The following is a 69,387-nucleotide window of genomic DNA, read 5'->3' on the forward strand; positions in this document are numbered from 1 at the left end:
TCAATGCCTTAACGATCATCATTTTAGCTGAAAATTTGCAGAGACGATCTATACACTAGTACGTAAAAACTGAACGGTCGAGATGTGGATATGCGACCGAAAAGTGACCCAAAACTTGAACTTCACATGTTAATTTTCAAAGCGGAGCTCCGCTCTGGATAGGATCTGTATATATATATATATATATAGATATATATATATAGATCCTATCCAGAGCGAGGCATCGCTTTGAAATTTCAGAGCGAGGATATATATATATATATATATCTTTGTTTAATTATGATACAACTTAATCAACTAATTAAATTGCAGGGATATAAGATATGCTCCCAACTAGGGTGTTGTTTGCTAACTACCATCCAGCCATATGAATCTCATTGGCATATTATAATCAAACTTTCCAAATGATTAGTGCACTCCAAGAATCAAATTTCAATTAGCGATCATTTGTCGGGGACAAAAAAAGTAATTAAATCCCATTTAAGACTGAGACGTTTGGATTAATAAATAAAATGGTTAACGCGCTAGTGGGAGCACCATTTTCTCTCAGTATCGCGCTATTGCTGAGTTGAAGAAGCTATATCCATCAATTAATATCCAACATTTCTTCGATACATCTGATACTTACATTATATATATATATATATATAATGTGCGTGTGTGTGTGTGTATATATATATATATATATATATATAGTAGATACCAAAGATATGTTTAATAACTACAAGTTGTTCCTAAAAAACAGTTATCTGCATCTTTCGCTCAATACCAACTCCACCAGTACCATTTTTATGTGGAGCTTAAAAAACTGCAGTTCGAAAAATAAAGGAAAAGGTAATATATATGAGCTCCTGCTCACCAGCCTCACTACAAACAATTCAACAAAAGTTGCAAAAAAATATCAAATTTTTAGAATGTATGTCATATTATCATGAACGTACTTTGGACATTAATATATTTGACAATTTATACAAATCTAAACGTGAAAACAAACAAAATATCCTAAATGTACACTGGACTTCAAAATTAAGGTTTCAAAATATCATGTTCCTTTCGGTAAAAGCACTAATTAAGACAAACAAATCTCAAGATATCAAACAATCTACGACACCTACTATACAGACACTTCAAATATAACATTTTGACCGGAAATGAAAACTAATCTTCCATGTTATGTGATAGTAGCAGAAACTGAAAACTTGTGAAGCTACAACAATAGTTATCAAATCGTTAGCCCTACATAAAAACATTCCTTTGCGAGTAGATTAATATGAATAACATAAACTCTATTGTAGTCATTTCTATAAATATAAGTGTACTCTACGAATACATAGAGTTGTTTATTGTACAATAAGAAACCGAAAGAGTTCGTTGAAATTGTTCACTCTCATATTTCCCAATTTTTTTTTATCTCGAGTAATAAAAGACAGGAAACATTGGGCTGCACTGCAATCCACTCTTTTCAAAATTGGACTAGACCTTTTCTCTTCCTCCTGGAAGACCTGGACCTATGGGCTTTAAATAGCAAATGGACTGTCACTACCAGAATGCTCGAAGCCCAAAGAGAGAGGGTTTTGCATTTAGCCTATAAAATCTCCCAAATTTCAAAAACTCGCGCAAAAAAATAAAAATAAAAACCGTGACCACTTACTCAATTTCAGCTTCAAAATTGCCCACTTACTTCACTATTTACTCAATTCAGTGTTAAATGATAATTTTAACCTTCAATTAATTTAAAAATTACAACGTCACTCTCTCTCTCTCTCTCTTTACAGACCGATATCTCTCTCTCCCTCTCTCTGTTCGTATTATTCAACGATGGCTCTGAGATCCCCAGTGATGTCGTCTTCTCGGAGGTGGCTCCAAATCTGGAGGCATGGACGGCGACGACGGCTCTGGTGTCAGAAACAACATATTGAGGTTCTACATCGACAACTCTCCAGGCTTGAAGACCCGCCCACCATCGTCCTCATCATGAGCTGTCTGCTTTATCAGCTTTGTCACCGCCCTCCACGTGTTCGGCAAGCTCTAGCTCCATCGATCTATCGGCTCGTAACACGAATCATTCTAGATCCAGAGTTCTGAAGCTCTGGTGACACAGCAGCTCCTAGGAGACAGGAGATTCGAATGGAGAAACCGGAAACGTGGAAGGAGATGGTGAAAGAGTCCGCCGACAATTCGTTGCTCCTGGGCTTGTGGTTTTCGATCGGAATTTGAAATTGCCATTGTGGAAGTCGCGTGACGAAACTAGGGAATTCATAAGGGGGCGTGGAACGAGGCAAACATGATTGACGATCAGAGCAATAAAATACGACTGACCTATGATTTGATAACTCTCTCTTTGGCGGTGTATGTAACTCTCTCTCTCTCTCTCTCTCTCTCTCTCTCTCTCTCTCTCTCTCTCTCTCTCTCTCTCTCTCTCTCTCTCTCTCTCGCTGAAGGAAGAAGAGGGGTAAGCAAATGTTGTATATGGGCTTTGATTGCGGTGGTTTGTTTCTCCAAAAAATTGGCCGATTTCAATATGGGATGTTGCTAGAAGTTATTGTTTTGTTTATTATGATTTGGTTGGGCAATAATAAGATCATTAGTGGATAATAAAATGATTATTGGAAGATAATAATAAGATTATTGGAGGGCAATAAAATATTTATTGGGCAATAATGAGATTATTACGCGGCAATAATAAGATTATTGAGGGCAATAATAATATTATTTATTTGGATAAACCTACTAAAACATTCAAAATTAAAAACATCTTCATTTTTCACTAATTATTGATCCCTAATGAACTTGTTAGGGGGGGGGGGCAATAAATTTATTAGGGATCATTTTTCACTAATTATTGATCCCTAATGAACTTGTTAATGGTCACTGCAATAAATTCAGACGCTGGAATCCAGTCACCAGTCCTGTATCCGGATTCCAGTGACCATTCGCCAGATTTCGGTCGCCGGTCGCCAGAGTCCGGTCAACTGAGTGCTCGGCCGGTCACCGGTCACTGGAGTTCGGCAAGGTCTCTGATGACTTCTCTCTCTAAGTGACAAAGAATGAGAGGACAAAAATGTCTCAAAAATAAATATAAAGAAATAAAAAAAATTAATTGGGAATTTGGAAAATGATCTCTTAGAGTGTGTTTGGATGAGGAAAAATATGATGGAATTTAATTGAAAGTGAGGATTTCATAATTCCTACAACCTAATTCCCTCGTTTGGCATTATCAGACTGGAAATTTTAAATTTCTCTGTGGAAAAAAACGAAGGAATTCATCATTTAAATTCCTCACTTCAATTTCCACCAAAATAGGTGTCATTTAAGAATTCCCTTGCAGTATTCAATTTTCATTTCCAAAACAAGGTTTTTTTTCTATTTTATTTTTTTATTTGTTTTAAACTTTCTTAATTTATTACACATTTCAAATCCTAAATGGATACAACCAAACAACAGAAATTGCAATTAATGGAATTTTAAATTGATGGAGTTAAAGATTCCATCATTTATAAATTCCTATGGATTTCATAATTTTCTCATCCAAACGCACCGTTAGAGTGTTTGGGTAAATAAGCAATATCTTAGAGTGTTTTGATAAGTGGGCAATTTTTATCTTAAAATTGTGTAAATGGTCGTTATCCCAAAAAAAAAAAAGGGGACTAAAATTTTGGAGAATTCCAGAGGCGCAGAGATGCAGAGAGAATCCGGTTCGGCTTTGCCGCTCCGAGCAAGACTCATCGACTTCCTCATCCAATCTGCTCAGGTCACTCTTCTTTTTACCTACATTTTCACTCTGAATTTACCGTGCAATTTCACTCTTCGTTTTAATTTTCCGGTGGCCTAATTATTTGCTATTTCCAATTTTCTCATCGGAATTCTCAATTTAGCGGCTCCAACTTTCTCCGACCGAGAAGTACACCGCCTTGTCACTCTTCGCTCGTAGATTCTACCCGCGTTTTATGTCCCAGTAAGTTGCATGAATTACTTTTGTACTTTTCTTGGGTAATTCTTAGAGAAGAATTCACTGTTGCTGTAAAACTGTAAATGTAAATTAGGTTGGAACAAGGCAATGACATGGGGAACTGGCTCTTGCAACCCTTGAGAGAGAGCAATTTGCAGCTATTTGCGCTTGTTTCGCTATGGATTTCCAACAAAGTAGGTTTCGATGCTCTTTCGTTTACTTTTTGATATAATGTATGTGCATTTATATATGGATGCTAATGCTTTGTAGATACACTCTTCTCCTGCATTGTCCGTGAAGATATTCAAGTCCTTGGGAGACAAATGTATCAGTGAACAACACTTCACCATTCGAGATTATTCTGAAGCGGTAAGCCAATTCCTATTCTCGAATTTGGGGAACCTTTTTACAATAGCTTCTTCAGTAACATATAGTTGTGTAAAGGTCCTTTAGAGGCTAACAGATGCTTTACATTTTTGTTTTTCGAATTTTGTAGGAGCTGGTCTTAATGCAGGTCAACTCGAAAGCTCTGGAGTTCTTTTTCTTCTGTTGTTTTCCTATTACACTGCTGAGAGTCTAAGATCAATTGAGTTTTCTTATTTAAGGTAGTGAATTTTGAGATTTGTGTGGAAAATGTTGCTTTCGTATACTTTGAAGAGCTTTTACTCCAATTCAAGTAAGTTTTTATTATTTCATTGTACTGTTAGTTTCTTCTTTCGTTTATTTGTTTCAAGGAAATCTTGTTTCATTTTGATGCATCCTTCCTGGTTTTTTGTTTTTCGAGTTCAGGGGAGTGTCCAAGGCTGGGGAACTAGTGAACTTTGAAGCAGGCATGGACATCATGGATCTACTTTATGAAAAGGAGGAGACAACGATGCTCTGTGCTAATCCTCGTTTTCTCGCTGCATCAGTCTTGGCACGTTAGATAACATTGAATTTTGATATCGTTAAATGCTGTGCCAAAAAAAAAAAAAAAAAACTTTGTTAGCCGAAAACCAAATGCAGCTAGCTTTAATATCTGTTCTCGAGTGTGATTTTTTATTTGTTGCTTTGCAGGTTGCTTCATATGTCATTACAGTTCCCAAACAGAAGTTGGAATTTCCAGTTCTTCCCTGGGGTAAGATCTCGTATGCCTTTTCTTTTGTTATGTGCTTTAACCTGAATCAAATTGGTGCCTGACTGCTAGAACTGCTTAACATATTTAGAAGTTCTTAAGAATGTATTTTAGTTCCAAACTAAAGAAAATGATCTCTGTGAAATCAGCAAGAAAGATCTAATGTGTTGGAACAGGCTTTGTTGGTTGAATGATAGACAGAACAGTGAGTTGCCTCAGAAAGATCAGTTGTACTGATTCTTGGCTCGTATGATAGAGTAGAAAATCTTGGTAGGGACAACGAGAAATTTCCAGGTGACTGAGAATCTGAGATGCAATCTGATGATCGGAGTCAGCTTACTGGGGCCCCAACTCTAGTGAGAAAAATGCATGTAAAGATGCAAATTAACTTCTAGTCTTTGTGCACTGCCTAAGTGTCCCTCCACATTCTTGCAACCTTCCTTACCACAGCCTTGTTTGATCTTTGACCACCGGCCATATCTGATCATCAATTTGGTGGTCCTTTCCTCATACGCAGCTCTAGCTGACTCTTTGGTCCACTGTACCATTCGTACAGCTACATAGAAATAGAATCCTTGCTGACAATATATTCTTTTAAAGGAAATTCCACATATAGGAGGCAGCACTGCCTATCCTTCTCATAGGTATTCTTTCGATTTCCCTACTAGACAGACTAAGAGGGCAGCAAATCCTTATGGACTCACTCCAACTATTTTTTTTTCTTTTGGTAATAAGTTTGTTTTACTGATGCTCTTTCAACACTATAGATATCAATAAAACAGTTGGAAGATTAGCTTAAAAAGAAGAGAAAAAATATTCCTTTCCTAAGCATGACATGGGTCTGTGATCTGCCGTGTCGTATCTCTTACAAGGAAAAAGTGGTTGAGCGTACGCCTCTACTTGAACAAAACTGATTTGATATGTAGGGACATTTTCTGGCTGTTTCTATTTGTACACCTCTACTTGCAGAATGTGATTTGATGGTGCATATTTCAGTTATGCCGATAACAAGGTAGCCACATTTGTGAATGCCATGAACTGGGAAGTGGACTGTAGAATTTTAACCTCATGATTAAGGTGGAGTGATGGTCTGGAGCCTCTCTGTACTGGCCCTTATCCAAAGACACAATGTCAGTTTGATCTAGATCATCATCCATGGCCAAATGCTTGGGGGTCCATTTCCACCCACCTTTTTCCCAAGTTTTGTTAGCTTGCTTTCAAGGAAGATCGACGCTCTTCGTACACTATCACCTACCTTGCCTGTTTGTTAGGCCATTCATGAGTTCCTACTTGAATTTAATGATGCCTTACCCTTCTTGTTTGGTGGTTCTGTACTTTCCATCCTTTTTGTGTTCTTATGCCGCTACAGCATTTCAGTTTTTGGTACTTCCTTTACTCACACCCTATCAGTGTAAGTGTGCGTATGTGCCTTTCGAGTATGTGCTTGTTTAACTGTAAATACATTGGGCAAACGCTGAGATAGGTGTTTCAGTCAGTAATAAATAAAAGAATTTTGCAAGATCTTCGCAAGCTGATTTTAGATCATCAATCTAAGTGATGAACATGGAATCGGGATTTGTCTTTCCTGGCTTATTCTGTGCTGAACTGATAGAGATTAGTATTCTTACTAATTGAAATACATTATCGTGTGTGCAGTTAAGTTTGTAACCGGATGCGAAGAAGAGGATATTGTAGAGATGGTCAGAGAAATTCTTAAGCACGTATTCCATCTTTCTTGCTGAAGTCTGAAGAGGGCAACTTGTCTGTGTTTGGTACAAGTGATGGATGGGACACAAAGGTTTTGTCTTCTTTCTTAACAATATGCAAAGCTGCTTTGGATGCAATTATTCGCTTACAACTTATAAAGATCGCATTCATATCTCTGGTAAATAAACTAGCTGGAAAAAAAATAAAATTAAAGAGGGTGTTGGGTACCATTGATATTAACACACAAGAAAGTACTTTTAAGCTCTGTGATCTGTGGGTTCTACCAGACACACGGCCATTGATTTCAATCGGGAAGTTGCCTTACTTTTTGTTGCTTTAACTTTGTTTGGGTCCATATGAAAACCAGTGTTAGATGCCAAACTGATCACATTAGTGATCACTGTGGTGTTGTTTGTTGCCTTGTCCCCTTGTGGAATATTTCCTTTTTAACACCTTCCTTATAATCTCTCCCTTCTTAAAATTTACAGAACTGTCGGGTTTAGGGCTTTAGCGTTTACAAATTACAAGGTTGGTGAGTTCCATTGATTGTTGTTGGTTTGAAGAGGGGGCGTAATGGAGATGAATCCGAGGCGCTTTTGCATGGTTGTGGACTTGTGGTAGCGTCAAAAATTTCTTTTAATCAAGGCAGTGCAACAAAGCAGCTCATGACCTAGCTAAGTTCAATTTCATTTTGAACGAAAGTGATACTTTCTATTATGCAGAGTTTGGACGGAATGGCTTATGATCGGACATTGATTGTTGTAACATTTATATCAATTAATGAATTATTATATTTTCAATCAAAAAACAAAGGGTAAGGACCGTAAGGCTTTAAGCTGAGGATAGGTTGTATCTAGTTCTTAGTCGAAGTATATAAATAGTGATACTGAAGTGAGCAAGTGAACCACGTCAAGGCTGAAGTCCAACCAAATTTGCTTTGCCTCATCAATATAGGGGCCCGTACAAGTGCTGTTGTTGGAGGTCAAGTTTGGCGAGCTAGTCTTTTATATTCTCATATACAGTTTGGTCCAGACATGTTGAATACTTGAACATGTTTTTGACTATTGTTGGTATGGTTATGTATAATAAGCACACATACATTTGATTTGTTGGGATGACGCAGCTGTAAAGAAGACTACATGTCATGTCCAGTTTCCAAGCTAAGGAGTTGGACTCAGAGAGTAACTTACGAGGAAAACCCCTTGAATATTTCCACGTTTTCATTTGCTTTGTTTGCTTCTATATTGTACGGGGGGTTTACATTAGAAGGAGATCGGACTCAGTGAGTCTAATCTTAACCCTTTATATAACACGAAGGGCTGCGATTCAAGCTATTTTCAGGTTCCATTACGGTATTACCTGAATTATAGGATTATCTCTCGTGTGCTTAATGATCTGATTAGAGAAGTGTTTGTTAGAAGCTAACTAACAAGGAGGTCCTCAAGAAAGTCCGTGGCATCGCCGTCCCTAATAGGCTGTTTACTGGGCGCATTTGCTTTAATGGTGTCGGCTAATAATTCCAAGCAAAGCAAACCCCACATCCATTTAGTGCAAAACCGGACTTTATAACTAGTCTTATTCCCCACCCAACGACGAATATGATATACAATATGGGCAATGATATAGGGCCTCAATGAGGCCTAAAATTTGTGGCCTCAAATCTTAGGTGTCACGCCATGTCAGTAAATATAAATTTTATTTTTTAATTTCACATAATATATCTTGCCACATCATACTATTGCAACACCAACTCTACCCTTTTATATTTCATTTTAGATGTTAGGAGGTGAATTACTTACAATAATGAATTTAATTAAGTGACGAAAAAAAAAGATAAGCTATTAATTATGTCTACAAATTCTTTGACCAATATTTTTCTTAATTTAATTAAATTCTTTCCTATAATTTTTCTTTCCAAATAGTATTAATATATTGAATTAGGTGTCAAGAAATAGGCATTAACTTTTCTTTCCAAACATTGATTAATTTCATCCAAAAAACTAGCATTAATTTTTTTTTGAAAGTGGATTTCATTAAATCAACTAACGAGTACACTCGTTGAGAATGGCATCCCTTATAAATTCGGGAGCAGTACCAAACCATGTTTGGCTAACATTTGTATTTAGAGCTAGACTAGCAAGTGAATGTGCTATTCTATTTGCCTCACGAGGCACAAAAACTACCTTGAAGTTTGCATGTTTCTGCACGAGGGTCTTCAAGTCTTCAATAACATGGCTGAACATGGAGAGGTCAGTTTCGATTTGATTAACAGCTGTTACTAGAATCGAACAATCAGTTTCAAATATGACTTGATTATAGCCCATTCCTTCTGCCATTATAATGCCCTCAGAAAGAGCTATAAGCTCGGCATGGAAAGGTGAGATAATATTCTGCAATGGCTTTGTTGTCGTAGCTCGATATTGTCCTCCATGTTCCCTAAAGATTATACCTGCGCCACCTCTTCTAGTTTGCGATACAAAGGCCCCATCTGTATTACATTTGATCCACCCCATCGGTGGTTCTTTCCAACCATGTCGCTGCAGCCTTGGTTGGGGAGGAGAGCTATTTGCTTTCTTAAAATCTTCCCACCACCCAAATGCCATTAATACGACATCACACGGATGTTGTTTCACTTCATTCCACACTTGTGTGTTCCTATTTTTCCATATGGCCCAGATGATCATCATAATCTTGCAGAATTGGTCCTTACTGACTCTATCAATTGACTCCAATAGCCAGTCTTTAATTTCCATTGTTCCCATTTGAGGTAGAGAGAGACCTGCTGCTGTCCATATTTCAGTTGCATACCCACATTGATTGAATAGGTGTGTATTTGTCTCTATACTCCCCGCACAGAAGGGGCACATAGAATCCCCTATATAGCCTTTTGTACTCAAGCATTGTCTATTGGGCAGGATATTTTCACAAGACTTCCATACTTGCAGTGCAACTTTGTTTGGCACTTTGGCATTCCAGATAGCAGTCCACAATTTCTTATAGCGGTCTGGTGGTGGAGGGGGAGCTAAAACCAAACCCAAAGCAATATCTCGTGCAACATAATATGCACTATTTGTAGTAAAGAAACCACGTTTATGAAAGTGCCAAACTAACCTGTCCTTGGGAGCTCGTCTGCTTAAAGGTATGTTTAAGATGAGGTCTCGATCGACTGGGGCAAAAAATTGTTCGATCTTTGCTATATCCCAGGTTCTAGTACCCGGGACAATTAACTCTGCCACTTTGCTTGGTGCATTTCTTGGTGGTGGTGAACAAGGATTTCTAGGATATACATCTGGCAACCAGTTATCTTCCCATATATTTGTATCCTCCCCATCGCCAATCTGCCATCTCAGACCTTTTTTGAGCACTTCTCTAGCCTCACAAATACTCCGCCACGGGAAAGACGGGTGATCTCCCAACTCTGCATGTAGAAAATCACAATGGGGAAAATAGATTGCTTTGTATAGCCTTGAAATCAGAGAGTCCGGTTTCCGGACAAGTCTCCATCCCTGTTTTGCCAACATTGCCATATTAAACCAAATTAGGTTCTTAAAACCCATCCCACCTTCTTTTTTGGGATGCACAATCTATCCCAAGATCGCCAATGGATTTTTTGTTTCTCCTCTGAGTCACCCCACCAGAAGCCTGCACAAATCTGGTGCAAATCTTCACACAGTCCAACAGGTAGCTTGTAGCAATTCATTACATAGTTGGGTACCGTTTGAGCCACTGCCTTGATCAAAATTTCTTTGCCTGCTCCACTAAGCAGTTTACTGCGCCAACTAACAACTTTGTTGGTTAGCTTCTCCTTGAGGTAGCTAAATGCAGCTGTTTTTGTTTTTCCCACGTATGTAGGGAGGCCCAGGTATCTCTCATGTTTGTCAACCCGCTGAACTCCCAACAAGGTTGCCAGTTTGACCTGTCTATCCATAGTCACATGAGAGGTAAGAAAAAATTAGCATTAATAAATTAAGAGGTAAGAAAAAATTTCATGTTAGTAGCAGCCATTAATTATCATCTACAATCTAAATATATTGGGGAAAAAAAATAAACTCAAATATAACATTTAAACCCTAGCTACATAAAGAGAAGAAATGAACAAAAGAATATATATATAATTGTATGAATATGTATTTTTCACACTATATATATTTTCAAAATTTACAAGAATCCAACAAAGGTTGAATTCATATACATGTGTTAAGCAAATCTATTGTGATAGAATGTATGTGCAAATCCATTGACTGAATTACATGAAAATTTTCTATTCTTGATTGGAGAAAAAAATTGTTATTGAAATCTAAGCATGAGTATAATGAAAAGAAAAAATGCAAAAAAAAAAAAAAAACTAAAATATTTTTTAGAAAGCCAAAATAACATAGTCATTAGATTTTAGAAGGATAAAATTGTATTTTTCTCAAGAGTTACATAGCATAATTTGACAAATAGTTAATGTGTGTAGGTGACATGGCATGACACCTAAGATTGAAGCCATAAATCTTAGGCCTCATTGAGGCCATAAATCATTTTCCTATACGATATATACATATATATTCTTCCCTCTTCAATGTAGGTTACAATACATATCCACTATAAATATATATGGTCTTCATCAATTTTTGCTTGGATAATGTATGACTTTTATTCATCCCTTGCCGCTTTATGAGTGGTCTAGTTGCTCTGATTTGCGAAGTTCCGGTGAAAATGGCTGAAAAAAAGAAAAACTCCTAGGCTCTTTTCCGGTCTTTCTGGCTTTGAAGCTGATTTCCATCCTACCTTCTTCTCAGGGCAGCTTCAAAGCCATGATACGTAACCACGTGTGCAACTCCATTAGTACAGAGCCTAAACCTTCGAATAGAAGAAGAGAAAGTAATATAGGCCATAAGATTTAGGGATTTCAAAACCGTATTTGAACATTTAGGACTATGACACTACAGTAATTTCCTCAATGTACTTCCTGGCAGAGAACAAATCCTTCATTTCGACCTATAACAGCAGAGGTCGGTTGGAACTTGGAAGTAGAAACATAATGCCTTTTTAGGTAAAGATTACACTCTTACTTTCTTAAAGATATTTATGTAAAGACAAACTTTCTTATGGTGGCAAGTACTCGAGTGTTGACAGGACAAGGGAATTGTTATCGGTATCAATCTCAATAGGTTTGCCAAGTAATTGTTTTCTGTATCTTCATATATATATATATATATATATATACATATATATATTTTAAATGATTTAGAATTCATGAATTAAATTTTGAATTCACACTCTAACAATTTATATTTTAACATCGATAACATGTTAAGTAACAAATCATCAACTATATTACTAAATAATGTCACACTAAGCAAATAAAATATACAACAATCTCTTAAATTTACGGTCGTAGTGTATATAGTATAAAGATAAATATGTATTCAAAGCCTCAAACACACTATCTTATTGGCACACTTACTCGGAGATTAATTTCTTGACTTTTCCTACCAAATGCATGTTAGTGATCGACATGCATTACATATCAAATTATCAAATTGGTAGTGAAATTTTTTTGAAATTAAATTAGGTATTGAACCAAAAACTATAATGTAGTAGTGGTATACAGGTAGATATGATGCATTAGCTACCTCTCTTGTACACACTCTTTATCCTAAAAAAATGTTTCCTTTTGTTAAATCAAAATGAAGACAAAAGTTTGGTTAATTAAGGTGGATTTGGGTAGGTGGTTTTATTCATGATTGAATGGTGGAAAGAATAATAGTAATCAGTTAGTGTTAGAGAAACATATATACTTGATCGATTACTAAACAAGAAAGTAGGGACCAATTATATAGGTTGAGAATGAGAAATTTCCAGCTTTTGGTAAAAGAATTAGATGGATCGAATTGGCATCTTCTTTCTGCGATATGTAGGACTTGTTATTATTGATATTGGAAAACACATATACTGCTGGGTCCGTTCTCATCATCTTTCGCAATTCACATATATATAAACCTCCAGGGCCAGCTAGTTATAGTTCCTTTGTCTTTGTCTTTGCACCATCAACATGCTCGACCTAATCACTATTGTCAGCTTCTTTCGTTACCAGCAACTCTCTTTCTCCCGACTCTCACTGTCAAGACTCAAAAGATAAAAGAAAGCTATTTATCTGTGTTTGTATATAATATGTATATAAATCCATATATATACATCCAATATTTCCAGTCATGGCTACCCTCTTTTCTCCGGGTTTAGTTGTCAGCATATTACTTCAAATAAATCGTTTACAGAAAAACTAATATTGCCTAATTTTCTATTAAAAAATAATATATATATATATATATATGTTTTGAATTATGAATTAAATTGACTAAATGAATTATTGTGACCTAACCCTGTCCGCCAAACTAATCAATAATTCTTAGCAATGCAATATGCGTGTGATAATTTTGTTTATTCATGTATAATTGGTATTTATGCAGGTAGGTCGAACGTCAATTATAGTTTAGTCAGAACTCGGATGAGACTTATCTAAATCATATTGTCATATTAGATGCCTTACGGGGTTTAATTAGAGCCTTACTTCCGCGCTCTTCCTTATTTTCTTAAATTCAGGGCCATTTCATGACGTAGTACCGATATCCTGGGACTTAGTGGTTGTAGGAAAATCTTGAGCAATGCAATTTATGAACCAGCAAAGTCTATTCTCCTAGAAAATGAGTAATCTTATAAGCCACATATTTACTTTCCTTTTTTTTTTTTAGCAATGCCGGCACAAGTTATAATAGGCCGTTATATATCCTGTTACTATCATTTATAGACAGACAAAAAGCTAGTGGTAGTACCCACAAGTGGTACGTACATATAGTCATACTCATTGTACATTTAAATATGTAGAGGTAGCGGATACCCTCTTTTAGTACTATTCTAGAGGTGCTAGAAGTACATAGAGTGTTCTTAATACAAGGAATTTTATTGTAATTAGACAAACTAAAAACATGTGGATGACTGAGAGCAAAACCCTAGCCCATCAAATTTTTGTCCCAAGGAGCTCCAGAAGCAGGCCCACCCAAAGCCCAACAAGCCAAGATTGGCCCAGACCAAACTTCCATCTCCAAACTTGTTCTTAGCCGCCATCGTGCCCTTGCCCGCTTAGGCAGGATTCCCGTCGTCACGATGCAAACACTGCCATGAAACCCTACCATGACCCAGCGCACCATGATCCTACACTGCCGCCGAAGTCGAAACCCCCACGCCCAATTCCCTCAATATCTGCAACGTTGTTGATCTGCGCTGAGACACACCATAACTGCACCCATCCCATAAATTTTTGTTGATTGGGAGCCAAAAACCACATGCAAAAACTTTTGAGCAACATCCACACTCGAACCTCCGGAACTCTAGCATCAAGTCCTGTCCTGCAGCAGATCACGGGTCATTGGTGAGGCCAAAAGGCCCGCCCGAATGCTATAGCTGCCGTTGGACAAGAGCAAGCTCTTAGTTACAGCAGCCGCTGCTGACCCTTAGGGTTTCTTCGATAGAGAGATGATAACTCTCTCTTTGCTTTTCATATTTACTTTCTCTTAACTTTAAAATAATATGTGATATTTTTATTTGTGTATGATACATCAAAATTTTCGGTAATTCTTTTTCGTAACAAACTATTTTCTTTCATTTATGAAAATAATTAAGAGACTTCTTACATATCTTCGTAAATATTGTTTCAACTTATCAATAGAGAATAATACCTCCTTTCATATATAGATTAATGATGTAACATAGACAGCTTGATTCAAAAACAAAACTAAGTTCAATACGCAAGACCTGGCTTTATCAGGGTCATGCACATGCAGATTGGAAGGTACGTGTCTTCTCTTGGTTTATAATGGAAACGAATGCATGGGAGGCTAGCCTCTATATATATATTCGTTTAGACTCCAAGTAACTATAATGCTATTGCACATGAACATTATTATTTAATAGTTCAGAGGCTTCTGCGTGCAGGGTGCGTGCAGAGAAATGCTTGATTGTACCGTTGAGGGAGTCAGTATGTCAAGTGTTGCATTCATATGAATATGATGAAATTTATAGTAGTTCGATCGACTGTCCGACTGTCCATCTCATAACAATAATGTAACATCTCATGTCACTCAACATGCGCACAAGTCTTTTCCTAGTGTTTCTGACATACCAACAATTCGATATGGTCGATCTAGCTAGCTATTACTTCCTCTAAGCAACCAATATCATTCATATGATATATGATATATATCTACAAGCTAGAGGTTGAGGTACATTGCATTGGTTAATTGGTACTTTGATTTAGGAGTTAAGAGTGAACCACGTACTACCTCTTTCGACTAATCAAGCCTTAAATCCCCCTTCCCTTTAGACTTTAATGTTTCAAGAAAGGTTAGCCAGCTTGTTGCAAAATCATACCTAGGTTGTTCTTTGCCTCTCACCGAAGCAATCCGAACAGATTGTCCATCAATGCTAGCTGTAGTAGATGTGAGTTATGTATAAGTAATTTCATGTTAATCATTTAACAATCATCAGGTAATAGTTCATTCAAATTTGTGATTAATACATACAATTCAGAAATATGAAATACTTAAATGAATTGAAATTAAACTTAAAGTAATATTTTTCGTAACTGTTATTGTAGCATTATTGTTATATCATTAGATTATTTTTTATGTTTCAATCATAAATTAATCATCCGTCAATAGTAGGTAAACATGATGATAAGCTAACCTCTTTTTGATTTGTTCTTTGAACAAAACTTAACTCTTTTTAAAGTAAAATGAATGGAGAAGGCTCCAACAACAAGTTTCCATCTCCTTCAGTCATATTTTGTTTTAACAGATATAGTTTGGTGATGAGCAGCTGGAGAAACAATGGAGTGGCACATATTTAGTATCGTTTCACTTTCATGTACATATTTAGGTCCTATAGGAAAAGCTTAAAGTATGTGCTAGTGAGTGATCAAAACTTTAAGTCTCAGTCAAAAAAAGTCATGTGGCCTAGCAATATAGCAAATATAGTAATAAACAGAGGGAATTAAATTGTTAAATATCACCTTCTTAGATTCTCGTTTTTCATGGATCACAGTTGACATCAAATTCACAGCTAAGCTAGTCTTAAGACTCTGTTTCACTGTAGCCCTTTGTTGTTGCACTCACTCACCTCATGAATTTCCAATTCCATTTTATTATTGGAAAGTAAACCCACGCGCGCAATCTGATACATAGTTTCACACACTCACCTGCTACCTTGGCAATTTTTGGCTCATAAAAGATAGTCAGTTTTCTTGTTATTTGTTTAATAATTGGTTTGGTTTCCTCATTGCTTGTTACTATGCCAATGATTCTCTCTCTCTCTCTCTCTAAAGTCTGAACCTTTACCATCTTCTCCTTCCTCCTCCTCTCTCCCCCTTAGTTGTTGCTATTCTTTCTTTTTCCATTTCCCCGTTCCGTTCAAAACCCATCTCGGAGATCCTTTGCTTGTTCTAATTCTTTCACATTTTCTTGAAAAATTTAAAGAAAAAGTGACCAAAGCTTTTGGCAGGGAAGAGTGAAGAGAGGGTTCAGATCTAGAAGAGCTAAGGTTGTTTATGGCAATGGAGACTGGCCCAAGTGTTTCTTGGTCTCTTGGTCTCTCTTTGACTTGATAACAAATTAATGCCTCCTCCTCCTCCTTCTTTCTTTTCTGGTGTGTAAACTTTTTCCACTGTCAACCTCTGCTTCTTCAATTTGGGTACTCTTGGTTTATTGGGTGTACTTCAAAGCTCACAAGAAACTTGCTTTAACTTCAATTTGAGTAAGTCACAGAGATCTGAGCAAAATGCTAGCTCTTGGGAGTCCCACTATCAGCTTCAGAGCAAGCAGTGGCTGCAATCATTTGCTCAAAGAGCTTCAGGTCTTTCTCTCTTCTTCACTTTCTGTGTTTCTTGTTGTTTCTAAACAGTAAAGTTTGTGACTTTTTCTAATTGGGTCTTCTTCTTCTTCTTCTTGGAAGCCTGCTTTTTCATTATGGGTTTTCAGTCTACTTTAAGTTTTTTTTGCTCTGTCAAAAGGAGAGCATTGATTATTTCGCTAAAATGTGTCATAATGGAGCTTTAAATTAGGCGTCTTTTATGTTTTCTTTGAATTATTAGAGAAAGTAGATGTGTCTTTCCACCTTTTTAAGTTAATAGGCTCCGTGGAATGTGATCTGTTCACCATAGTTTTCAAATTCAGTTTCTCTGTATCACTGTGTATACTCGAGCATGGTTTTTATGAAAAATATGTGTTTGTATATGTTAGGGATTTTTTTTTCTGTTTTATTCCTATTTTTCTTTTCTTCTAATGGGTTTCGCCAATCTCTGGAATTTCCGACTATTTTCCTTGTAATCATGGCAAAATTGACGGGTTAATTATCTATGTTTGTATTCATTTCCTGGCTTTTTGTGTAAGTGTCTTCCTGAATTCTGAAGTTCCTCAATTTCACTTTTCTATTTCAATGGATTTTTTGAGACTAGGGTTCTGTTCACTTGTTTTTCTTATGGGATTTGACTTTCTGTTGGTTCTTCCAAAATGCTCATTTATCTGTGGTAATAAACCAGGGATGCTACTTGGCCGGAATGAAATTGCTAAAACTTTGGGTTCTTGACTTTTGTTTCCCAATTTCCATAATTCAACATTACTACTTCATTTATCTTAATTTTGAAGATTTTCTCTGTTTTTTTTTTTTCTACTATGCAAGATTTAATGTGTCATAGGTCACGAGAACGGTGCTTGTGTGTTTCCTTTGGTTACTTTTCGTTAATAAAATGTTTGTTACCCCATGTACTTCTGGCAAATTTTTCACACTCTCCCGTGAAGTAAAGAAAATGTGAATGGTAAAAACCGTTATTGTGAATGGTGATACAGCAATAACCGTTTTTGTGCTTCTGCTTTGCAGCAAATATGGAATGACATTGGTGAGAGCGCGGCAGACCAAGACCGCATGTTGTTGGAGTTGGAAAGGGAATGCTTAGAAGTTTACAGGAGGAAGGTTGATGAAGCTGCCAATACCAAGGCACGCCTTCATCAGTCCGTTGCAGCAAAAGAAGCTGAGCTCGCCACTCTCATGGCTACTCTGGGGGAACTCAATATTGATTCACCGGTAAAGAATCAAAACTTGGACTGTTGTGGAACTGATCATTTATTGACCATTTTTTGTTCTCGTACTAGCAGTTTTGCTCTCCTATTTTCCAATTTGGGTCATTTATTTGTCATATTTGTGATTAATATACTGTGATTGAATGGCTAGGTTTGTTATTGTTTATCATTCAGATCTATATGGGTACATTTGGATTGTAATACTTCTTAACTAGAATATTCTTACCACGATTATCAGATGTAGGGAAGAATGCCCTTTGGCTTTTTATAGTTCTTCAAGATTCTAGCCTGTAGAAGAATTTTGTTTAATAAGCGTCTTTTCCTGTTATTAAATGTTGGTAATACTGTTCTGCTGGGTAATCCTTTTATGAACCCTGTGTAGACCCTGTGTACTGATTGTGGCTACCAGCTGCTGTTTCAGTTGCATATGTTTACTAATTCACAACATAATTTTACAGATACGGAGAGAAAAGAGATCAAGTTCTTTGAAAGAGAAACTCGCATCTGTTGCACCACTGCTAGACAATCTAAAAATGAAGAAAGAGGCACGAATGAAGCAATTTTCAGATATAAGGACACAAATTGAGAAGATCAGCGAGGAAATATCTGGTTACGATAATCTCAACAGTTCTTTGATCAGTTCATTAACCCTTGATGAGCATGACTTGTCATCGAGGAAGCTAACTGAATATCAAGCACATCTGCACACCCTTCAAAAGGAGAAGGTGAGTATATTATGATACGAGCTCATACTGCAAGTTAACTTGGTGATTCTTTTATCATAATTTGAGTTGTGAGGTCCTGGATAAATGGTTGCAACTGCTGTTCTACATCTGTGTAAATGAAATATAGTCATCTTGCTAAAGTGGGAGAATTTAGATAAAATCTTTAGATAGCTTATGTCTGATCTCACAATTTGAAGACAATTTGCGGGAGGTTACAGCTCTATAGCTGTAACCAAGGGTTACATTTGTCTTTGATAGTTTACTTTCTGACAATACCTTTTGGGTTGATTTTATCACTGAAAATTGTTGGATAAACAAGAAAAGCTGTCCTATTTTAGACAGGAGGTTATTTGCATTATGGATGCTTTGGACAGGGTTTAGCTCACTTATACTGTATTTGTATCTATATTCTGATAATTTGAGTATGCTTCTCTGTTTTGGCAGTCCGACCGCCTTCAGAAGGTTTTGGAATATATCAATGAGGTTCATTCTCTTTGCGGTGTGCTTGGCTTGGATTTTGGTAAGACTGTAAGTGAAGTGGATCCTAGCTTGCAGAGGACAAACTCAGAACAGTCCACGAACATCAGCAATAGCACATTGGAGGGTCTAGAGCAGACCATTCTCAAGTTGAAAACCGAAAGAAAAGCTCGAATCCAGAAGGTAAATCCTGTTCCTACTGTACATGCTTTTGATTCTGGCTATGAAATGCAAGTGTAACCTTTTTCCAAAATGCAGCTAAAAGATGTCGTAGCATCCCTCTATGAACTTTGGAATTTGATGGACTCTTCAAAAGAAGAAATGAATAAATTTTCAAGGATTACTTACATTCTTGGAAATGCAGAACCAGAAATTACACATCCTGGCTTACTTTCAACAGATGTTATTGAACAGGTTGAATATCAATCTCATATCTCTTAGTTGTAGTTCTCCAAATATTTATCCTCAAATTACTCTCATCACTTTGACAGGCATCGGCAGAAGTGGAGAGACTCACTGAATTGAAAGCAAGTAGAATGAAAGAGCTCGTTATGAAAAGGAGGTCTGAATTAGAGGAAATATGCAGCATGACTCACATTGAACCTGATACCAACACAGCTGCTGAGAAATCAAGTGCATTGATAGATTCTGGTATCAAACTTCACTTTGGTTAAAGCCAGTTAGATGTATTTGCTAATATATAATTGCCTAAAAAAGGTCTATTGATCATGTTACTTTTGTTCAGGTCTAGTAGATCCGTCCGAACTTCTGGCAAACATAGAAGCACAGATACTCAAAGTTAAAGAAGAAGCTCTAAGTCGAAAAGAAATTACGGATAGGATAGACCGGTGGCTATTTGCTTGTGAAGAGGAAAATTGGCTCGAAGACTACAATCAAGTAAGCTTTGAGATGTTGTGGTAGCTTTTCAGTTTTCACCGGTTCTGATAAGAAAACAATAGCTGGTTATTCTAGCTGGTCTTTTTATCCTACATCAGCTTATTTATTTCAGATATTTCTGAAGTTAGATTTGTTTGACATTTATTAGCTACAATCCATCTTTTGTGCCACCGTTAATTATTAATGCCTCTTCTTTGTAATACTTCTAGTTTTATTCTTTTTTAAATCTTCTTATTGAATTCCAGGATGACAGTCGGTACAGTGCTGGGAGAGGGGTTCACATTAACCTTAAACGTGCAGAACGTGCTCGAGTGACTGTAAACAAAATTCCAGGTACTGTCTTCTTTAGCATTCACTACTGTATCTGTGGCTGTAGCACTGTTAGAGCTAACAATTTCTCTTTGCAGCAATTGTTGACAATTTGATAAACAAAACGCTGGCCTGGGAAAACGAGAGAAAGGCATTATTTCTTTATGATGGGGTAAGTAGTTGTATTCTAGGATTTGTTTTCTCTCTGGTCTGTTCTCTTCTAAACTTGGGTTCCAAATATTTGCAGGTACGCTTGGTGTCAATACTAGAGGATTACAAGGTGAGCAGGCGGCAGAAGGAAGAGGAGAAGAAGCGATCTAGGGTAAGTTTAACTACACTATCTTATGTGGGTCTTTCATATACTTTCAGCAGCTACTTACTGTGTACTATTCTAAGGGAAAGTTGTCACTCAAAGATAAAAATAAAACAGTTGTGTCGAATGAGTTTGTAAACTGGCACAGTTGCTTAAAATCTTATCTTATGGCTCGTTCCTCTTCCTCTGTGGATGATGTCTTTAACATTCTTTCCTTTATAGGACCAAAAGAAGATCCAAGATCTTCTCCTCACAGAGAAAGAGGCCATGTATGGGTCTAGACCTAGTCCTAGAAAAAGTAATAGCTTCAGAAAACCAAATGGATATCGTGCAAATGGAAATGGATCCATGACTCCTACCCCTCGTCGGAACTCAGTTGGCAGCGGCACTCCGGAGCTCTTAACACCCCGATCTTACTCAGGGCGCCAAAATGGATATTTCAAGGAAATGAGACGATTGTCTACCGCACCACTGAACTTTGTGGCCATATCAAAAGAAGATACAATGTCATATGCTACATCTGCTTGTGGTTCAGTGTTAGGCTCCCCCCCTCGCGATTAATGCTAAACATTGGAAATGGTATGCTTCACTACCGTAAATCTTTCCCTATGTTTATTCTTTAAAAATTTATGCAGAGCATTCTGCAAGATTCTTGTTCTCCACTTTATTGATGACTTGGTGGTGTTTTTTGCAGGTCATGCAGCTGCTTACAAGTTAGATGAAAGTACACCGGATTAAAGCAGCGGAAAAATTGTGAATATGGAAGGGGATTGTATACACTAGTCTATGATTGTAATTTGTTAGGATTACGTGGAAAATGGTAGTAGTTTAACTTTTGAGAACAAAGTTGTGCTTTGAGAGGTGACTCTGCTAGGTAAAGTTTTGGCTTTTCACTTGTTAACTTGGGAGTCTTGCATGTCAATATTGAGTAGCTTTATATTAAAAAGGGTTATATGGTAGTGCTGGGTGCTGACCTTGTCCTTTGTTGGATTTGCTCGTGTTTTCACTATTTCATGTTTTGATGTGTATATATGAGTTCCACACCATGATAGCTCCCATTTCATCCAAAGTTTATTCATTCCCTGCAGCTTATGGTTCATATTCTGCATGCATATTTTTTCTACTTGTTCATTAATCTAAGCTTGCAAGAGCCTCAAAGGACCCAATGTCGCAATATTTTGCTTGCTTTCCAGCAAATGTTAGCTCCACAAACCGGTCATGCATTCCCATTCTCAACCTTCTCCCTCACACTGAAATAAAGAAGCCGCAACTTGATCCAAGTGCAATTTCATGGTCTCTTCTATATGCTCTGATCAGTCTGAAACGTAAAGATCAGATCTTGGACTATCCTGACGTAGTACCAAGAATACAAAGATGAGACCTTTCGAGCAAATTATTCTGACTGGAGCACCCAATTTATCGATTATCTAAATATTAATTTTATATACTATAATTTTCAATACATATACATTACGTGACAGGCCCTACACAAAGTCTATAGAGAGGCACTGACATTGCAACAAAGATGTGAAATTTATTGTTAACTAGGGGACAATCTAGTAATAGCAGAGTGGAGTGTAATCAGTTGGGAGAGAAAGAACGGGATCTGGTCTGTCATTAGATTGTTCGGCTAAAAAAAGAAAGAAAGAAAAAGAAAAAAAGAAAAAAGAAGAGGGGATGGATGTGGTGACCTTCGGTATCATAATCGGAATAATAGTGCTTTTCTTTTTAATCGTTTGCGTTATCACCATTGAAGGCGTCTGCAAGAACCGTTCTTAGTAGTTAAAGTCTACTGTTTCTCTTTCACCCAAACAGCTCCTTAAGACTTTAACGAGCGGTTGGGCTTGTGTCTGGACATGGAGTTGCGTAAGAGACGTATGTTGTCTGTTGTTGCTGCTTTGGTTCTTGGGCTGTGTTTGGATCTGAGCTTGGTTTGTGCATCTGGGGAGGCTCATGTTCACACCCACCACTGTAATCATGGCCATGATGACCATGACCATCATGGCCATGGTCACCAAGGCCAGAGCTTGGTGGGGTCGAAGCTTCTTCCGGAGGAATTGGCGGAGGAGGAGGATATGAAGTTGTATGGATTTGGGTTTCAACATGACCATGAGCATTTTGGTGCTTTGCAGCTCTCGGTGACTGGTATGTGTTTTTGCAATCTTCTGATGATTATGTTGGGATGAGTTTGTATCTACTGTTGACTTGTAAAGGTTTTCGATTTTGGGTTTGCTGACATATGTGTACTGTATGAAGCAATGAATTGTTTGTGCCCTTTTTTGTGTGGTTGCCAAACAAGTTCTGGGATTTTTTGCAATTATTAGATTTTGATGACGTTGTCATTCTGGTGTACGAATTGATAGAATTTGGGAATGTGCTTCACTATAGACAATCTGAGATATCAGTAACAAGCTTTGTCAGTTAGGTAAAGAAATTGATAGGATTGGGTAAATAAATCAGCATATGAACTGAAGCACCTCATTTTAAAGTTTCGATATGTAACATGGAACACAGTATCACAAGCGTAAAGCAATGAGATGTCCCCCTCGGTTGGTGTTTTGATCTCTATATTTGTTAAATACAGACTTCACTCTTTTTCAACTCTGCTTCACCCTGGTCACAGTTCTAAGTTCTTAGTTCCTATCTATTCGTATTACCTTTTTGTGTCAAGTTATAATACTCATCTGAAATGTGTCCCTGACTCCATGTAACCTTGTTCCTCTTTTATTGGTTATATTTAATTATTTATAGGTCTTTGGATTCATTCATTGGGATGCTCGTTTTTGGTCAGCATGGCTTCCCTCATTTGCCTGATTATCTTGCCAGTAATATTCGGTAAGTCACTTCATTGCAAATGTACAGATCCTTACTTGACATTGGCAATGACTTTTTTCTCAATTAAGTGATAAACTTGCTCTAGTCAGCAATATTCAGGGACTGACTGTATTGCATTATTGCAGTGCAGGGGAAACCATCCAAGGCAGTTGTTGATTCGTTGGCTTTATTTGGGGTCAGATTCCTTATTATTGCTCATTTACATTTAACTTCTAATGCTTCTTTGTAATTGTAAATTTTATGTGGTTTACATCGCTTCACTACCATGTGTTATCAATTAATCACCAGCTCTCCCTTTGTTTTCTTTGCCATTGCTAATATGGTGAATCTAAACTGCTAGTTCAGTGCAGTACTTTCTATGTCAACACTATCCTTTTATGCTGTAAGACTTTCCTGTTGACTATTGAAGCTGAAATTTGGCTTTGTGAAATATGTCTCCAATTTGCTAAACATTGCCTACTACATTTCCTCGTATTAAAGCAACTAAAATACGAATTTGGATGGCTTTTGGAAGTTTTTACAATATTTTACTTGGGGTTGAATGTTAACTCAGCCCCTGGCATGGTGGGTTTCTAAGGTAGCTGATGTTGACTTCTGTAGTATGTGGAACAGGCTGGGAATTTGTACTGTTTTTACCCCAGAAACTTGGAAATTGTGGGGTTGGGTAGGCTCTGTTCAACTTCCATAGCCTTGCTATCCTGAGTGGATCTCAGGGATCCAGAACATCTTAGGAAAAAATGCCATTTTGGCATCTAAGTTGCAGTGGCTTAGTGGTGTTGACCTTAATATGGCTCCCAGATTCCTAATGCCAGGGTTCAAGCCTCAGTAATTCAGTAATATACATGTTTTGACTTAAGATGGATTGATTACTGAACTGTTAGATTTACTATCATTAATCTATCCTGACATAGTCAAATCCATATTTGAAAAGTTTTGCATGAGCATGTGTTAGATTTGAGCTCCGACATTTCACCATTTCTGTCAGTTACCAAACAACAGGATCTTTTGTCCTATATTGTTCTTAAATTTTGAATGCCTTTCTGAACTAAGCAACGTATACTTGTTCAATTGTGTTGGATGTATCATAATATAAAAAATTTCTTTTGTTTACTTTTGAACAAATAGTGTCTTTGATCGGAATATTATTTGCCAATGATAATTATCATATCTCAAAGAGCATGCAGTTAATGGTTCTCATTAGTCAGAGGATTTGAAAAACATTTCTAGTGTATTGTTTCTTGAACCGTTATTTGAATTTCATTTGCAGGCTGGAGCTATGTTAGGGGATGCTTTCCTTCATCAATTACCACATGCTTTTGGTAGGACATTAGTTAGACATTCAATTATAATGCTTGCATTGATTTGCAGCTTTTAGTTCATCTCTACATGCATTATACATATAGGGTGTAGCTGTTCATGTTTGCATTTCTTATAAGTGAGTCAGAATCCAATTTATTGCAGGTGGAGGGCACTCACATGACGACCATGTAGGCCATGATCATCACGATCATAGTGAACATGAGCATTCACATGCACATTCTTTGGAAGATCTTTCTGTAGGAATTGCTGTCCTGGGTTAGTATTAATATACATTTTTCATGTTGTCTTGTTGGATTTTAGTTGCATTCGTATAACTATATAATGGTTGTTGCAGCGGGAATTGTATTGTTTCTTCTGGTAGAAAAGATGGTGAGGTATGTTGAGGAACACTCTGGAGGAACTAATGCATTGGGTCATGGTCATCATCACCACCATCACAGCAAGAAATTGATGGATGACAACGATTCTCATGATGACTTGACATCAGAATCTTCCACTGGAAAAGATGGACGGAAGCCAAATGTGTCATCTGAAGGAAAAGTGGAAAGTGAAGTTTTAAATGATTCTTTGAAGGAAAATTCTCATCTTGATTCTCAATTGCGTAAGGTAAGCAGCTTAGTCAGCATCTTGATTTATATTCAAACTTCAGCAAGGTTGTGTTGCACCTTGATTTTATGTCAGATATAGAACTGCTATTGGTTAGCTTATAAATTACTTTCATGTCTATATCAATGTTAAAAGGTTAAGGATAGCTGTCTGCTAATGACAATTTTCATGTTTCCCATTTAGTTGAAGAAAAATTACCCTTGGTAATGAAGTTTTATTGTGTTTGAAGTATTGACAGTGCCATCTGGCCAATCTTGCAGAGAAACACTGCCACAGGTGATAGGGATAATAAACAAGATGTTCATGCTGCAGAAGACTCGAGTCATGATACTAAATCGTTAGATGTAGAACCTACACGATCACCCAACAATCTTGTGTTTGGTTATCTCAATCTCTTCTCTGACGGTGTTGTATGTGGTTCTTATTTACAGTCAATCTTGTACTTATTCAAACAAAAACTGTGGTTCATGATACAGGGTTATTATTGTAATAAAAAGCGTTGTCTTTCCACTGCAGCACAATTTCACAGATGGGATGGCTTTAGGAAGTGCTTTCCTGCTTCATGGTACTGTTGGTGGGTGGTCTAGAACTCTATTCTTGCTTGCGCATGAGATTCCTCAAGAGGTTTGAGTTTTCCCTTTTGTTCATTTAATGTGGTTAATACTATATATTCAAGTATGAATCTCTTATCAATACATGCAGTGTTCATAATTTATCACCTTACTCTGTTTCAGGTTGGTGATTTTGGTATTCTGGTGAGGTCTGGTTTCAGTGTATCTAAAGCTCTCTTTTTCAATTTCCTCTCAGCACTTGTGGCCCTCGTTGGAACTGCAATGGTAGGTTATAGTCTATACTAGGTTTTCCTTTTCAATTTGTATCTTCAGTGATTGAAATGACCTTCTCAGTCGCTTTTGGTGCAGGCTCTGCTTGTTGGACAAGATCCGGGACAGTCATCTTTGATGGAGGTGAAAATAGCCTGACTTGTTGGTTGAATTAGTTCATACTTGCCTGTCAAAATCTCAATGAAATTTCGCTTCTACCAAATTGCAGGGTTTTACAGCTGGTGGATTTATATACATTGCGGTTGCTGGAGTGCTTGCAGAAATGAATAACAATGGCAATTCATCATTGAAAAGCACAGCGATGCAATTAACTTCGTTGATACTCGGCATGTCAGTTGCTCTATGTATTTCACTTTATGAATGAAAGTGCATTTAGAAATTGGGACTCAACTATCGAAATTGTACTAATAGGGGATGAAATCAAATTACAATTCTTCTTCTCCACGTGAAATGTGTGGGGAATGTGAAAATGAGACGAGAGAAGATAGAGAAAAGAAGAAGGATTCCATACACATTCTGTGGAACATGGTTCTTGTTTTTCCGCTGATTTGGTAGATAAACATGCTTTAGTTAAACACGCTTCGTCTTCTTCTTTTTCTCCCTCAATTTGATTGATGGTTTCGTTCGTAAAAAACACAAAGCTCAATATTTAGAAACAGAAGCTGAAATAGGCAATGAAATTACAGAAGAGTTCGTCCTGCATCTTTCTATACCAGCTACAATATATGTAATTGACCATTTTCCTCGTCTCACTCGATAATCAATAACACACTTGAAAAGAGCTAGACAAGTGACGTGAGCCATTTTCGATCAAGACTTGTCCAGCTGCTGAAGCATTTGAAAGACGGTGATGCTCTGAGCCGGTAGAGGGCGAGGCGGATGGGGCGGCATTCTCCTCAGAGGGGATATGATATGGTCACCCCCGCCGCGGGTGAGAGTGTGATGCCTCTTCCGCACTGCTCGAACCGGAACAGGAGGCTGATCTACCATCTCATCCATAAAAGCAGCAGAAGAAACTTCTGTTCTCTTACGCGGCATTGAGCTGTTATAGTTGCTCTCAGAAACCCTTCCTGTTCCTCCATCCTGTAAATTTATTTTACATGAGACTATATCAATCTGCAGATGTAAAAACAAACATCACTACCACCAAATGTTAAACGCACAACAAAAAGAAACTGAGAGAACTAAACACAGAGATGCTTACATTGATGACAGAAGAGTCCGGCATTGGGCATTTCAGAGGGTGATCCTCATCGGGCGGCTCTGAAGGATGTTCAATGGGCCAGAATTCAAAGTCGATTAGTTCTACTTCACCTTCATGAAGCTCATTATGAACTTGAACATCCATAGCAGCACACCTCTTTGTTTCATTTATCAGAGGAACTTCAGGTTCTTCTCCATCCTAAGGAAAATGAAGTACTCTATATAATGATAAAGTTGTGCAACTAGTGTATGGAAATCTTTGGAATGAGAGCAAGACTAAGAGAGAGGGAGAGGGAAAGCGAACTTACATAATAATGACTTCCACATGAAAATCCCATAGATATGTTATTATTATTGTTCATGTTGTTGAACACATGCTAGCTGATTCTGAGCAAATTTGTTCTCTTCTGGAGTGAGAGATCTAGTAGGTAGGAAAAGATTGATGAAAAGACAAAGCTGCTGAGGTGAGACCATAAAAAGGAGTAGCAGCCCAAGCCTAAGCTAGTAGGGATAGTACTAGTAGTAGGGAGAGGCCGAGAGACAGAGAAAGAGAGGTGGCGGTATGGGATGGTTTGCACAGTGGTCAGTGGAAGAAGATCATGAAGAAAGATTCCCACCATTTTCGTCTTTTTTCCTTTGGATTTCCTCCCTCCTGCTACTACTTTATTCATTTCTACGAACCCTTTTCTTTACTTTATTTGGGGCCCCTCATTGCTCTCTCTTTCTCTTTCGCTTTTTTCACTCTCTCTCTCTCACAGATTCAATTCACAAAAAGAGAAAGAGACAAGCTTTTGTTTTCACTTTGTTGCTTTGATTAAGGAACAGATATAGATATCAGAGAGATAGCTAGCTAGGTTAAAAATGTAACAATCTCCCGCTTTATGCTTTTTAGGGTTTTGCAGGTAGAAAATGTGTCATGTACATGAGCAGCTGAGCTGCTGGGGCGACTGTTGCAAAAGCTTATAAAGACTCGCACCAACACATTCACACTGAGAAAGGAGTAAAGAACAGAAGCAGAGGCGAGCGGAAAGCACGAGATAGAAGAGCTCCCTTTAGACACTTTATTTTGATTAATTTGTTCATATATCGATGCAAATGCAATAGAATTTGGTTCTAATTAAACTCGAAGGACCAAAGGAAATGCATACATGCTGTTGCAGTCTTGCAGATATTGCACAAGTACCTCTACACAAGTCATGTCATCAGCACTTTGTGTTCTGTAAAAAAATTTCACAGTAACGATAAAGCAATATGATCCTGTAGCTGACAATTGGAAGATTTTGCTGTCTAGCTCTAGTTATTCGATCTTCCTTTTGAGTTGTAAACTATATATTCAGTTAAAAAAGGAAAATGACATTTCATAGTAACTCGATAGGAAAAGACTTACATTTTTAGAAACACTGTTGTTTGTTTGTTTGTTTTTTTTTTTTCCGTCTTTTAGCCATTAATAAACTACATTTGGTCTTAATTGTTGCACAAAATCTAACTATAACAGTTGTCTACTACATTGGGAATAATTAATTAAAAGTGTAGCAGCTAACTAGCCTGATAACAGATGATCCTCAACTCATTTTATCATCAATCCGTTTTTCTTTTCAATTGACAGAGCTAATTTTCTTACTTTTTTGACCCAAAAAAAAAAAAACAAATCTTTGCTTTGCTTTGGGGGGTTGTTTCTTTTGTCGGGCTTTGGTTCAACTTTTGGGTCACAAACAAGTCCAATCTATTTCCTAAGAAAGCCCAATTTGATTGAGCTAGCTTTTGGGCTGGAAGTCATAATAGAGTCAACGTCGTCCCTGTCCCGTGTGTCGCACTGTCGCGTCCGCGTCCGCAAATAAAGCCTTGAAAACGTCCTAAACGTAACATAACATCAGTATCAGATTTTCTAGACGTTTCTCAGTCCCCGGTCTGTAATGACTCCTTTTCTGTTTTTAGAGAAACCAATTATTACGGTCAAGATTTGCAACTCACTCGCTTACTAAATAATGCACGTCCAGAAATAACAAAACAGTACCACTCTTGGTTGTCCAAATGCGAAAATGGAAAAACTAAAATAAAAAATAAAAATGTAAGGAGGGAAAGAGCAGCAGAAACGGAGAGAGAAGGAGGCCTAGTAAAATAGGGAAAGGGGAATCCATTGAGAAATTTGCTGGTCACCTTAGAATACCTACGCCTCTAGGGGGGGCACCGGAGGAAATGAAACTCTGGAAAAAAGCTGCCGGGCTTGTCAAGGACCGTAACAGCATCTGGGCCGCCAGCATTTCCCGCCGGACTTCTTTCCGCAACCCCGACCTAGAATCCATCATCATCAAGTCCACCAGCCACGACGAGGCTCACGTCGACTATAAGAATTTCCACCGCGTCTACCAATGGGTACGCACCTCTCCTACGTACGTAAAGCCATTATTGTGGGCTGTCTCTTCCAGAATGGACAAGACCAGGTCCTGGGTGGTGGCGCTCAAGGGTTTGATGCTCATGCACGGCGTCTTCTGCTGCAAGATCCCCGCCGTGCAGAGGATCGGACGGCTGCCGTTTGATCTATCCAACTTTACGGACGGCCACTCCAAGGCGAGCAAGACATGGGCCTACAACGCCTTCGTGCGGGCGTATTTTACCTATTTGGACCACAGATCCGCTTTCCTGCATGAAACGGCGTCGTCGGCTGTGGCGTTTAGGAAACAGCAACAGCTGGGGAGATTACAAGCCGGCGGTCTTGACATTCAGTCTCCGGAGGAGGAGCCTCCGTTGAAGGAGGAGCTCGGGAAGCTTCGGAAATGGCAGGCATTGATGGACATGTTGCTACAGATCAGGCCCAACCCCGGCACGGCAAAGGTGTATCTGGTTTTCGAAGCCATGATCTGCATTTTGACCGAGATCTTCGACGTCTACAGCAGAATTTGCAAGGGTATTGCTAGAACTCTGATGAGGATTTACGCGGCGCCGGGCAAAGAAGAGGCGCAAATAGCTCTCGAGGTGGTTCAGAAGGCGGCGATTCAAGGAGAGGAGCTCGAAATGTACCTTGAGTTCTGCAGGGATTTGGGTGCTCTTGGCTCTTCGGAGTGCCCTAAAGTGGAGCACATCCCGGAGGAAGATATTATAGACCTAGAAAGAATAATACACGAAGTTAGTGATGATGCGGGAAAGGAAAAGAGGAAGGAGAACCAAAACAACTGCATGGAGATTGTGGCGATAGAAAGCGGTGGTGATGATTTGTTAATGTTTGGTGATGATCATGGTCAGCAGACGACGACGAAAAATAAGCAGAAGGTGTTCAAGACTATAATCACAGACAAGTGGGAGGTGTTTCCTGATGACGATATGATCAGCTGGGTGAGTACTGGTTACAATGATGCCAGTGCTGCAACTGCAGATTATAAAAACCCTTTTGCATCCTCTTCTAATCTGATGCCTTATGTTGCACCTACACATAACCAAGCTCTTCCGGATTTGATTAGTTTATAAATTTGATTGTGGTATGAATTTAATGAATATTGGATATTGTTTCGATCATAGTTTCCAGGATATTTATGCCACTTACATTTCCCAATTTGTGAGTCTAACTTATATTTGCTCCCTTTCCCCGGGCCAATTTGATAATAGAGGGATCAATATGCCATGCATGCACATATGGCATGGTCATATCTATTCTCTCTTATCATCTTTTTTTTACTTTTGAGAAAATACTCTCTTCTCACTTTAGGTTGGCTAACTTTTTACTATGGTGAGCTAGCTTATTCCTTATTCATTGTTATTTACTTAAAAGGTGTGTGTTATAATACATATTTCTACTGATTCGGCATACTTCACAAAAAATATATTTCATTGAAATTCTGACACTGCACAATGTGGTTCATATATCTAACTTACGTGCTCAAAAGAAAAATCAACAATCAGACTGTAATTCATTTAATAGCTTGCGGGAAAGAAAACCCGTAAATTGACAAACATGAGCCAAGGTTCCTAGCCCACAAAGGCACAAACTGAATTTTGTGTCATTTCCGCATCTTTGTTCGGAGCACACCAGGATCGAGTGACGCTTGGGCTAGGAAAGAGTTCATATAATGAAAATTTACACCCTTGAATGAAGTTCTGGTTACTATTGAATTTTTTTTCTCCTTCTTCATATATATATATATATATATATATATATATTTTAAAATCTCACTGCCGACTGTCACTCGATTATGTTAAGCTCCAAATTGGTCGAGAAATTATGTGTATTGTGACCTTAACTAATGTGAACTATCTGTTGATCAGTGATTTTTAATATATTTTTTTCATCCCCTACATAATACGCTGCAGTAACTCTATTCTATTGGTCCAGACCACCAGGGGTACTCCGAAACTATATATGAGAAAAATTAAAAATCATGTAATCAATCAAATTCTTTTGGGTCAAGAATGTATGGGCAATAACGAAAGGCCAGAATGCTCAGGTCCAGATACAATAAAGGCCCGTAGCCCAATACAATAATTCCGCCAAAGATGATAAAAAGTCTTACCGACCTTATCCTCTACCAACCGAAATTCAAATCCCAACTGGAATATTCGAACTCCAGAACCCTCTGGATCCAATTCCGACGAAACCCTAAATCTGCGAAATTGGTTTCTCCCTTGTTTTCAAATTCTGCAAATCCGCTACCAAGGTACTCCAGTTTCCTCATCTTCCTCTTGTTAATTCCGTTTAATGCTTCGTTTTTTTTTTTTTTTTTTTTTGCAAAATTGTAATTCCAATTCTCAGTAAATGCTTATTATCCCTTCCTCTAGTGCTTAATCATGCATTTTTTTTCTGTGTTTATGATTCGCATATGAACAGATCTGTGTTAATTATGTTAATCTGATTGAAATAATTGCGTATCTATCAGGATCCCCTTTACTGTTCAGCATTGACTTACAATGAAGTACTTAGAATACACACCCTTGGAGCGGTAAAATTTACTATAGATATTTATACATGGGCCTGCTCAATTCTGGTTACTATTTATTTATTTATTTAATTTTTTTTTTTTTTTTTTTTGGTTTTATGATTGTGATTTGGATTTATATTTGCAGATTAAATGATTTCTTTAGTCATTTAAATCTTGGAGAGAGAACCATTAAGGGATGTCTTGAAGCTTACTCTTGTAAGTACAAAATTATATGATTATTTACTTCTTTAGAGAATGTTTTTGGGATTGTTTCGCAGAGGTGTAAGTTTGCTTTTATGTTTTGATTACTAGGTAAACACACGGGATCGGATAAGAAACTGTCTCTGAGTTTGGAGAATGAGGTGAAATTCAGCATATATGATTGTTTTTGTTCAATTTTTGCTCCACGTACACACTGGGATACATTTCTATTATGAATTGTATGTTGGATCAAGCAATTCTTATATGTTGCAGTTTAATTTTGATTTAGATAGATAGTAAATAATATGGGAAATTGGCTCGTTCTCTCTTTTTGACTCTGCTTTCAGTTTCTTTGTGCATTTTGTCGTCGAAATCGTTTTTTCATGTTCCATGATTTTGTGCAATTTTTGTTTCCAAAGTTATCGAGGCTCATTAGGAATTTTATGCTTTTATAATCTTTATTTTAGCAACCACATTCTCTGCTTTAAGTGGAAGATTTGTCTTATGTTTTTATTTTTTATGTTGAACTTTCAGATTCTTGACTATATCGGAAAATCTTCTGACACCGACTCTTCCTCACCTGCTGAGTTCCTTCTGAGCAGATCCAGGTTTGCAATGTTAACTAGATAGATGTTGAAAGTTGCAGGTTGTTTCTTGTATGTGTTTTAATCCGTAATTCTATGTTCATTTCAGCCGGAAGACATTGATTTACCTGGTCTTGACCCTCTATCACTTGTATCCGGACTATGACTTCAGGTACCCCTGTATCCTATGCTGTAATAAACATATACTTTCATGGAGGCCTTAAAAGAGGATTATGGGTAATGCCATTGTCAGCTTGTTTGGGCGACATGGCAACCCACTTTATAATCCTCTTCTGTTTGCATTGGGAGTGTTGTCAAGAGGTTTGACAGACAGTTAATTGTCGCTCTAAAGGAGCTGAGAGTTCAAATCTCTCCATTTCCCAAGTCAAATTTTGATGATCTATGTGGTTGATTACTTGATTTGTTGTGACTCTGCACCCTACCACTGTGCAGTGTGTTTGTTGTCTGATTCTTTTACGTGGATTGTCTTAAACTGGGTTTCTCTATATTATGTTATTGCCTACTTTTTTGTGGTTTTCCAGTGCCATCAATGCTCACCAGTTCTTCACAGAGGAAACCTGGGACAGTTTTAAGCAGATTTTTGATACCTATATGGTGGAAGCATCAAAGGTATTGCTCAGTGAAAATCATGCTTCTTTGTTTGAGTAGTGCGTTTGTCCAGCTAATGAATTACTTTGCAATTCTTGTATGTAATCCTTTGTTCAAAATAGATGCTTCTGTCAGTGCTATTACATTTTCATTGTGCACTTTATTTGACTGGTGAGTCAGATATTTATTAAGCAAAAGTCTATTGGTTGATTCTCAATTAATCATTTGTTAGTTGTTGCTTTTCTTTGGTGACACGGTAATTCGTGAATGCATGGTGTGTGGTTCTTTATTCATAGACCGGAGAGTTGAGTGTCATTTCTTTCTCCCTTTTGGTTCTATTGGTGACTTGGTGCTGAGTCTTGCTACGTTATTGTAAGTCGTGGCATTTAGTTCAACAGGTTTAATATGCTGAATACCTTTTTGAGCCTTTTCTTTTGTTTTTTGCATTATTTAATTCAGGAATGGACAGAGACCAATGAGGGTAGTTCCCTGCTGGATACCTTGTACAAGGCTTTGGATGAGGTGAGCATATTTTTAAAGAAGCGATTGCATGTCGCTGGAGGAGGCAATTTTATGTAACATTTGGATATGCAGGTTGTTGGATTAGCAGATTGCGAAGTTTATGGTTACAATCCTGATCCTGATGCTGATCCGTTTCCGGAAAGAGGAGCTGTGTGAGTTATCTTTTTGGCTGCTCAATAAATTCACACATGCAAGAAATATGATGCACCATCATCCATCACATATGCTTATAGTGACATATCTTTCTTTCAATGATGTTTTCTCTTTTGTGCTTCCAGATGGTCATTCAATATCTTTTTCTACAATAGAAAACTGAAAAGGGTTGTGAGTTTCCGTATCTGCTGTTTAAGGTGGGTTACAAATAAAATCTCAAAATTAAACAAATGTTTTCAAAAATCACCATTATTCATATTTCTGTGTGCTCAATGTTGTGGCAGTAACTTGGTGACTGATGGGTTTATAATGGATGATCTCCGTTATGAAGAAGATGGAGAAATTTTTGATGTCATGGATATGTGAGCGTAAATATGCAATGGTGTATATGTCAAAAGTACTTGACAACCATCTGTACTTACGTAGCTTAATGATCCATACGCGGGAGGTCTGATACACTCTTGAGTAGTAGGTTTAGCAATTTATCAGAAACATCTCTGTTGATGCTTCTTTTGTATGTAACAATAAAGCCATGTAGATATGGGACAACTCCCGCAGAAGAGGATATTTCCTTCTCCCTATCACTTGTTATGAAAATATTCTGTTAAATTTTCAAGTCAAAAGCTTTTAGCAGCTGTTTGCTAAAAGCAGTTTCCTTAAGTTTGCAGGTTTATGCGGTTGTTACTTTCATTTATTTCTTATATATTTACTGCAACTTAATCATTACTTCAAGGATTGCAACAGAAGAAAGCTGCTTAAGCATAGATCTGGTAGCAGTGTTCAGTGTATGGTTCTTTACGTCCTCATTAATTCTTGTTGAAGGTCCTGCAGTTGCTTCCAGTAGTAGAATGATTTGTGCTTAATTTCAATGTCAACTGCTTAGTTTCGATGTCAACGGCCTTGAGAGTCAACTATACATTAAAATTAGAAAATGTATGCGCCTAAATGTGGATTCATTCTTTCACGAGTTAAGTAAGCATCCACTACGAAGACAAGAATAAAATACTTCGTGGGTCTCTATGGAAGATCAGGAATGAACTCGTGTGGGAGAATTCTTCTAGATCACCAGTGCATTTGTTGACTTTTTCTACAGGTTGGTTGAAAAAATAGATGGCCAATTATTATTCTAAACACCTGCCTGTTAATCATTCCGAACACCTACAGGTTGGTTGGAAGAAACCACCTGTTGGGGTATTAAAACTCAATGTTGATGCAGCCTTTGATTCTAAGTCTGATCTACTTTTATTGCTGGATTTTTACATCCGCAAGAGAATGTTTCATCTGTTAAGCATGATGAATTACTTGCTTGTTATCATGGGGTCCAATTAGCTAGAGCTAAAGGATTGGTTAACAGACTGCTTGGAATTGGTGCAAGCTACATCTGCTCGTTCGTGGGATCATTCAGATTTGGGATTCTTAATTGAGGATCTCATACATAGTTTAACACAGGCATCCTTGGCCTCTGTACATCATGTTAGAAGATCAGCGAATATGGTGGCACATATGTTAGCGCAGTTAGCAAGCGATTTAAGTAGTCAATCTCTATATTAATTGAAAGCTCTTCTGTCTCTGGATGAAGCTCTAGGATTCGAATGTAACGATGTTTAATCTTCAAATTTTTACTCATTAATCATTCTCCTCAAAAGAATAATATAATCAAGTTGAATATGTATAAATTTTAGTAAACACGCTGTTTTTACTAGTCATAACAAAAAAATGTAATTAGAGTTTTATTTTGCTTACTTTTAGGCCCATTTGGTTTTCATAAAGTAAGTATCAGGAAAGGAAACTTGTTCATTTCTTGCGTTTATTATACAAAAATAAATGAAATACTTTCTTGAAGAAAGAGAAAATAAGGGGAAAATAGTTCATTCCAAACACTAAGGCCATGTTTGGTTCACGGAAAATAAGCATTATGAAAGGAAACTTGTTCTTTTCCTGCGTTTGGGATGCAAAATGAAAAGAAATCATTTCTTGAATGGAGGGAAAATAAGAAGGAAAGTTGTTCATTCCAAACCCCAAAGTAATCACTTTCACTCATTCTTTCCTTGCATTTATTACTCACAACATATTATTTTATTACATTATTTACAAATTTTTTAACAACTTTCCGAATAACTTTTCCTACGTTATCAAACATCGGAATGGAAAATTATTGGGAAATATCATTTCCCTTCCCATGGGAAAGATAAATGAATTACTTTCATTTCCGTGAACCAAACGAGGCATAAAAGAATCACTTTATCTTGTTCTTTCCTTGCATTTATTACTCACAACACATTATTTTATTTTATTAATTACAAACATTTTAACAATTTTTCTGATAATTTTTCTAATATTACCAAACATCGAATTGAGAAGTTTTTGAGAAATTTCATTTCTCTTCCCATGAGAAAGACAGAGAAATCACTTTCCTTTTCGTGAATCAAACGAGACATTAAATTAATTACTCGCACCCCTTTTTTTTTTCACAAAACGATTTCAATCACGAGTATACTCTGATCCATCGATTAGATGCATAACTATTGAAAAACAAAAAAAGCTTTTCTTTTGAAAGTAAAGGGTGATGAGCTGCGGGATTAGCGTTGTTAATTTGGTAGTTACTTAATGCCAATCTGGATTCAATAACTTTTTCACCTGGTCAAACATAACATATAATAATTAAGCGCGTAATGTGCTCAACCTTCTCAATTTTTCATAAATATTTTTCAGAGTGGTAACAAATTGGTAACCAGAAAACAAACCAAATCAACCTCTCCATTTTGAAGAAAATTAAAAGTTTGATAGTATCATCAATTAGAGTAACTGTATCACACAAACTAATAAGACCATCAAATGGCATGGTCTATAATTAATTTAAGACCCACCATTAAAACAAGAAATTAAAATCTATCTTGAGAAAATCAGCTCCTCTTTGATCGTCTCCAACATTGGCTTCCTTGACCTACACGCAGCTAATCTATACTGGAACTCCGCCACTTGCAAACCCTCAACTCCGTCCAGGCTCAGCCTCGCCGGACCTTGACCTTCTCCGTCACCGCTTTGACTTTTCTCCTCCTCCTCGTCGTTTTGGACTGCTTGAGCCTCAGGCAAGATCCTGACCTTCCCGCCGGAAATCCGCTTGGCAGCGGAGTTGGCCGCGATGAAAAAGATGGTCATGTCGGCAGCGGTGACGATGGAGCTGAGCCGCCGCATCGGGAACATGATGTAGACGTTGCCGAACTCGAGCTCCTCGTCGGCGGCGAGGGCGGAGAATCGCCTGCCGATGTGGAGAGACCTGGAGTTGGCTAGGAACGTGTTCGGCGACTCCAGCATGAGCTCTGCGGCCTTGATCGGTTCACGGAACTGCCTTACTTCGCCGGTAGGAAAGACCACACGCGCCGCCTTGGTGCTCTTGATGAGAGGCGTGGCTAGAGTGCATGAGATGTAGTTCCCCATTAGAGTAGTATCAAGAAGAAGAAGAAGAAGTGTGAAATGGAGAGGATTGTAGAGACCCAGAGAATAGAGATGAAGCAGTTTGGTTGTTTTAAGAAGTTTTGGGTGGGTGGGTTTGTGGATATATATAGGGAAATGAGGGAGTCAATGAAAGAGGGAATGTGTGTGATATTATTGAAAATAAAAAAAAAAATAAAAAAAATAGGAAATGAAAAGTCATGTGTGCTTGTACTATGGAAGTTGTGTGTGGACCTCTGTTAGTTAGTTTCTCTTGTTTGGTATTTTATCATTTATTCAAGTTTTTAATAAATCAAAACTTTTTTGTACTTTAATCTTATAAATTTTCTCGACAATATTTAAAATGTCTCTAAAGTTAAGTAAGTTCGGCATACTAATTTATTTATATCGAAATTAATATTGCACATATTAATATATCAGCATTTGACCTTTCGTGATGACACAAAACCCGACACATAGGGTGATATGTATGTGATACTTAAGATTATTTTAATATATATCACCATAAAGAAATGAAATGCGCGTTTAATAAGTTGGGTTGAAAGGGTTGGGAAAAGGAGGCGAAGGTGAAGTTGGCGCATGTGTTTTCAAACTGGGGATGTGTCTTCCCACTTTGTCATGCGAACTTGCGCTGGGAATGCGTGTGGGACCCTCCTCGGATAAACCTTCCCGGCTTTTCCAGCTAGCCAGTGTGACTCATTCACTTACTAGAAGGTTTGAGTTTGTCGTTAATTAATTGTCTTTTACTCTGTTTTGGAGGCCCAACTCAACGTGGGGTTGGCCCAAACTTATCGTCATGGCTCCTGGTAATTTGGGGGCAAAACAGACCATTTGTCTATTCTCTTTAGGTCAAATCCAATTCTCTGTCCAAGGAGATTTTTCTTTAGAAGAGATACTTCTTCCAATGTTAACGTTTAATTTTGGGTTCTAGATAATGAACTGTCCATAGAAAATTTAAATATCAAAAACAAATTCATCAGGAAGAAATTTTAAATTTAAGAAACCAATATAACGAAGTCTCATTTAATTCAGCGGATAAGACATTTCTCTCCAACAAAGTGTTGGTTGAATATTTGAAGTTCGAAATAAATAAATAAAATGATGTGTTATACAAGTGTTTTATTTGTTTTAATGAATAACTTGTAAGATTTGATTTTTGATGGTAAATTTGAGAATCTAGAAATTGATAAGTTTTCAAGCAAATCAAGTTTTATTCCTCTTAAAGTTCCGTGTTACTGCTCAAATATATCGAAATTAGCACAATTGATAATACCTCAATTGGTGTAGATTTTCATTGAAACCACTTGGTTAGATCGTAGACAACTGGAATGTTTGCTATCTGGTACTACTTAAAAGACATCGTTGTTGGGGGATTTGACACACACCATGAGGCAATGCCTCCCAAATTTAAGAAGGTGTTTTGTGATAGATGATGGAATCACAGGTGTACGGATAGGACTAGGACTACGTACCGCAATGCAGTGCAGGCCGCACAATACTTGACTAGGGAACCAGCACTTTAAGTCTGACCTGTATCACATCCTATCACCAATATTGAGTTTACTCCTCTATTTAGCATTTCTCTTTGTGAATTTCAGCTCAATTTAATGAGTTAATGACAAGTGACCAACCAAATATGGTGTACAAAAGTTAGTACTTAGATTGGTAACATGTCTTTATCAAGTTACAGGTATGGTAAGATTGGTTATCACCACCACCTCCATGGCTCCACCATCCGAAACCACATTGTCTTCACCGGAATCCTTTAAAGCATTGCAAGCGAGTTTCCCTTATGAAGGTGCTCTTGGGATGCTCAATGAGATGTGGGAACCACGTGAGTCTCCGATTCCTTTTTTCTTTATGTGTGTAAAACATGGTGATGCGGTGAAAAATAAATGTGTTATAACACACATTGTTTTGATGGAAATGATTGTGTTTTAGTTAGTTATTTTGATTATCCTCCAATCTTTATTGAAGAATGCTTGAAGATTTACATTAAGGGGGGTGTATTGTATATGGAATTAGTGGAACTTTTAAAGAAATCTATGGAATTTAAAAGTCTGGGTGTATTCAATATAGACTTTTAATAGTCCATGAAAGTCTTGAGGCATTCAATTAGGATTTTTAAAGACTTCATGAATTCCACCAAAATCTAGGAGTATTCAATTAGGACTTTTAAAAATGAATAAAAGTACAGAGGTATTCAAAATATCATTCATACTTATGGAATTAGAAAATCATGGATAATCATGGACTTTGTAGTGTTAACTATACATACCAAACTCCAATAATTTTCCAGCCTCCAGACCAAAGATTTCAAAAAGTCTATCAAAGTTTCCTCTTCAAAAAAAAAGTTTATCAAAGTTCTTCTCTCTACGCGCGGAAGAAGTTTGTCTTTTATCATCTCTCTCTTAATTTTTTGTCTTTTCTCTAATCTTTTTGATATCAACATTTTATGATATCAACATTGTAGTTGTTGAATGTGATTTTTTTTTTTTTTTTCAATTGTGATACTTCGAACCCTAATAGCAATAAAAATGATTTATGAAACCCTAAAACTCAAATATTGTGGTCTAACCTAAGACCTTGGACCATATTAAATTTTATTTTATTAATTAATTATTCTCATTAATTTGAATTTATATTATGGTTCAAAAAAAGGTTGAACAATTGAATTTAAATTGATTAATTATAGATCAAGACATTGACCAATATTGCTACAATATATGTTAATCGGCGAAAACAAAATTGATGAGAATAATTAACCATAAACATCAAGTGATCTATATTGTATATTTATGTTGTTGGGAGATTAGGAATGAGAACAAACTCGCTAGACAGACTAACAATCATTTATTTGAGTAATTTCTATTAGAAGATACTGGAACATTGAAGAGACAACAAGTTCTTATTTTGTTTTGTGTTTGGGCTGCATTTGTTTTATTTTTTTATTTTTGTTTTTGTTTTTTTTTTGTTTTGTACATCCTAGGAAATCTATAGAAGTCATTCATAATAAAGTATATAGATTTTCATGAATCAATAAAAGTCTGTTGCTAAAATCAATGGTTTTAAGAAATCAATAACAGTTTATCAACTTTTTAAAGAGTCTGTGGACTTTTCAAAAAGTCTATCATTTAAAAAAAGTCTACACAAATCCAAATACAATACACCTCCCTAAATAATTCAGACTTGGTAATTTAAACCCCAAAAAAAAAAAAATCCATCTGATATAGTTTGTAAAATTGAATCAAAATATGCTAACTCGCTTATCAACACTGTATACCATGAAATTTATCATTCATACTTGGGCCTTGCTCAAACACCAGTGAGGGTGATGTTGGCTAGAGCCTTCAAATTAAGTGGTCTAATTCGATATTTCTTTCCACCCCACAAGGCCTTGGATATGAGCCTGTAAGCATGCTCTGATGGATGGAAGTAATCCCAGAATAAGAACTCATTAGGGTTTGCACATGTCTTGTATCCCTCCTTCCCACATTGCAGCAATCCTCCTATAGTACCTCCGCCGCAACATGCGCTCGATACGTCCGAAAAATCTATACAATCACTTGGAGTAATTAGCATTTACAATATGTGTAGCTGTCTAGAACAAAAGGCTAAGGTTTCTAAGCTAAATTTTGCGATGTGCAGAAAACTACAATTAGAGTGTCATTATCGCTATCTGAAGAAGACTATTTGGAACTATATATGTAAGAGAAGTAAGAGAAGTAACAGAAGATTACGGTAACGTGTAGGAATGGCTCGAAATCGCTGAACAATGTCATAGGTTTCTCCATAAACACCCACCACCCCGGGGTACTTGATAGGCATATCATTGACCAAACATTCCAGTACGTCCCTTGTTGTACTTCTTAACCATCAAGTTCATCTTTCCAAAACATCGATTAATGGGTGCACCTGGCAGGAGTGCCCTGGCTGGAACACAGCCAACAGGCCCTAGTGAAAACAAAGCAATTCGGCGAGTGCCAAGCATGTAGATTTGGTCTATGAATTTTGTGACTTGCGTTAGCATGGCTTGGACATAGGCATCCGGGTCTAGTGTTGGGGGAGCAAATTAATGGAAGAAAGTAGTTGAAGATGTCGTTGGAACCAGACTCGAAGAAGAAGAAGGATTTCTGAACTAGAGTTTTGTCAATGTGGTTTTGCTCCACTAGTGTCTGGAATTGTTGTAATTGTTCTTGGAATGAGGTGACTCCCTGTACATGTAACATGATGAAAATCAAGGAGCTAGGCTGAGATTTTGGAAATTAAGAATTGAATAATATATGGTATGATTCTCATTAATTTGTTACCAAATTTTTATTTGTTCCTTGCAAAACACCACTGCCGGCACTAGCAAAGTTAAGGCCATTGGAAGGATAACCTTTCCGGCTTCCAGTCATAGCTTCAATTTGTACCTCATAATATGGTTTTTGGAGAGGAATGCCGATGAATTGTGCTGCACATATGCCAAAAGGTGCTATATTAACATTTTAGTGACAATTGTTCTTTTAATCTCCATGTTTTCATCCGATTATAATTTTTGTCTATGTATTTTTGAGTTTTGTATTTCTTTTAGACGACTTTAAAATTGTGAATTGGAAACACAGGACCGTAAAGGCAATTGTCCGTAAAGATATATAAACTAATTGTTAAAAAATACATTAATCATATGAACTATATATGGTGTAGGTAGCTTACAGATGAAATCAGCAACAGTTCTGCCATTAGTGAACCTGCCAGTTGGGTAGTGGAAGAAGCTTGAGCCATACGGTGGGAAATCTGCTTGAACAGTGCAGTTCTTGTTGAAGTGATTGTTTCCAGCGTCGAAGATGGAGTCTCCGAAAGTGAAGATCCCACAAACAGCATTGGATATCAGAGATGAATCTGATGATGAAACAGATGAAGAACATACAAGAAGGAACATACAAGTAGTGTGGTTTTCATCATCAAGATTACATCCGTCTCTCCTAGCTAGCCTGGAGAGAAAGAAAGGAAGGTGCTCATATATGACGAGAATATGTAGAAACTAGAAAGTCCAGACAAATCGATGCAACAGAATACACGAGAATGGTGTATCAGTCATGAACGTTTCAAGATTTTTGGGGAAAAAGAATGAATATATAGAAGAAATTAGGCTTCAAACAAAGCCAGGCAAGATAACAAAAAACAACTTGTTCAAAAAAAAAAAAAAGAGAAGAAGAAATACAGAAAAAGGAAACAGAAGCTAACAAAGCAACAAACTGAACGAGGGAACAAGGAAAAGAAAAACTAGAACAAAACAAACCAACAACTAGACATCCTAGACAACACCATTAAAATGAGAGAGGATTGACTTGAGACCTTTCTACTCCGTTTTTAAATAACTAATCCTTTAACATACGCTCACATGTGTCAATAAGTCAATTGACTATTTACTTATTTACATAAAATAATTTGTAATTTTTTTTTAATTTATCCATTGTTGTTTGTACAATTATTGGTTCAATCTTTTCTTTTGCAAATTGCAGTTGCAATATTTTGCAACCAACTGCAACACTCACGTTGGTTTTTATTTTTGTTTCTAATATTTAATAACATATCCTCTATACATGTGTAAACTTTTACTTAATCTCAAGTATTATGGGTAGTTCAAAATTTTAACTATTCTTTTATGGCGTTGGCTGAGTTAAAAGTATGTAACCGTTAGACAGAGAATGAGGGATCTTCCAAGCTAATAAGCATAATCGCATGGACTCCACAATTGTTTTGAACAAAACAACTTTTCTTATTATCGCATGGACTCCATAATTGGTTTGAACAAAACAGCACGAGGAAGGCCTTCATGACAAAACTTGTGCTTATTTCTCTTGTGCCAAATAGCATAAACCTTAGCTTGCAAAGCCAACTTTTGGATTGCAATAGATAAAGAATACTTTTTCAGTTTGCAGCAGTCCAAGGAATGAAATGATACCAAGAGAGGAGAGTTCAATCACATCACATTTAGACAAAATGTGAGTCCAAATGCTAGAAGTATATACACATTCAAAGAAAAGATGATTGTGAGTCTCAGACAAAAGGCACAGTCAGACATAGAGGCAAAAAAATTCTCACACAATGTGTGTGTATATATATTAAATTTAGTTTACCTCCTTGAGATTTAGGGGTAACTTCATGTTAGTCCATGTGGTCTCAATTTAATCAGAACCACCCCTGAGTTTTTCAATTTCAGTTAGCTGTGTCCGATTTCGCAAACTCCGTCCAAATTTGACGTTAAGTCATTCCTCTCTCTCTCTCTCTCTCTCTCTCTCTCTCTCTCTCTCTCTCTCTCTCTCTCTCTCTCTCCAACTTTACATCTAAAATCATTACCCCTTCAAACCGAGCAAATTAGCCGCGACATTCAAGGACGTGATGATCCCCACCGTCAGATTCAGCTTGTGGGTAATATTGCAGAACAGGGACCCCAACACGACGCTGACCACCAGTCCTATGACGGTGCTGCTCCTTCCATTCCGGCACTTGGACGTCCTCAATGGCCTTAATTTTGTCTGAATCGTCGACCAGCAATGACTCAGATATTTCCATGGAGCTCAACTCGTTCGCATCACTTCCACTTTGAGAATCTCAATAGGGATTGGGATTTAGGCATTTCATACTTTGGATTGAATTGAAGCCCCTGAACTCGGTATGTTGTCGTTTCACCCTTTTCAAGTTCTTGGTTCTTACTTCTTTGTTAGAAAGATCGAAGCTTTTTGTGTTTTGGAGCTTATGTATAATTTTGTTTATGGAAGAGAGAGGTGGAGGCCATTGTTGTAATTGAGAGTTTCTGTGAGTGAGTGGGGTGTTGTTGTCACGCCCCGATTTTCAAACACAAATAAAAATCAATATATAATCTCATAATTATACATGCGTGATGGTTCAACCATCAATACAAAATACCTGGAAATTTTTTTCCTCTTAACCCAAGTACATACTGATGCCCTGAACCCACAACGTCAATATATACTCGCTCCGTAGAGTCATATATTACACGAGTTTATGAATTAAATTGTCACAACACGATAAACGTAAATGCTCCTCAGAGCTTACTACACAGTGGAAGTCATAACAATGGCAAAACCAACAAAAGTTTCTTCCTACCCATTCTGCTACCAACAATCTACCTCAGCTTTATCCACGATTACCCTGACCTGCAAGATTAACCCCTACACCATTGAATATTGTACCCAGTTGCCACACAACAAACCACAAGCTTATGAAAACTTGTATGAGTAACTCATGAACATCAATCAACAACCCACACCAATCAACTTAAGGAAACAACGCAAACGTGATTCCTCCCAACATTCCATGTCCTTTCCACCGAAGCGACAGTATAAGTCACCGCTGTGACAAAGTATTATTTGCTAACTCAACAATCAATAAGCAAATCAAGTCTCATCTAGACAATAAAAGAAAGAATATTCTCTAAACTCTTTTTTAAACTACATATTTATGAGTCTCCAGCAACCTCGACCGTTACCCTCATAAGCTAGAATGGCAGACAGACTAAAGCTCTAACTGATCGTAACTACTCGCCTAGCCAAAGGCGTGATTCCCGATTTCTTGCCTTAGTCACCATCTGTGACATATGATTTTCAGACCCCGTTTGGTCATAGAATCAAAAGTTAAGTATGTCGCACCCAACCTAAAAACATTACATAAATATAATAGAAGATTTCCCCATCCTTGCTCACCATCTATGACTCTTGGTACAAGGACCAATACATTTAAAATAAGTCACGCTTGACTCAAAAATGTAACATCAAACTCAACACTTTTCCAACAATAGAAAACATCTTTTTCCACAATATTGTTTCCCGAAAAGTCGCCTTCAACAATAATATGAACACAATCATGCATATTATTCATCACACATCACTCACAAGAATACACACACACACACACACACACACACGTAGTCACTCGCTCAGAAATGCCTACTAATAGCAACTATAGTTTGCAGTTAAATAAATAACGCTCAAAACAATAATGGCAACTCCCTTCGTAAATGAACCTTATGAGAGTACTCACCCCTGAATCCTGCTGCGTCTTCTATACAGAACAAAGCAGCACAACCAGCAAATATCTTTCCAAGAGTACTTCGTCAAGTACCTAATCATATACGGTCTCAACTTAGCATATGAATCACAAGCGATTTAAGTCCGAAACCCCCATTTTTGAACTAAAATCCCCAAAAGTGTCACCAATCGAGGCGAAACCACATCCAAGACCACTCAAAGTCTCTGGAATATTTCTACGATTGATATGTCAAAACCACAAGTCGATAACGCTCGAATCTTCACGGATCTAATAATCGAACGGTTCGAAACCTTAAAAATCATAACATATTCATACGATCTCTAAAAATTACATATTATATATCAAAACGCTCGTATCAACGAGGATATGATATATAAAACCAGAAACTGTCCCTTACATGGCCGGAACGCCACCAAAGTGCAGCCACAGTCGGTGGTACAACCACCACGATCATCGCCGGCCAAAACTTAAAACCATCTTAATCCAATCGTCCAAAATGTCAAGAACACCAAATAGAACAACTTTAATACTTGAGGTTTGAACCAACTCTGCCTAGATCTGCCAAAATCACGCTCACAAGCATAGGATCACTATTCACCTTGTGTTGAACCAATTCCCACGTAAAACGCGCCAAACAACCACCAAGGATCGACAGGGGAGGCTCCTACGAACTCAAGAGGCCAAGTTTGAGTTGCTATTGTTGTCGGAACTGAGATTTCTGACAGGGTCCGACTGCACTCAAAGTCGCCGCTTTCTAGCTCTGCGCACGGTGCAAATCGTTGCAAGAGGATGCCACATGGAGGAGCACACGGTGGAGGCGAAGAGGTCTGAGCTTGTCCGGTGGTCCGCCATCACTGGAGCTCGGAGAAAAAGCAGGGTCGGGTTGCCAGATATAAGTCGGGTCGCGCGGCTGAAGAGAGATCAGAATAGAGCGTTTGCAAGTTTCAGGAAAAGGAAGCCCAAAATGAAAATAGTAAATTTCTATTTATAGTGGTTTTCAAAAATATCTGAAATTTCCGCAGACCATAACTTTCACATACGAACTTCGATTGATACGAGCCGCATATCTACGAACTCGTATCGACATGCTCTACGACTTTTGTGAAGTTTTCAGAGAATCTCAACTTATAAAAAGTCAAACTTCGTACCCCCCATAAATCCACACTTTTCGAATAACTATTCGTCCGAAAATAATTCCACTTCACAAACAACATATGAATCAAGCAAAATACTCATAATTCACATAACTGGTCCATTATTAAATGCAATAATTAAATAATGAAAATCCAAGTCATCACAATTGCCTAGTAACATCTTCCACATTTTCTTCTAGAACAATACTGCTTGTCCTGACATTCATCATCAACTTCAAGGCTTGAAATATAACTATTCTGAGACATTCTTCCTGATATGGGATAAAAATTTTGGAACTTACATGCCTTACAGTCTTGTAAAAAGACATGAAGGGGGTTTTGAAGCCAAAGCAATGAAAGACTAGTTGGAAGAAAATAGTGTACTAATCCAAGCTCACTCCACTTTGAGACTATGGTCTAGACTCTAGCTAGCAGGAAGATTTTGTCATCCGAGTTAGTTTCTTTTTCTGTTGTGTTATATTTTTGGGCTAATTACTGTTTAGTACCCTGTGCTTTTGGTCAAACATCAATTCAGTCCCCCGACTTCCAATTTAATCAAAAACACCCCCACAATATTATTTCTCCATCCAATAGGTCTATTCGCCAAAAATCAGTCAATTTCAGCTGTTTTGGTGCTGACATGGCGATCCAACTCAGCCCAGGTGGGGCCCACATCAAGGCGAATTGACCAAACTGACCCTGGCTCTAATCTAACATATAGACGATCTCCCCAAATCCCATTACGGCTCCTGCCTCCCTCATTACGCGATCTGAAACCCTAAAGAAAGCCCCAAATCGCATCCCTTTGGAGAAACCCAAATTTTGGAGAACACCCAAGCAATAGATGGTTGGTGAAGAAGGAGAAGGCTATATATTGAAAGCGAAGCCCTAAAATCTAGAAGGAGACGGTCGATTGATAGCTGGAGAAGGTTTCGACATGGTCGATGGTGCGCTTGATGTTTGGATACCCAGAAAAACAGAGGTTGGAGATGACATCCCTCATTACGGTGAGTGTGGGTTTAGTGTTTTGCATTACGGTGGTGAGGGATTAAATAATTTCTGGTTTAAGTTTTGAAATTTAGTGTTTCAATGTTTCGAAATTGGGGAAAAATGGTTTCTGGGTTTTGTTTGAATTCTTCCAACTTGGGAATAAGGTTTACGGTTTTAGAGTTTGGAATTTTTTAAAGGATTTGAAACTTTCAGAAATGGAAAAAAAGGGTTTGAGGTTAGGGTATGAGATATTTGAAATTTGAAACCTGGGTTTACAATTTCTGTTTCTGATATGGGTTTTAGAAGTTTAATCCCGGCATGCTTTACTGATATGGGAAAAAAGGGTTTGAGGTTAGGGTTTCAATCTGATCTGATATGGGTTTTAGAAGTTTTGAAATCTTCTAACTTATAGGTTGCAGAAACGTGCTTTAATCCCGACACAACAAAGTATAATATAAAACAACAAAGTTACCCTTTCCAGAAACATGGCTTTTCTATTCTGACTCCTGTTTTTGTCGCATATAGATTTAGCTTCTACTTTTTGTTTCATACTTATTGAATCACAATAATTGTGAACAATAGCCTGCACTTGTATACCACTAATACTAATTTTAAAGTACGAATTGTTGTCTGTTTGTGAAGGATTGACCCTTAAAGTAGGAGATTAAAGTAAGGAGGTGTATGTGAAAGTTGTTGGGGATAATGGATGAGGGTTTTAATATTGTTGTAGTTATGGTTTTGATATAGTTGTTGTTGGATGTGGTCCTTCTTTGTCTTGTTTGCCCACTTAGCAGTGTTTTTATAAGTGTCCTATTGTTGGGTAATAACTGACAGGCTATTGTGTTTTTTTTTTTCCATGCAGATGGCCCCGATTACTTCACAATGAAGATATATCATGGGGGTAACATACTTAGAAACAAGTACGTTGGTGGGAAGATATCCTTCTATGATTATGCTGACAAGGATAGGATGTCATTGACTGAGTTAGATAACATGGTCCAAGGGTTGAACCCAGATTATGCAGGTACTAGGATTGATTATTGGTGGAGTATAGGAACAAAAGATGATGCTTTGACAAAAATAGATTCGGATGCGGATGTGTGCACTATGCTATGTTGTGTACCCGAAGTGAGATTGGTTGTTGTGTACTTGGATCATATTCATGAAGGTGATGAGAGCTCGGGTGAAGATGAAATCTATATATATCCAGCTAGTTTTGATATGTTTAGTTAGTCCTGATCTACTGGAGTTGTGATTGAAGAGCTCCCTGATGAGCCGAGAAAGAAGGCTACATGTGTGATTGAGGAGATTATTGAGTAACCAAAGCTGGCTATAGTCATCAGAGAACCTGAAGTCTCCATCCCAACTCAAGGCAGGAAAGTGGCTGAAACAGATCCAAAAGATAAGGGTAAAGGAAAGATGTACCCCAAGGAAGGTCCTGTAGCAAACAGTGTTGATGGTGTAAGTGGTCTAGATGAAGAGATGCTTCAAGATATAGATATTCTAGATTATATGCAATCATTTGGGTTCCACCCTGAACAAGAAGATGAAGTGGATAGCAGTGAGAGTGATGAGGATGATGAATACATACCCGCTGCTGAAGATGATGAATACGATCAATATGGTGTTGATGATGACGATTGGTTCGAGGAAGCTGATATAGGGTTTGAGGTTAATGACAATGGTGAATGGGTTGGACCAAGTAAAGAAGTTGTTTTGCCTTTGGAGATGGAAAGTGGAAAAGAGTTTGAAGATCATGAAGATATGTTTGGATCAGCCGAGTCCGATGAAGAGAGATTGCGGCCTGCTTTGGATTCTGATGGTGAAGAGGAAGTACCATTCCCTGAGTTTAATCCAGAAACAGATATGAAGGACCCGGTCTTCAAGAAAGGGATGATATTTGGCAGCGCTGCCATTTTGAGAGAGGCTATAAGGGAGATGGCTATTAGAGATGGTTGGGAGGTATATTTTATCAAAAATGACCGGAAAAGGGTGAGGGCTAAATGCAAGTCCCAAGACTTTCCATTCGAGCTCTATGCATCTAGGATGCAACATGAGGAATCTCTTATGATCAAGACTTATGAGCCGGAACACAAGTGCATGAGAGTCTTTGATAACAGCATGCTCAGTGCTAAGTATTTAACTAAGCGTTTCATGGAAAGGATCAAGCTGAACAGTGGCTGGAAGCCAGGTATCCATTCCAATCTCTTCATGTTTTTGTTTTGTTACTGTTTGTTGTGTAGTTTTCTAATTTTTTTGACAAGTTTGGTTGCTGCAAGTTCGAAATTATAGTGCCTTCCAATTCCTAGTTTTTGTCTTGTTTCCATTTTTTTTTTTTTTTGCAAATTTTGGTTGGTTGCAGCAAGTTACAGGTGTTATATGATTTTGGTCATTCATAGGTTCTTATGTGAAAAGCTTGTTTCAACTGTACAGTTTTAGAGTGATTAAAACCTTCATGTTTGTATCAACTGTACAGTTTTAGAGTAATTAACCACCTAATGCTTCAGTTTTGGAGTGATTAAGCCTTCATGTTTGTATTTTTGCTTGTTTTAGAGTAATTAACCAGCTACTTCAGTTTTAAATGGTCCAGTTTTGGAATACTTTTCTTGCTTCAATGGTTACCGATCCTTGTTTTGGGTTTTTTTTTTTTTTTTTTTTTTTTTTTTTTTTTTTTTTTTTTTTTTTTCCGGTTACAGAATCCTTGGCTCAAACTATGTCTTCAGAAGTTAGAGTAAGGGTCTCCAATCAGATGGCTTATCGAGTAAAGAAAGCAGCCCTTTCGGTGTTGGAGGGAACCATCATGGTGCAATATGCCAGACTTCGAGATTATGCGAATGAGCTGAAAAGGGTGGACCCTTCTACAACCGTTGACATAAAATGTGATTTCAGCAAGGGAGAGAGCTTTCCAATCTTCAAGAGAATGTATATCTGTCTTGGAGCTCTAAAAAATGGATTTAAAGCGGGATGTAGGTCTGTGATTGGGCTAGACGGTTGCCATTTGAGGTCTGCATATGGGGGTCAGCTCTTGACAGCTGTTGGCATTGATACCAACAACACTTCATGGGTGATTGCCTACGCAATGGTGGAGATGGAAAGCAAAGACTCGTGGATTTGGTTCCTAGAGCTTCTGTGCAAAGACCTGAGTATACTTGAGGATGGAGCAGGTTGGACTTTCATCAGCGATAAGCAAAAGGGTTTAATCCCTGCCTTTGAAGAAGTAGTTCCATTCGCCAAGATTAGATTTTGTGTGCGCCATATGTGGACAAATTTTACGAAGCTGTTTCCGGGAAAGGTACTAAAGGATCAAATGTGGAAATGTGCAAAGTCAACTACACTTCCTTACTTTGCAAAGGAAATGGAGGAGATGAAGGCTTTGGATAATGAAGCGTACAAATGGATGACACGTAAGTTTTCAAGTTTACAAAGTTGCTGATTTTTTTGTTTTTGTTTTTTTTTTTTTGCTAAGTTGACCCATATCAAGACTAATGGCTGATGCTGCTTGTTTTGTAGATAAGGATAGGCCTCCACAGCATTGGTGTAGAGCACACTTCGAGACTTGGTCGAAGTGTGACATTATGATCAACAACTTATGTGAAAGCTTCAACTCGTTCATTTTTGATGCTAGAGCAAAACCACCAGTGAGTATGTTCGAGGAAATGAGAGTGAAGCTAATGAAGAGAAACCAAATCAGAAAGGATAAGATGCAAGCAATGGTGGGAAATCTATGCCCCAAGCCTAGAAAAGTACTAGAAAAGAACAAAATGAAGGCTGCTTCAGATTGCATTTCTATCGGGAATGGTGGTGACCAAGTGGAGGTGGAGACTTTTGAAGGAACAAAGAATGTGGTCAACCTTACGGCAAGGACCTGCACATGCCGAATGTGGGACTTAAGTGTTGTTCCATGCAAGCATGCGGTCTCAGCAATATACAACAACAGGGTAGATCCGGAAAACTTTGTTGCAGATTGCTACTTAAAAAAGACTTACCTTAACATTTACAGCAATTTGATCAAGCCAGTTAACGGAATGGAGATGTGGACTAGGAGTGAAGAACCACCAATTCTGCCTCCACAGTATTCTAGACAGCCCAGAAGGCCACGAACAAAGAGGATTAGAGATTTATCGGAGAAGTTGGCTGCACAGGGAACAAAGCTTGGAAGAGTTCAGCGATCGTTGAAGTGTAGCAATTGTCAAAGAATTGGCCACAACGTGAAGACATGTCACCGACATCTTCCACCAAAAGATAAGCAAGCTGCAAATGTGACCAAGAAAAGGAAACTCAACAATGGAGAAGGAAGTTCATCTCAAAAAGCCCAGGTAATTTTTGATTTTTTTTTCTGCATATGTTTAGTGTACTTTTTCAAATTATTTTGTTTATGGGGCAGCTTGTTTATGTTTCTGTTTTAAGGTTGATCCCATAATTTTTTTGCAGCCTAAACTTGGAAGAAAGCCACCATTGAGTAAGAATGACTTGAGGAAAAACCATCTAAAAGTGGTAGAATATCAAAGGGTATGAAACATGGATTTTAGCTTGTAAACTTTGTATGTATTTGTTGATGAATAGGTCTGTGATTCGGCTAGTGATGCTTTGCTTTTGATATGTATGTGTTGAAAATTATATTCTTGTTTCTGATTTTTTTGTGAGTGTAGAAGAAGATGGCTGCATTGAAGGCATCTAGAAAAGCTGCGGCTGCTGCCCCTGCTAACTCTACCAAAGCTGCTGCTGCTGCTGCTGCCACATCTACCTCAGCAACCACGAGGCCTCCGACATCAAGTAAAGCATCAAAAGGCCAAACTCCAACACCTTCCAGATCATCTCAAAGGATTAGGCAGAATTCCAAGCAAGGGGGAAAGTAGGAGGAAGTTTGGGGAATGATAAGCAAGCCCTAACATTTTTTGTGCAACCTTGGTGTATGCTACCTAGGTTGCTAGCTCTAATTTTTTGGGAGGATGATTAGAGCTATTTGAAATGCAAACATTAATTTGACATGTTTTAAACATTTGGGCTGCTTATTTTGTTGGATTTAGAGAAAGTTTGATGTTGTTATAAGATCAAATGTAGAATTGGTGCTTCAAGTCAATAGCATGTTGGTTAAAAATGTAGATTTGTTCCTTTGAAGTACATGTTATTACTTTGAACATTTATAGGTCAAATGTTATTACTTTGATAAGCCATTCTGCAAATACATTATTTTGGGCGGGAGGATACAACTTTACAAGTATTTAGGTTTTTTTTTGGCGGGAAATTGGGCTGTATTTAGGTCTTCTTTGGCGGGAAAATGGGCTACTTAATAGAACTTAGAGTTAGATTAGAGCCAGGGTCAGTTTGGTCAATTCGCCTTGATGTGGGCCCCACCTGGGCTGAGTTGGATCGCCATGTCAGAACCAAAACAGCTGAAATTGACTGATTTTTGGCGAATGGACCTATTGGATGGAGAAATAATAGTGTGGGGGTGTTTTTGATTAAATTGGAAGTCGGGGGACTGAATTGATGTTGGACCAAAAGCACAGGGTACTAAACAGTAATTAGCCCTATATTTTTTCTATGATTGATTGTGTTAAATCTACCAACCCACCTTATGAATTGTGAGTGTGAGATACTGGGCTGTCTAATTTGTAGCATATTTGTTCATGGTTATGAGAGTTTTCATGCATTAAACATGTCGAGATTGATGTACCTGGGACTTGTAAGTGGCTTGAGAAATTTTTTTTTTGTTTTTTTTGTTTTTTTTTGTCATGAGGTGTTTTTGACTTGAAATGACCGTTTTAGCCTTTGAAGTGGGCCCCATCGTCTGACTTAACGTCCAATTTGGACAGAGTTTGTGAAATTGGACATGGCTAACTGAAATTGAAAAGCTCAGGGTTGTTTCTGATTAAATTGAGACCACATAGACTAACATGAAGTTATCCCCAAACCTCAGGGGGGTAAACTGAATTTAATCCTGTATATATAGTTGATAAACTTCCTCTAATAGCAAGCCATAAGATGAAGCTCCATCTAGGAACACAACTACCAAATCAGAATAATCGATATCAATGAACAATAGGCCTAGATAATCAGAGAGCATTCCAAACATAAGAAGTTGAACAAATCCCATTAGAAGAAAGAGTCCACCGAACAGAATCACTAACCTCAGAATTAGGAATTATTTAGGTAAATGATACTCGAAAATCTGCAGTAAATTGTCAAGGAAGGAAAGTCATCTCCAATCATTATTATAGATTACATCACTCGCATGGCAGAGGTAGAAAGACTAGAATTAACGATGATATCAGAAGACCATCTAAGAGTAAGAGGACCTAGAGGGTGCCAGTTATCAACCCACGATGAACTAGTACGCTCACAACCAATGATATTAAGTTATTAACAAAGAAAGATAGACATAGCTCCCTAATTTTAAGCATTTTCTCCAGTTCCAGGAGGACACATAGGCCGCATTTGTTTTGCTTGATACAAGGAGTGAATATTAAAAAATATATCCAATCATACCACTTGTCAAGTTTGGAGACTCTTTGGGCCAGAAGTTTTGTATCCTATCTAACATGGATAATAAGTCTGGTTAGATTGAATGATATGATAAATTAAAGGATTAATTTCAGTTTACCCCTCTGAGGTTTGGGGGTGTCATCATTTCACCCCCTCTACTTTCAATTTTGAATTTTTACCCCCTAAATTTTTCAATTTCAATCAATCTTATCCAATTTTTACTGTTCCGTCCAAATTGGACGTTAAGTTTGACTTTTGAGGGCTAAAATGGTCATTTCAACATAAAAAATTAAAAAAAAATTAATTAATTTTTCTTTCTTTCTGTTTTTTAGTTTTTTAGTTTTTAGATTTTTATTTTTATTTATTTATTTATTTTTTGTCTTCAACCTATACACCATAAATTATAATAGGTTTATAAAAACAAAAAAAAATTCTAGGTGGTTGAAAGCCGCTAACTGGTCTACGATATTTGTAATATATCTCCGATAAAGTGAAGAATTTTAGAATATATCCCCAATAAAGTGAAGAAATATCTGTAAAAAATAATTTTACACTTATCTGTAAATAAATATCTGTATATCCCCAATAAAGTGAAGAAATATCTGTGTAAAATCATTTTTGGTCTGCGATATTTGTGATATATATCCAATATTTATCTATAAAAAATGATTTTACACAGATATTTCTTCACTTTATTGGGGATATATAGATATTTACTGGATAAAGTGTAAAATCATTTTTTACAGATATTTCTTCACTTTATTGGGGATATATCCTAAAATTCTTCAATTTATTGGATATATATCACAAATATCATAGACCAAAAATGATTTTACACAGATATTTCTTCACTTTATTGGGGATATACAGATATTTATTTACAGATAAAGTGTAAAATTATTTTTTACAAATATTTGGGATATATCCTAAATTCTTCACTTTATCGGAGATATGTCACAAATATCCTAGACCAGCGAGCGGCTTTTAACTACCTAGAGTATTTTTTGTTTTTATAAACCTATTATAACTTGTGGTGTATAGGTTGGAGACAAAATAAAAAAATAAAAAAATGAAGAAATAGAACAAAAAAAAAACGAAGAAAAAAAAAACTAAGGAAAAAAAAAAAAACTAAGAAACAGAAAAAAATAAAAATTAAAATAAAAAACTGAATTTTTATTTTAATTTTTTAATTTTTTTATGTTGAAATGACCATTTTAGCCCTCAAAAGTCAAACTTAAACAGTAAAAATTGGACAGACTGATTGAAATTGAAAAGTTTAGGGGGTAAAAATTCAAAATTGAAAGTAGAGGGGGTGAAATTTCACCCCCAAACCTCAGGGGGGTAAACTGAAATTAATCCTAAATTAAATCCAACTACTTTTTGTTTTTCGACTCGATAAAGATGATCGAGGAGCATTGAGAGATTTGTGACCACATTTTATGGCTTTATGAACATATTATATAAATATAGCGCTACGATGAACGTTTCTCATGTAAGAATCTAAATGCTATCCGCTAAGACATTGTTGTTTCATTAATTTGTTTAAGATATCAACCAAAATTTTAGAATCACATTAAGTATTCACTAATCAGTGAAGAAAATGACGTCTTTTATTTATGCACTTTTATTTTGATGACATTATTTTCTTGTGAGCTTGAATAAAAGGCTTATAACTAGTAACACTCCATCATCTGTCTCCACCAATTATTCAAGAATAGCTGAAACTCATTTCCTAGTTGGCATTGGTGGGTTGTGTAGTGAGGCCATATCCAGAAGGGAAGAGAGAGGATCATAATGTGAATCTCCAACATTCATAGGCAGCTGATGAGCGGTTCTGAACCAGGTGCGAGGAAGCTTGCCATTGAAGCCATAGTCTCCAAACAAAACATCAGCAACTCCTTGGCCTTCAGTCCCTGGGAGCCAAGCTGCAACAAGAGTATCTATGATGGAAAGATATGGTTTGATCACTACAGGACGGCCGGTGATGAGGCAAACAACACATTTTGCTGCACCGCAAACATTTCTGATGACTCTTCGGCCAGATTTAGGGATTGTTAAGTTTAGGTTGTCACCAGCTCCCTCGGCATAGGGTGGCTCTCCTACCATAACGATGGCATGGGAGAAGTTATTTGACTTCACAAACTTGGCATCAGGATTCTCCTTGTACACTACTTTGGTTTCAGGTGCAACTGTGTTCCTTATGGCAGTTAGAATTGTGATACCTGCAGCATGTTGAGCAAAATAGGTTATGAGCATCACTTCAAAATATTTAAATTCAATTTTTACGTTCGAATAGGTTCCCTGAAAGAGAGAGGTAGCTAGCTCTCATCTATTTTTTTTTACCTCGTGTGAGGTTGTTGCCACTTAGTCCCTGCCACTCAATGGTCCAACCACCACACTGATAACCAAGATTATCTGCATGACTTCCAGCTACAAGAATTTTTGATGTCTTCTTGGGAAGGGGTGATTCTTAGCAGATTCACCATTCTTTAGAAGCACTAGTGATCGCCTCACTGCTTCCCTAGCCAATTCTCTATGTTCCTGTTGTAGCAAAAGAGCTAGTATGTTTCAGAACATTCCTAATTGCTCGTGGAATGGTGTTACTTAGTTTTTGAACAACTAGCTACCTGACTGCCAAGCAGCTGGTTGACCAGTCTGAGATCAGCCAACGGTTTCTCAAATAGCCCCATTGTAAACTTAACCCGCAAAATTCTCTTCACAGCATCGTCAATTCTGCTCATGGGGATGATTTTATTTTTCACATGGAAAGTTAGATCCTTGATGAATTCTGTATGGTTGTATGGAACCATGATCTGTAACACAGAATTAACTAGGTGACCAGGTGTTATAAGACAAATAACATCAAGATTACGAAAATTTCAGAAAGAAATTAGACCAAAAGAGATAATAACAACCATATCAATGCCAGCACTGATTCCCTTCATAATTGAGTATGAGACGTAATAGAGGTGATCATGTCAATACCCTGCCAATCTGAGATGACAATACCCTGAAAAACAATGTCACAAGGTTTTACACATGTACAATATTGCTCATAGTTTATACCAATAGCAATCAGGAAGGATGCATGATTTTACCTTGAAACTGAGGGTACCCTTAAGGAAGTCGGTGATAAGTTCACGATTAGCATGCGTACGTCTTTACTCCATTCCAGCTCGAGTAAGATACCATAATGGTTGCAACACCCTTGATAATTGCACTGGAGCAGGGTGGCATGTGAATGCTCAGTAAACCATGTCTATCTATCACAGTGTTATTCTCATTGAGGCCCATGATTGTTCCACCATCTCCCACATAATGCTTTGCACAAGCTGCAACCTTATCGCTATCAACAGAAATGGCACAACATTAAGAACAAATTAAAAAGTTCTGCACAATCTAGTTTTTTAGGAATTGCCTTATATGTTCAAAGGTGAAAGCTAGTAATTAACCAGCTGATGTTACATTTTTTTTTTCTTGAAGCAAACTAGTGAAATACTAGAAACTCACATTTAAGTAAAAGTTTCAAAAATTAAATTCCTTACTTTCCTGCTACATAGGGAGCACCCTTTCTAGAGTTAGCTGATATCTCTCCTTGTAATCCAGGTATGATCTCAGTCATTGCTTGAACAAGCTTAGGATCTTCACTGTAGCTTTCGTAACAACGACCCCATCTTGGATCTCTACCAACCTACAAACAAAAATCATAAAATACAGAAAAGCTTTAAATGAATCATATATGCATAGATATGTTGATACTGTTAATTAATAAGATGTTCATGATGTCATATTGATTACCGCTACACAAGGTGCAAAGGTATAATGGATTCCTGTAGCTCTAACTTCAAGCGCGGTTGCAGCTCCAATCCTCTTAACAAGTTCAGGGTCCCTGGTGGATTGAGAGTTTGATGGAAGCTGATCTTAGTACATTCTTACTTCCTCTACAGAACATGTCTAAACCAAATCTGAGTAATATTAGAATTAAAACTAGGATCCCATATCAACTTGCCTGGTAGCTCCCAGTCCAATATTGTGAGGAAAGATTGTCGCCTTGTAGACATTGTTGTGGCCATGAATAGCATCAATACCATAAATCAGTGGAATAGCAAGCCGAGTCGATAAACATCCGTTTTGAAAATCATTCACCATTCTAATCCAAGTTTCTGCAGAAGCCTTTTTTGCTGGCACACTCCCACTCCCACTCAAAACACTCCCTGCCAAAACAAGCTAGTCATTTCTTCCATTAAATTAAATACAACTTAATGCATGCCCAAATACATATATATGTGACAGTAAAAACAAATCATCATGCTTACCAATCTTGTACTTGTACATCACCTCAGGTGAAGCAATACTGCGGTCTATCTGCGTCATTTGGCCAATCTTTTCCTCCAAGGTCATCCGGCTCACTAGGTCATTGATTCTAGTATTTAAGGGTTGGTTGCGCTCCTTATATATCATGCATTCTGCTTCTGCCTTCGTCGTCATTGTTGCTATGCATAAGCATAATAGAACAAGCTCCATGAAGAAGATGAGAATTCTAGCCATTTCCTGTCCCAAAGTGTGTGGTTACAGAAGAATGTGATGTAATTTTAACCACTTTTTTATGTTCTTAACTAAAATTAATCTCTTGAGAAGAATAAACTAGAATATGAAACCATAAGAAGGTGAAGAAAAGTAATTGAACTGGAGCTAAATCCTAAAACTAGCCCCAGAAAAAGGAATCAAAACGACCCTTATTAGGTGCCATGAGATTTTCAGAAATAACTTTCGTCAATCATTAATTGTTTAGTTTGAGCTTTCTTCCAAAACACAAATTAAAGAAAATACAGTTCATTTGATCCATGTTTCTCGAAAAACCGAATAAACCCATTGGAGAGCCGAGTAAATTAATCATCACTACATTCAGTTAAGTGAAGGATCTCATGCTCATTCATGTATCCAACGTTTTCTCTCTTCTAGGCTAACAAAATGGCTTTTAGGAACTTACACAGTTGCTAGAGCAGAGAGAATGTGTGAAGAATGTGAAGTTGGGATGTGAAGAAGGGGTATGACAGAGGCGACATTTATAGATAGTCATAGTCTGCTTCTGCATTCATGAGTTGGAATGATGAATCATTATCTTCTCTGCGTTTTTCATCATACTGCCTCAATGGTGATGTCTGCTCCAATTTTTAGTACCTGCACTGACAGCTCAATAGTAACACTGGCACCAACTTTTATCTGAGAGAATACTTGGCTTATGGAAAATAGTATCACTTCTGCGGAAAAACTTGCTTTTTTGAGACAAGTCTAGTCTTGAGAAAGTTTGATGAAAATGGCACTATTTTGTAAGCACTACATATGGACATATGGTAGATTAAGCTTTTTTTCTTTTTCTTGCAAGTGAGCATCTCTAATCCATAAGTTTTCAAATGGGTCTTGCACCCATTTTCAAGACTTCATTTAACACTTTCGCTGACGAAATTGTGTATCATATTTTATTTTGGGAGAATTCCATAAATGATCACTCAATTATGACTCATTCGACATTTTGGTCACTGAAGTTTCAAATATATCACTTTGGTCACTCAATTATTACACTGTTAATCACTTAAGTCACCCAAAGAGTATTTTTTTAAAATTTTTTTTAATGAAAAAAATTAACAAAGTGACTTAAGTGATTAACAGTGTAATAGTTGAGTGACCAAAGTGATATATTTGAAACTTCAGTGACCAGAGTGTCGAATGAGTCATAGTTGAGTGACCATTTGTGAAATTTTCCATTTTATTTTTCTCAAAGAAGGTTGTTCTCCAGAGTTTCAAAATTTGACAAGTTTAGGGCCGTACTTATTCTACACAAAGTGGTCATGCTCAGACCAATCTTATATAATCTATTTTTGTCACTTAGCAATTGGTTCAAGTTTAAAATGATTCGTCAGAAACTACTCGAATCAAATTTTGTTACTTTATTTAAAATGTAATTTCTCTTTATTAATGAATAAGGTCGTCTCTCCTCATTTTGTTTTTTTGGTCTAGTGGAGTCATCAAAAATAAAAAATTGACATGACAGGATTAAATGCAGTGTTTTTTTCTCTTTGGTTAGTAAAAAACAACCAAAAATATTAGGAAATTACAAATAAAAAATAAAAAAAAGGAGCTTCCCAATGGGGTAATCGGGTTTGGGCTTTTTGTAGCTTTGGTTGAAAGCTCCAATTCAGATTAAAGTTTAACCCATTCTCCATTCGAGGACAGTATCGGCCCAAAAGAGCCGAACATATCATACCGCCTATAGCAGAAAACGACGCGTTTCGAAGCCATTGCACAGTCTCTCTCTCTCTCTGCCTTTGTGCGTTGTCTGAGCGATGAGCACTCCAGCAGTGGAAAACGACGCACTGGAGAAAGCCGGTAGTGCCACCGAAGCTCTTTACTTAACTCGAGATACCTACTTTCCGGCGAACCCCGACGACAAAATCGCCAGACTAAAATCAGAATCCGATCTCGCTCTCAACCTCCTCGATTCCATTCCTCCCGGTAATTTTTACTTCCCTGAGCTCATCTTTCCGTTTCCGAGCTCAATACACCTTTGAATTCTCTTTGCTTCGTTCGCGTCGATGTGTTTGAGCTTTTGTTTTAGACTTTAGTCCATTTAGAACCAAAATTAGGCTGCATTGTTCGGAAGAGGTACTGTAAATTTGCTTCTTTGCTGCTTAACCGGTTGTGGCTATGGTAATTTTTGTTAGTTGAATTTGAATTTTTGTTATCTCATTCATCCACTGTGATTTACCAGAGCAAAGGAAGCTTCTAACGCAGCGTGCAAGGTACGAATATCTGAGAGGAAAGATATTGGATGTATTGCCGGAGTATAAAAGAGAGGCTGAGGATCATCTCTCGAAAGCGGTAAGCGAAAATGTAGTGTAAAGTTACACTAGTTTGGCATGGTGTAATGCTTGAGTTGGAAGTTTCCTGAAATAGGCTCTTTGAGATGCAGGTTAAGCTGAATCCATCTCTTGCGGATGCGTGGCTGTGCTTAGGTAACTGCATTTGGAAGAAGGGAGATCTGTCTTCGGCCAAGAACTGCTTTACTCTTGCACTAAGCAAAGTTAGTGTTGGTTTATGTATCTCTGATGCAGTTTACTGTGGTTTTATGGTAGATACTTAATTATCTTGTGTCTTCTGCAGGGTCCAAACAAACAGATACTATGTCAACTCTCAATGCTCGAAAGGAAAATGGCCCAAGGCAATGTTTTGTTCTTCAACGCATCTTTCCTGTTCATAATGTCTGCGTCATTGTGCATTCCTAAATTTCATCTCCTTTTCTAGGTGCTGATAATCAGGCAGAACTTGTTGATGAAAGCATAAAACATGCCAAGGAAGCTATAGCTTTGGATGTCAAGGATGGGAATTCATGGTGTAAGATCTCGATCATAACCCTGATCATGAAAAACAGTTTATTCTTGGGCCTTGAGTAAGACCTATATTTGATATTGTTTGTCGAATAGCATTTCACTTTACTTGCTTTGCAATACCATTTATTTTGAATCTCTGCTAGCCTTTTCTGGTTGGATTAGTCTTACTTCAACTGGTAGATGATAAGCTATTTCTCTCTGGCTGCATATTGTATATTGTATATTGTATTTAAGGATTTACGCACACCTAAGCCCGTGTTTGACTTTATTTGCTATACCCGAGAAATTCATAAATTCTGTTCATCTGAAATGATTCAACCTTTACTGTCAGACAATCTTGGAAATGCATGTCTTACAAGTTTTTTTGTGACCGGAGCCTGGGACCACGCCAAACTTCTGCAGTCTCTAAAGGCATACCAAAATGCTGTAAGTGCACAAACAGTTCCTAAAGATCAGTTTATTGTTGATAAACAATTTATGGTTATTGGTCTTTCCTTGTATGTCAGGGAAACTATATACTTACTAATAAGTTCTAATTATTGATAATTTCAGGAGAAAGATGAAAGGATGAAATCTAATCCAGACCTGTACTTTAACTGTGCTACTGTAAGTTAGTTTTCCTTTAGACATAAACTACTCATTTGGTTTCTCAATCTTTTTAACTAGATTATATTTGATGATTCCTTAAACTTTAGTTTTTGGTATTTGGCTCTTGTTTGACATTCTGCTAATAGAGATGGACAGAAATAAGGAAACATTAATGATGCACCACTTTTTTTTAAAGTAATTTGTATGGGGTTTGCATAAAAAGATGATGGCGATGATGTATACCAGTCACAGAAGTTGTATGACCTTACTTAAGTTGGCTGCCACCTCTTTTGTAGATATGTTTAACCTATTGAGGTGTATCTCATGCTACAGACAAGTTAACATTGAGTTTCTTATTTCAGGTAAACAAATATCTAGAAAACTATGAAATGGCCCTTACTGGATTTGAAGCTGCTGCTTTAAAGGATCCTGGTCTCAATGCTACTGAAGAGGTTCAAAAGATTGTAAACCTCCTTGACAAGCTAGATAATTTGTTACAGGTAATGCATTTTTCATTCGTAAATGTGGTATCTTGAGGTCTTGAGTATGTGTTTCCCCCAATTTTAGTAGTACCATGGTTTACTAGTTGCAAGCCACCATTTTGCGGACTGCATTTGATGAGATTGAGAAACTGGAGACTAAAACAAGGACACTAAGAACTCTTATTAATATTGATCACAATCAAGTAAAGAAGCACCAGGTTAAGGACAATTTACATTCATTTGTTTTTTATAATCTCATATGATCCCATTAAATTTCCCAGTTTGTCTTACCCATATATATTCTTGAAATGTGGCTGATTTTATAAGATTTTGTGCTATAGGGACATGCCAGATCTAAACGACTTGCATCTTTAGCATCATCTCTGGCTGTGGTAAATTGTATGCCACCTTACTCTTTCATGTAGTGTAGCTTATGGTGATTTACGAACTTGAGTGAGCATGGCTGTCTTTTTATTTGTGGGAAATATACTAATTTTTGTCATTTGCGTTGTTTGTAAGTGAATTCGTCATATAAAAGAGCTACTGTAAATCTTTTATCAGAGGGTCTGAACAAAGCGGTAGCAGTAGTGGGGAAAGTGCTATTCTTCATTAAGCATGAAAATGTTGCTCCACTGTAAGTCCTCTGGAAGCATCTTGCATATGTAATCAAGTGCTTATCTTTGTAGAGTTCTGCACAAGCTTATGTTCTACTAGCATTTTATTGTCCTGCTTTTAAATTGAAGTGATTGAGTAGATGAACTTGCTGTGTGTGTTTGAGTGCTTTTGTCTTTTAGTTTTTTTTTTTTTGGTTCCCTCAACGCCTTAATCCTTTCTTTGTCTTATTAGGTACTATTTGGCATGCGATCCAGATCAAGTATGCTTTGTTCTGTCAGTCTATGGCATTCAATATGATTCGGTAAGAGTTGGCAGCTTTCCTAATCTATTACATGTTTTTGTTTTTTGGTGTTGGATGGTTTTCATGTGCTTAACATATTGAAAGTTTGGAACATAACAAATTAACCATCTAACCTTCTTTACATCCCAAGTATGAATGGTCCCTGGCCTTGTTTGGGGTTTAACAAATAAACAGATCATTCGTTAAATTCATTTAACAGTCAGACTAATCTTCATCTCACAGATCAAAGAAGGAGACCTGATAACACTATTGGATCCCTTATACCGGCAGGTCGAATTTTCTTGGAAAGAAAAGGTACTTCTTTCACATAACTATGACATTCTTCATTTATGGTTTTATCGACAAAATAATTACTTTGAAGTTGGAACTCTTCAGATATAGTCTTAATCATGGAAGTCATACTGTTGATTTTTACGAGTAACTGTAACAATCATTCACACACTCTTGAATCTTGTTTAACTAATGAATGTAATAAATTATTTATTTATGTTTTTTTTTTTCTTTTCTGTTTTCCATGTAAATCGACCAGTTTTACCAGTTCAAATCATTTCGTGTGGATTTCAAAGAACAATTGCTTGTGAATGGAAAGGCTCTGACTCCTCACCAAGCAGTCCGCACCTCAATTCATGCACAGCATAAACCATGAGTAGGGATATTTGGTGCAGTACTTTTGAGTAGGTACTTTTGTTTGTCTGCTATTGATTTTAATGGTGTATTATTTGTGAATAGATTAGGGGATGGAGAAAAAGAAGTTATATGGGTAACTGAGTAAATTTTCCGACAGAACAAAAAAGAAAAAAATCAGGTTCTTACACATGTGTCAATCTCTGATGTATCAACATTACAGATGCCATTTTCCTGTTCATTTACTTTTTCTCTTCTGTGCGACTTATAATGTTATTAGATCAACGAAAAGCTCAGTAATAAGAATCAAGATAAATCATTAATCAAAGAATGATGCAAGGCGAAATAGGTTTGCTGTATTTGTGGATTCTGTGTTCACAATGATGATCTATGGAGTGGGTTCTTATTCAACTGCAGTTTTAATCATCAAATGCAATCCACAAAATGGTGGCTTGCAACTAGTAAAGTAGTAAACTGTGCGATCCATACTGCAGTGGGTTCTTATTATTTGGCATATGCGATCAAGATCTGTGAATACTAATGTCAATAGCAATTTGAGTAACAGCACCAATTGGAGAAGCATTATATGCGTTAGTTACCCCAGTAGATGCACCAAATAGAGTGCCTTTGAGTGGCAAATTTCCACCAGAGCAAGCGATACAATTGTGAGCAATCATTACGCTCATATTTGATATTAACTGGTCATGATACCAGACATACTCGCAGTAAATCAATTTAAGGAGGTGCTTGCTTGTTGATATTGATTTGCTTAATTATAAAACATGATCAAAGCACACTTCATCAATGTCACCGATGTAAACTTCAGAAATAGAGGTCGTTCATGGCTGAATCATTGAGGGATGGTGTTGTTTTCTTTTCTTTTTGGGATTTAGGAATATCTATAAAATAAAAAAATAAAAAATTGGAAGATCTAAATCTCAATGCGGAGAATCAAGAATTACTTTTATATATATACACAGATCCTATCCAGAGCGGAGCTCTGCTTTGAAATTAACGTGTGAAGTTCGAGTTTTGGGTCACTTTTCGGTCGCATATCCACATCTCGGCCCTTCAGTTTTTAGGTACTAGTGTATAGATCATCTCTGCAAATTTTCAGCCAAATTGATGATCGTTAAGGTATCTAACTCGCTTAAACCAATGGACGGACTGAATCTGTCAACCTGAACCGTACTAGCTTTAAGGCAGTTTTCAATGCCTTAACGATCATCATTTTGACTGAAAATTTGCAGAGACGATCTATACACTAGTACCTAAAAACTGAACGGTCGAGATGTGGATATGTGACCGAAAAGTGACCAAAAAATCGAACTTCACACGTTAATTTTCAAAGCGGAGCTCCGCTCTAGATAGAATCTGCATATATATATATATACAGATCCTATCCAGAGCGGAGCTCCGCTTTGAAAATTAACGTGTGAAGTTCGAGTTTTTGGTCACTTTTCGGTCGCACATCCACATCTCGACCGTTCAGTTTTTAGGTATTAGTGTATAGATCGTCTCTGCAAATTTTCAGCCAAAATGATGATCGTTAAGGCATTGATAATTGCCTTAAAGCTAGTACGGTTCAGGTTGACAGATTCAGTCCATCCATTGGTTTAAGCAAGTGAGATGCCTTAACGATCATCAATTTGGCTGAAAATTTGCAGAGATGATCTATACACTAGTACCTAAAAACTGAACGGTCGAGATGTGGATATGCTACCGAAAAGTGATCCAAAACTCGAACTTCACAAGTTAATTTCAAAGTGAAGCTCCGCTCTGGATAAAATCTGTATATATATATATATATATATATATACACACACACACACACACACAACCCTTCTTGGCTGCATATATTCGCACCTAAGCAAAATGTGCGGATTTCCAGTTTTTCCCCACTTTCTGATCATATTTTTACATCTTAACCGTTCAGTTTTTAGGTTCTAATGTATAGATCACGTATGCAAATTTTCAGTCAATTTGGTGATCATTAAGGCATCCAAAACTTCAATTTACCATTATAAACACGAATGGTTCTGGTTCGACAGATCCAGTTCGTTCATGTAAATTGCAGTTTTGGATACCTTAACGATCATCAAATTGGCTGAAATTTTGTAGAGATGATCTATACATTAGGATCTAAAAACTGAACGGTTAAGATGTGAAAATATGATCGGAAAGTGGGTAAAAATGGGAAATCCGTACGTTTTGCTTATGTGCGGATATCCGCACCTGAGCAAGGTTGTATGTGTGTGTGTATATATATTTGGAGAATAAAACTGTATATATATATGGCTGCCACTTGGTTTGGTAATTATCGAACCAACCAATATTTTAGATTTGGTAAACTGACTTCTTAGTAATCAAAACCGATAAAACTGAAATATAATATTACTGAAAAAGTTGGTTTGGTTTTGATAAATACCGAATCTACCGATTATCTAAATATTAGCTTTATATACTCTAGTTTTCAATACACATACATGTATGTTAAGAAATGTAAACATAATTATTTTCATAATAGTATTAACATTATTACTAGTACTAGATTAATAGTTTATGTATTTTAAGTAACCTGGTAATTGGTAAAAGATCGCTAAATGACTAGTTTTATTGAAAATAACTAAAACTTGATGTCATATGTAAATAGAGAGAGCTATAATCAGATAAGTAAATAAATACAGTGTTTTCAACAACTAGTATTAATGTTCATTCTAATTTATATTACAAAGAAATGCATGTTATAAAGTTGGTAATACCGAAAATCAAAATATTGAATTTGATCAATATGATTAAAGACTGAAAATTTTGGTTGTAATTGTCGCCGCTAGCGTCACCACGAGAGAAGGAAGGATTGGTAGGTGTGGCAGCAAAGGCAGAAGTAGGAGCAGAGAGCTCGAGGTTGAGCTGCTTACGATCCTCAAGGATGATTTCTCCAGAGAGAAGTAAACTGTGAAGCTATGTAGAAGTGACCAGAAGAACTCCTATTATGGTGCGTAGGGCGGTGGCAAAGGAGAGTACTTGTCGGAAAGGCCTTGAAGGCAATAAGTAACAAGATCGGAGTCGCTCTTCAAAGCTCCGAGAGCCGCAAGATTATCGGCGTAACCTTTAAGCAACTGAAGATAGGCGGTCATGGAGAGAGTACCTTTCTTGGCCGTTTGAAGGTGAGATCGGAGATGAAGAAGGTGAGCTTAAGAGAGTTTGGCAAAGCGAGCTTCAAGATTGAGCCATAGATCACGAGCATGAGTATAGCCGATGACGTAAGGCAAAACAGACTCAGAGAACGTGGAATTGATCTAGATGAGAAGCTGTTGATCGCGCTCAAACGAGGAGAAGAAGGCGTCATTAGGGACAAGCTCGTCGGAGGAAGAGACGACCTTCTCCAGTGGACATGGTTCAGATCCGTCGACGATTGAGAGAAGGCGGTAATTGTGGAGTACTGGAAGAAACACAGACTTCCAGAGCAAGTAATTAGCAGTGACCAAAATATTGGATATCAAGGAAATATCGATGGTCTGAAAATTGGAAATTTCGAAGAAAATATCGAGGATATATCAATGGAAATTTGAAGAAAAGCATGGAAATTTTAAATGAAACTTTTGGAGATGTTTGTTTGATCAATTATCTACTATATTTAAAAAGAAAATCTTGAATAAACATTATTACATAGTGAGTTGTAATAATTTAAGGTGAAAATCACGGACACAATTCTATATGCAACATCCCTTTTTTTTTTGATGGCTTGGAATCCAATCACATCTTATATATAGTTTTTGTACATATCATATAATATACATTCAATTACAGAGTCAAATTTTGAAAGATAGTTGTAAATTTTGAACTATTAGATAAATCTAAATATTTTTAAATTTCAAAAGTTCGTTATCGATTACAAAGTTTTCACCATCGTAGAGAAATCTATTTCTATTTATAAGTTACGCATGTGAATCATATTAAGTCACTGTCTTAGCCAAATTCACTTGCATTCCTGCTAGCACTACAAAAAGCTCCGATCTTAGAGCAACTCCAACAGCTTCCCCATATTTTGATTTTTCTCTACTTTAGGGGAAAATGGGCCTCTTTTGCTCCAACAGATTCCCTATAATTATCCCTATTTTAGAGAAAGTGAGGAAAGAGAAAACCAAATTCCCTATATTTACAGCAATCTCTAATATAAATGACATATATAACCTCTTATAAAATGACTATTAAGGATAATAATTATACCAAAAAAAATTATATTTAATTTCTCTAGACTTTCTAATTCAATAATATTATATCGCATTCTTATTATTTTTCTTGTCTATTTTCATTTTTCAATTTCACTACATACTCATTAAAGCTTTTATATATATTTAATAAGAATTAAAACTATAATCAAGATCATGTGACATAAAAATTCCTATCATCATATATGTTGAACGCATATTGGTTCGGAATAACAAAAGAAATCATATTATGACCTAAATCCCAGTCTATCCATTATATTTGCAAAAAAAAGAAAAAAAAAAGAAGAGCTAGCAGTAAAAAAAAAAACCTAAAAACTATTAAATAATTAATCATGACGTACAGAAAATAGAGAAAATAATTAAACATTAAGAAAAACTACTCTTCATTTTTTTTTGCACATCTACAAGAGAAAAAATGGTTTAAAAAAAAAATAATCTTTTTTAGTAGAAATTAATTTTTAAAGCCCAATACCTTGTGTTTGAGTTTCTTTTTTATTGGATAAGAGATTTATGTAATCTGATTAAGGAATGAATATGTAATTAATAGTTTGTTTGTAAATTATATGAGTGAGGTTATTTCAGGAACTTAAGTGAGGTTTAATGAGTAAATTTAATATTTGAAAATTTGATAGGAGGTGTAAAAAGCAAGG

At 37.1% G+C, this 69,387-nt stretch overlaps 9 protein-coding genes and 1 pseudogene across 12 annotated transcripts; 6 read left to right on the top strand and 4 right to left on the bottom strand.

Moving 5' to 3' along the window:
- The first annotated feature begins 3,628 nt into the window (after nt 1-3,628).
- On the top strand, nt 3,629-7,887 carry LOC112198441 (cyclin-J18). Of its 3 annotated transcripts, none has more exons than XR_002935982.2 (10): nt 3,629-3,751; nt 3,876-3,955; nt 4,044-4,143; nt 4,220-4,318; nt 4,446-4,463; nt 4,555-4,625; nt 4,739-4,865; nt 5,006-5,066; nt 6,720-6,861; nt 7,259-7,887. XR_002935982.2 is itself a non-coding variant. In XM_024339565.2 (9 exons), the coding sequence occupies exons 1-9, from the start codon at nt 3,680-3,682 to the stop codon at nt 6,803-6,805; spliced, it is 714 nt and encodes a 237-aa protein (XP_024195333.1). In that variant the 5' UTR covers nt 3,629-3,679; the 3' UTR covers nt 6,806-7,094. The 3 variants fall into 3 exon arrangements, 1 of the variants encoding a protein (XP_024195333.1); XR_005810183.1 differs by having other exon boundaries at nt 4,250-4,318; XM_024339565.2 differs by lacking the exon at nt 7,259-7,887 and having other exon boundaries at nt 6,720-7,094.
- An 8,103-nt stretch (nt 7,888-15,990) lies between these two features.
- On the top strand, nt 15,991-21,651 carry LOC112198438 (65-kDa microtubule-associated protein 6). Its single transcript, XM_024339562.2, has 12 exons — nt 15,991-16,661; nt 17,685-17,888; nt 18,343-18,609; nt 19,054-19,269; nt 19,345-19,500; nt 19,578-19,737; nt 19,832-19,983; nt 20,229-20,316; nt 20,391-20,464; nt 20,540-20,614; nt 20,828-21,184; nt 21,300-21,651. Exons 1-11 carry the CDS (start codon nt 16,587-16,589, stop codon nt 21,164-21,166), a joined length of 1,806 nt encoding a protein of 601 aa, XP_024195330.1. The 5' UTR covers nt 15,991-16,586; the 3' UTR covers nt 21,167-21,184; nt 21,300-21,651.
- Nucleotides 21,652-22,133: 482 nt separating this feature from the next.
- LOC112198439 (IAA-alanine resistance protein 1) lies at nt 22,134-26,732 on the top strand. Its single transcript, XM_024339563.2, has 11 exons — nt 22,134-22,750; nt 23,357-23,440; nt 23,566-23,615; nt 24,708-24,759; nt 24,902-25,015; nt 25,095-25,366; nt 25,627-25,776; nt 25,883-25,990; nt 26,101-26,202; nt 26,287-26,331; nt 26,417-26,732. Exons 1-11 carry the CDS (start codon nt 22,462-22,464, stop codon nt 26,570-26,572), a joined length of 1,422 nt encoding a protein of 473 aa, XP_024195331.1. The 5' UTR covers nt 22,134-22,461; the 3' UTR covers nt 26,573-26,732.
- Nucleotides 26,733-26,773: 41 nt separating this feature from the next.
- LOC112198443 lies at nt 26,774-28,007 on the bottom strand. Of its 2 annotated transcripts, none has more exons than XM_024339568.2 (3): nt 27,720-28,007; nt 27,413-27,610; nt 26,774-27,291 (listed from the first exon to the last, which is right to left on the bottom strand). In XM_024339568.2, exons 1-3 carry the CDS (start codon nt 27,771-27,773, stop codon nt 27,019-27,021), a joined length of 525 nt encoding a protein of 174 aa, XP_024195336.1. In that variant the 5' UTR covers nt 27,774-28,007; the 3' UTR covers nt 26,774-27,018. The 2 variants fall into 2 exon arrangements, with proteins under 2 accessions (XP_024195336.1, XP_024195335.1); XM_024339567.2 differs by having other exon boundaries at nt 26,774-27,324.
- Nucleotides 28,008-29,452: 1,445 nt separating this feature from the next.
- Nucleotides 29,453-30,958, top strand: LOC112198440 (putative clathrin assembly protein At1g25240). The gene has a single exon (XM_024339564.2). It carries the CDS (start codon nt 29,608-29,610, stop codon nt 30,871-30,873), a length of 1,266 nt encoding a protein of 421 aa, XP_024195332.1. The 5' UTR covers nt 29,453-29,607; the 3' UTR covers nt 30,874-30,958.
- Nucleotides 30,959-31,916: 958 nt separating this feature from the next.
- LOC112198442 (repressor of RNA polymerase III transcription MAF1 homolog) lies at nt 31,917-35,047 on the top strand. Its single transcript, XM_024339566.2, has 11 exons — nt 31,917-32,057; nt 32,277-32,339; nt 32,464-32,534; nt 32,631-32,680; nt 33,054-33,127; nt 33,213-33,275; nt 33,646-33,733; nt 34,172-34,234; nt 34,307-34,386; nt 34,513-34,584; nt 34,672-35,047. Exons 2-11 carry the CDS (start codon nt 32,308-32,310, stop codon nt 34,751-34,753), a joined length of 675 nt encoding a protein of 224 aa, XP_024195334.1. The 5' UTR covers nt 31,917-32,057; nt 32,277-32,307; the 3' UTR covers nt 34,754-35,047.
- A 2,229-nt stretch (nt 35,048-37,276) lies between these two features.
- LOC112199640 lies at nt 37,277-37,825 on the bottom strand. Its single transcript, XM_024340621.1, has one exon. The coding sequence runs from the start codon at nt 37,823-37,825 to the stop codon at nt 37,277-37,279; it is 549 nt and encodes a 182-aa protein (XP_024196389.1).
- Nucleotides 37,826-41,075: 3,250 nt separating this feature from the next.
- On the bottom strand, nt 41,076-44,401 carry LOC112200324 (GDSL esterase/lipase 6-like). The gene is given in 7 exon segments (XM_024341349.2): nt 41,076-41,394; nt 41,581-41,689; nt 41,691-41,912; nt 41,914-42,054; nt 42,151-42,296; nt 42,539-42,724; nt 44,239-44,401. Coding segments are annotated over 7 exon segments (1,206 nt in total). The 3' UTR covers nt 41,076-41,155.
- Nucleotides 44,402-56,239: 11,838 nt separating this feature from the next.
- LOC112200964 lies at nt 56,240-58,995 on the bottom strand (annotated as a pseudogene).
- Nucleotides 58,996-60,707: 1,712 nt separating this feature from the next.
- Nucleotides 60,708-64,771, top strand: LOC112198384 (tetratricopeptide repeat protein 5). Its single transcript, XM_024339496.2, has 13 exons — nt 60,708-61,020; nt 61,277-61,386; nt 61,478-61,588; nt 61,669-61,726; nt 61,810-61,899; nt 62,227-62,321; nt 62,448-62,501; nt 62,846-62,983; nt 63,307-63,364; nt 63,485-63,599; nt 63,812-63,881; nt 64,104-64,175; nt 64,411-64,771. Exons 1-13 carry the CDS (start codon nt 60,852-60,854, stop codon nt 64,525-64,527), a joined length of 1,257 nt encoding a protein of 418 aa, XP_024195264.1. The 5' UTR covers nt 60,708-60,851; the 3' UTR covers nt 64,528-64,771.
- Nucleotides 64,772-69,387: the final 4,616 nt, after the last annotated feature.

Source organism: Rosa chinensis, chromosome 4 (assembly GCF_002994745.2).
Source record: "Rosa chinensis cultivar Old Blush chromosome 4, RchiOBHm-V2, whole genome shotgun sequence".
Lineage (NCBI taxonomy): Eukaryota > Viridiplantae > Streptophyta > Magnoliopsida > Rosales > Rosaceae > Rosa > Rosa chinensis.

Coding starts and splice junctions, on each gene's coding strand:
- LOC112198441 (XM_024339565.2), top strand. CDS start 3,680: ATGCAGAGAGAATCCGGTTCGGCTTTGCCGCTCCGAGCAAGACTCATC. Junction 3,752..3,875: donor TCCTCATCCAATCTGCTCAG/GTCACTCTTCTT, acceptor TTCTCAATTTAG/CGGCTCCAACTTTCTCCGAC. Junction 4,626..4,738: donor GAGCTTTTACTCCAATTCAA/GTAAGTTTTTAT, acceptor TTTCGAGTTCAG/GGGAGTGTCCAAGGCTGGGG.
- LOC112198438 (XM_024339562.2), top strand. CDS start 16,587: ATGCTAGCTCTTGGGAGTCCCACTATCAGCTTCAGAGCAAGCAGTGGC. Junction 17,889..18,342: donor AACTCAATATTGATTCACCG/GTAAAGAATCAA, acceptor ATAATTTTACAG/ATACGGAGAGAAAAGAGATC. Junction 18,610..19,053: donor ACACCCTTCAAAAGGAGAAG/GTGAGTATATTA, acceptor CTGTTTTGGCAG/TCCGACCGCCTTCAGAAGGT.
- LOC112198439 (XM_024339563.2), top strand. CDS start 22,462: ATGGAGTTGCGTAAGAGACGTATGTTGTCTGTTGTTGCTGCTTTGGTT. Junction 23,616..24,707: donor ATTCGTTGGCTTTATTTGGG/GTCAGATTCCTT, acceptor TTTCATTTGCAG/GCTGGAGCTATGTTAGGGGA. Junction 24,760..24,901: donor TCAATTACCACATGCTTTTG/GTAGGACATTAG, acceptor AATTTATTGCAG/GTGGAGGGCACTCACATGAC.
- LOC112198443 (XM_024339567.2), bottom strand. CDS start 27,773: ATGAACAATAATAATAACATATCTATGGGATTTTCATGTGGAAGTCAT. Junction 27,611..27,719: donor CATGTGGAAGTCATTATTAT/GTAAGTTCGCTT, acceptor CATTTTCCTTAG/GATGGAGAAGAACCTGAAGT. Junction 27,325..27,412: donor CGGACTCTTCTGTCATCAAT/GTAAGCATCTCT, acceptor TTACATCTGCAG/ATTGATATAGTCTCATGTAA.
- LOC112198440 (XM_024339564.2), top strand. CDS start 29,608: ATGAAACTCTGGAAAAAAGCTGCCGGGCTTGTCAAGGACCGTAACAGC.
- LOC112198442 (XM_024339566.2), top strand. CDS start 32,308: ATGAAGTACTTAGAATACACACCCTTGGAGCG. Junction 32,681..33,053: donor CTCTGAGTTTGGAGAATGAG/GTGAAATTCAGC, acceptor TTGAACTTTCAG/ATTCTTGACTATATCGGAAA. Junction 34,387..34,512: donor TTTCCGGAAAGAGGAGCTGT/GTGAGTTATCTT, acceptor TTGTGCTTCCAG/ATGGTCATTCAATATCTTTT.
- LOC112199640 (XM_024340621.1), bottom strand. CDS start 37,825: ATGGGGAACTACATCTCATGCACTCTAGCCACGCCTCTCATCAAGAGC.
- LOC112198384 (XM_024339496.2), top strand. CDS start 60,852: ATGAGCACTCCAGCAGTGGAAAACGACGCACTGGAGAAAGCCGGTAGT. Junction 61,589..61,668: donor TTACTCTTGCACTAAGCAAA/GTTAGTGTTGGT, acceptor TGTCTTCTGCAG/GGTCCAAACAAACAGATACT. Junction 63,882..64,103: donor ATGGCATTCAATATGATTCG/GTAAGAGTTGGC, acceptor TTCATCTCACAG/ATCAAAGAAGGAGACCTGAT.